The sequence below is a fragment of the Dermacentor albipictus genome, chromosome 1 (genome assembly GCF_038994185.2).
Source record: "Dermacentor albipictus isolate Rhodes 1998 colony chromosome 1, USDA_Dalb.pri_finalv2, whole genome shotgun sequence".
Classification (NCBI taxonomy): domain Eukaryota; kingdom Metazoa; phylum Arthropoda; class Arachnida; order Ixodida; family Ixodidae; genus Dermacentor; species Dermacentor albipictus.
This window is the reverse complement of record NC_091821.1, coordinates 178,489,887-178,552,466: the sequence shown is the minus strand read 5'-3', so window position 1 is coordinate 178,552,466 and position 62,580 is coordinate 178,489,887. Positions and strand designations below refer to the sequence as shown.

The window sequence follows — 62,580 nt, the reverse complement described above, 5'->3', positions numbered from 1 at the left end:
CAAAGCTTGTGTATGGGAATGTTTGCTTGCTGACCACTTGCTATAAGCTTAGTCTTAACTATAAGTTTCTTTGCAGATTATAGTTTTCCATTTTTTTTCTACACTTGCTTTATGTCATATACTTGTCTGTCTCTGCTGGATCAGACTGGCTGTAAACAGGAATGCATTTGCATGTGCACACACTGCCACATTAATTTCACATCTGGGTACATACACCAAGGCCAGTCACTGACTCGCACATGTTGTCGAAGTTCACTCACTAGGGCATGCAAGCGGTTAGCTCTCTGTTTTGTCTCTGTATATGGCTTCTGTAAGAAACCAGGGTTGTGCTCTGTCATGGTGGGCTCTAATGTTATGCTACAAGGTCGCTCCTCTCACGTGCAGGAACCGCACTCACTTTGGTGGCGCTGTCCGCAGCGCAGTTACTTTTATTCTTGCATGGATGTGGGGTGGGGGTGCCTTCTGGGGGCCGTTTGGGGGATTTTTCACATTACATTAACGTGCGAGGTTTTTACGCCTATGTTTAAATATAATTACTGAAAATGGGATGCACACTGAGCACATATGCCGGCACAAGGTAAAAGCGTCTGCGAGCCTTTTCGGTTTAAGCGTTAAGTACAATACCAAGCTTCCACAGAATGGCTGTTTCATTATGCACCAATACTTGTTGCTGGGCTAGTTGGTTCGTCTTATTATGCAATGTTAAGGTGCAACTGAGGGCGGGAAAAAGTTCAGGACAGGAATTAACTTTTTTCCATCCTTGGTTGCATCCTAACATCGTGTGATTCGTTAGGCATGTATGTTGTGATCATGGCTTGTGGCAGCTCAATGGCATGAATGCCTGGATTTAAAACATGAAATGTAGTGCTGAAACGCTCAATCTGATTCGTGGATATGCTGTGAGGAAGTGTGTACGCTCATCCATTGCCCTACCCCACTATGTCGATACTAATGACTCCAGTATAGCCCCCATATGTGCATAATATACGTCACTTCACATCTAGAGTTTATCCGCGTTATGAGCTTCATGCACTGAGAAGATGCACGCAGAGACTGAAGCTGCATACCTTAAGGATTCACTGCACGAAAAAAGGATTAATTGCACAAAGTTTTCATGAGCACTTTGAATTCAGCAAAATCTGCAGGGATGTGCTTGGATCAAAAGACAAAATGAACTATATATTTTCACACTTGGTGGCGTACATGAGATTTTCAGCATGGCATCACGTAAAATGATTCACCGCTTTAATTGCGGTTATGACAGTTCCGTGCACTGCACCCTATCATGCTGCCAGAGCTGTCAGGGCATTGCACTACAGCAGCTTCATGACAACCGATCCCACAAGGGAAAACATTTGCAACCACTGACAAGGAGGCAGAAGCTGAAGATATGACCATGGAGGAAAGAAACGCAGTGAGTGACAATGTCAACAGTGCTTGATCGGCCGGATCATGTGAAGACTTAGCGTCACCTCCGAAAAGTCAACTTGTTTTGAGCATGTGATGCCACTTGGCAAATGGCAGCAGCTGCGCAGAGAGCGAGTGGCGTGCAGAGTCGCACAACTCTGGCTCACTGTGGGTGCCATATACAGCAACACAAGCTCTCTACATACTGCACCCCTCCTTTTATATGTATATATATATATGGGAAAACAGCACAGCAGTAGCTCAAGTAGTAAGTGCATTGCACGCGCAATGCAAAGACGTGGGTTTGTATCCCGCCTGCCACCAGTTGTTTTTTATCCACTTTGATTTTAATTGATTTATTACTTCTTTAATTCAATTAAGAATCGCAGATAATTTCCCCTATGCCGTTCTTGGTTTCATTGTTTGTTGGCGTGTGTGTGTGTGTGTGTGTGTGTGTGTGTGTGTGTGTGTGTGTGTGTGTGTGTGTGTGTGTGTGTGTGTGTGTGTGTCCTCATGCAGGTAGGAAGTTGGACGGTGTGTCCTAAACTAGTGGTGGTGAGCTGCAAGGTTAGTTCTGATGCTGTGGCACAGGTGCAGGAACATGCAGCACAGTCCCTAGTAGAGGGGTTGAAATGCAGGCCAGTTGGTACATAGTTGAAGGAAAAAACCAGTCACAAACCAGGGCAAAGAAGAGCAAGAAATCCTGGAAGCGTACTATATCAGTTTATTAGGTGACGACTGCATTAGTACAACCTTGGTGCACTTACTTGAAAAAGAATTTGCCTTTTTAGGTCGGTCATGATAGGTGCGATAACTTTTCATGCTCTGTTTGGTGACGCTGTTGTTGCGCATGCCCTGCTGGCCTTGCTGGGATTACGCTGTTTTTAATAAAGCTCTGTTGATAGTCCAGTCGTTGTGGTGTGAACCTCTCTTCTTGTCCTGTGTGTTTTGTAACTGTTTTTTTTCCTTCAACAATCCCTAGTGTTTATCATTTGTGTCCTTGTTGAAGGTAGGATAGAGACTGTGTAGTTCTTTGGGCTTGAGCTGTTATAGTGTCGAGATCTTCAAGCAGCGGGTTGGCCACTCTCATCTGTAAATGGTTTCTTCGATATGTTCTTCCTTCAGTTCCCTTTAGGATGAATTAGTGAGGTTTTGTGCCAACATCTGTGATAACAGCCAGCTTCCATTGACTATTGAACCTGAACCAAACATCATTACATGCTATCTAGGTCCCAGTGGTTTTAGCATTGATGAACGTATGTTGCTAGGCTTGGTGTTATTCAGTCTGACAAACTTACAAACCATGGTGATGTGCTTTAAGTAGGATAACTTGGCTTGAGCAGCGTTGGATGCACTGGCACAAAGGTGCGGACCTTTCACCCTGTCAACATTTCTGCCAGAGAGGGCAGTGTGGATGTTTGTGTTGCGCTGTAATTGAGGAGGGCCGTGTTTAATCTTTCCTTGCTTCCTGAGCCTTGGACATAGTATGCTTTGTTGTCTGAATCTGGGATATTCAGGCGATGAAGTGCAATGCCTAAAGTCCCATGGAGCATATTGAAGTCTGCAAGCTCCCTGCTATCAAACTGAGGCCTGTTGTTTGAGATTGCTTCATGTGGGATGCCAAACTGCATACATCTTGTTGAAGGCGTCAAAAACAGAGCAGCCAGATGATGTTAGTCTTTCAGCTTCTACATACTTTGAACAGTCAATTATGAGCAGACAACGCAATCTGTTAAGGTGGAAGGTGTCCATTCCCAGCTTTTATCATGGTAAGGATGGCAGTGGGACGTCAAACAGTTGTTTATGGTTGTTTGCAGGCTTGTAATGATGACGTGTAGTGCAATCTATGTGTTGCCATGCTTTCCACATCTTGAGTCATTCCAGGCCTGTAAACAGCCTCTCAATGTTAGGCTTTGCATACTGGCATACGACGATGCCCAAGATGAAGCTTTGCAAGTACTGATGGGCTAGCAGTAAATTGAATGACCAAGCAGAGACCTTGACAAAGCTGTCCTTCAGCCACATGAAGTTCTCTGCAATTTCAGAGTCTGCGCTGACGGATGCACTTTCTGCCGCTCTACCAGCTTGGATGTGCTTCATCACAAGCTTAAGTGTTCAATCAGCTGCTCTCTGCATACTGGTGTGGTTTAGCATTTCACTGGATGCCTGAGCAAGCAGACAAAGTGAGACATGGTATCCACAGATAGTTTGTCCACAGAGTGTAACTACAAGGGGGTTCTGGAGGGAGTGTCTGCTGCAGCAAGCTCTGTTCCTAGGACATACCCCAGCTGAATGTCGTACGGCTGCAGGCAAAGCAGTAGGCACTGTAATCTAGTTGTGACTGCATCAAATGGCTTCTAAACAAGATCCACAAGAGGCCGGTGATCAGTTTGGTCTAGAAATGTTCTCCAATAGGTAGTTGTGTCATCATGTGCATACTGGTCGGGTTGTCTTGTCATGGCGTCTACAAATTCTTCAAACGTTGGGCCAGGCGCTTGTCGAGTGTTACAGGAAATGAACGGAGCCGTGCATTGCATTCAAGTACCTCTGGAACTGCCGATCAAACACCATGATGACATTGGCGAACTTTGGCTTCTGGCCTGTGAAAGTGAACCCTTGGTATTTGGTCATAAGCTCTTGACCACCAATATGAAGTAAAAGTGCCACGCACATGACACCACGCCTTCTTTGTCATACTCAATGGCCTGTTGATACAGCAGAAACTTGTCCTTCCCCTCAGCCCATGCTGGTGTCATATTTTTTGTAAAATCAGTGTTGACCTTACCTATAAAAATGCAGGAATGATATTTTCTGACAGAGAATGTGCTTGACTGATAGTTCTCTGCATTGAGTACAGAGGTATGTTTGAACCGATTTCAAAGCATCAGACTTGCTAATATTTACATATGCCATTGCAATTTCAACTTTTTTCTCAGCCTTCAGCAGACAGTCATTACTTTGTGTATTGTAGTCATTGACAAGTGTTATTTTAAATTGTCATTTTTAAAAATGCACTTGCAATTCCTGTTGCATCTAGAATTTTTGTTCTCTTGGAAGGGGATATGTGTGCTGTACGAAAGCTGACTAAAAGGTTTTATTAATGTTTGTACTGGCAAAAGTGATCCTGATTAGAATACAGACGAAAATGTGAGGGACATATTAGATGCTCCGAAAAGACCAATTTATATTGAGAAATCCCTCTTTGTAATCAGCCTGGCATTTACGAGCAGAATTTTCTACTAAAATTACTGGAGGGAAATCATGCTAAGGTCATTCAGTTATCCTGGATGATGGTAGTGGTGGTAGTACATGGATTTGTTTAATCTTCATACTTGTGGCTGCAGACGTTCTTGTGCCTTCATTTAATGTTTTATCTTTGACAGTTTCCAAGCAATAACCGTTGTCTAAATACATGAAGACAATAAGTGTCCATACACATGAATTATTGTAAATTTTTGAATTTATAATTTTGTTTTGTTGTAGATAATTGCCAATTCGCAATGTCACGAATTCGTTTGAAGCGAGAAGGACAACGTTTAGCAAATCCATGTATTGCCTATTATTCTCATGCTGGCTCTCCATACTTGCACATCCCATAGACACTAGCACCTCATTTCCCACTATTTAAATTCTTTTTAAGAACCTCTGGTGTCTAGGACTGCTACTTGAATGGCGTAAGGCCCAGTATGGTATGAAGAACTTTATTTAGGTCCCAAGGGATCAGTCTGGGACTGATGTGGGCCGCTCCCACGTCAGTACAGAGAGGCTGAGCCCCTCTGCCGTCACACGGGCCCTCTGGACAGCCCTGAGTTGGTCCGCCAGCACTTCACTGTGCAGCATCCGCTTCCACCGCTGTTCACCTCGAGAACCATCACCGGCCAACGCCAAGCAGCACCAAAGCATGTGTTCAAAATTGAGCAAAGTGTCTTCAAAATATTTCTGTGTGCACAATTTTGGGCTTAGTATATGCAGGTAAGCAAAGCAATGAGACAGTCCTTATGTATACAATAGTGCCATATTGTATGGCTAGCTTGTTTCAGCAGAACAACAGCCTGTGCTGTTTATTATTTCTTTTTTCTAGTAAAGCTTCATCACGTGATCAAGTATGCAGTTAAAAAGATGGAAAAACATGCCCCTGTGCCTGGACCTAGGGATGTTTGAAAAGCTATTTGAAAAACTAAACTTTGAATGTCGAATAGAATACCAAGCACTTTTTTCGTTTCTAAAAGAAAAAGTTCAATGTATAGGTTGTGTGGAGTTTCATTTAATAAAAAGCTTGCTGCAATTTTGAATGTCGATAGATGAATCAAATGTACATTATTTGATTCGTGTAATGACAATCAGAATTGCACTTCAGTCAAATAAGAAAAATGAGAAACAACTGAAAGGTGATCGTGCCTGCTGCACCATCGTATTGGCAGTAATAAAACAGTGAAACGGCACTTTCACCAGATACACATAGAGTGTAGGGGTTGTTAAAGGAGCTAATAGGTGTCGTGCTGTAGCACCGCACATTGCTTCTAGAGATGCAAACATTATGGGATTTGGACGAGTTTGCCAAAATAACAAACTATTTTGCCTAAATCGAGAAAGCAAATTTGTAAGCTGCCTAAAGGCACGCTAACCTCATTAATTATGACTGGAAATTGGGTGAAGTTAGCTACTCCATGCGTTTGCTCGGTGACTGCAGGGCCTCAGCGCAGGAGTTCTGACTCCGCTGCAGCAGATCGAATCATTCAGAACAGTTGCAACTTGCATCTATCTTTCACCCTGTTGACTACGATACGTGTCAGCCTTATAGTCTGAAATTATTATTTTATGATTTGTATAGTGAATTCATCAATAAAAAATTAGGTCCTACCTAATTTTTGATTGAATTCCTATACATTCCTACGTGAACCACAAGAAACTATGTTGTCAAAATGCACACAAAACGATTTGATGTGATTTTGTCTAACGTGAGAAGAGTTACAAAAGTTCTTTCTGCCTGTTATGTACTTGAAATTTTGAAAGCTATTTTTCAGCTTCAAAATTAAGGAACGCACTGCTAACGAACTCGTTGTCGTGGAGGTCAATAGCAATGTGAAAACCTTGTAGATGTGATTATGCACCTCTTTGCACAAGTCCCTTTTTTTATTATCTGCTTGTTTCTTCTATTTTAGTTTCCTCTTTCTAATCTCCCACATGTCATACGAGTTCTGGCTTACAAAAAAAAAAAAAAAAAACTGGCTCTTGGGAATGAAATCTGTATGAACAAATATGCAACCGGATGGACCAGGAACAGAAGTCTCTATACCTTTCCACCTTTAGAAGAACATTAACAACCATTTAATTAAATGCTGGATGACTAGGCATTGAGGTGGGAATCGTTATGTAAATGAAGAAATTCAAGCAACTTAAGGGCCTCTCCTCATACATTTGCCGACACCTGTTACCTGTACGCAATTCTAAGCGGGAACTACCCAAAAATGGAGGGCCACATTGCACGTGCCGCAACGTTCCCAACTGCTTCCAGCGAGCACTGCACAACGTAGTTTGTTCCTTTATTAGATCATTCAACGAGACGCAATTGCAAAATGCAGTATCGCGTAATCCTGTTTGTGGTGCGGGATCTGGCTGCATCGATTGACACTTTGCGTAACGCGGTAGAAGAGTGAAAGGAGCGAGCTCCATAAGCAAATTGCTTCGCGCATGTAGCACCAATGACAATTTCGCAAAACTTTGTGCCTTCGCTTACAGTGCGACACTTGCACGGAGTTTTTAAAGCCGGGGAAAGTTTATCCACAGGCAAAAGGGCAAAATGGTTCGGGCAATGTGGTGGAGACAGCCCCTGGATCCTTTTTGTCACTGTAAACGTCGTGCAGTTTCGGTTTCGATGTGTGTTCAGAGCTTTAGAGTTTAAGGAGATATAATTAAACATACCAAAAAGCTACCCGTAGCTCTACTTAAGAAATGTTAAGGTTTTATATTTCATTCTGTTTGAGTGCCTTTCTTGAATAAGTAAAATTTGACTTTATGACGTCATATTAACTCGTCTCGAATTTGCCGAGAAGAGACGCCATTATCGCGATATCGAGAAGGTACGTGATTTCGTTTGAGATTTTGCGGGGACGCTGACTGTTCGTTTCTGTTTGTGCCGCTCTCGTCGGAAGTGTTTTCTGCTTCAAAGGACGTTCGAATTACGTGCACTTTTTAGTTGTGTCAACAAGATCATGGCAATTCATTTTAGGCCTCGGCCTTACGTTAACACGCACACCTTGGCGCCCCTGCGGCTTGCGCTACTTATGAAAGGCGGCTCGTCTGCTGTTGCTGCTCTTCGTTTGTGTTGGCGCCCGTTGTCCTCGTCTTCATTGTGGACAGAACTGTCTCTCAATGTAGGCATCATCATGAACGCAGTGCTTGTTTTGTAGAAAATAGCTGCGAACGTGTTACTATTTAAATACAAAGCACCTGCTGGTCAACATTGCCGTTGAGCTTATCAAACCATGCTCGCGGCCCATCGTCATGCAAGTTTTCGTGGGCGAGAGAATCGTCCCTGATAGACTATCGCATGGCTCTGCTCCTTACCGTTCAGGCAGTTTCTTTATCTTTTAACGAACAGTGTGGCAGACAAAATAAAGCTGGGCACATTCAATCTCCGTCCAATTCTTAATGTCATTTCCGAAGTACTTTTCATCGTGTATTGTACCTCATTCTTAGTTTCGCCAAATGTAATGCAGTGCGGTTGGAAATCATAATCTGTATTTCTTACTTTATATACGTTTCTCGCACTTCACTCCATAATGCTTGTCTATAAATTTCTGCAACTGTCAAACGTGAGCAGACAAAACATTTGTGCACAATGTGTCGGCGTTCGTCAAAGCATGTGTGATGATGGTTGTTGACCTGAGTGGTAGTGGCGCGTGCCCATAGTGGGGATTAGCACTTAGCAGCGCAACATTCTAGAAATTCTTACGTAGCGTCACAGTGCGTGTTTTAAGCACGAGACACCTGGAAGTGTAAGCAGATGTGGTAAATGTAATAAGTTAATTGTACAACGAATTCATTAAAATTTTTTTCGGTAAACATTCACGAGGAACGATGTTTTTTCTTTCTAGGAGGATGGCGGACGACATTCCATCATCATTTCAACTGACAGTGAATGGTGATCATTACTTATCTTGCCTTTTCTAGTGTGTTTGAGGCGTGCGTGACTGACACGCATTTTTTTTTTAACACCAATGTGAGTAAAACAATTCAAAGTTCTTGCTGCCTTGCAAGGCCGCAAGCACTTTAATTTTTTTTCAGGAAGTATAAGAATAATCTTAAGCAGATAATCTAAAATGACAATTCATGACTGTATTGAGTGCTGTGCTGGTGTTTAACCAAACTGTGTCTCATATGCAGATTGTGAAACCTCTATATTAGCTCTTGTATTTAGTTTTGGATTCAGAGTTAAACATAACTGCGGTCAATACTTACTACAGTGTGCAATAATTAAATACTTAAACTTGCTTTGCATTGAAAATATACTCATTGAGCAGCCAGTAATGTGACAGAGGAAGACAAAGAAAAGTTTTTTGTTAGCACATGCATTTCTTGTTCATTATTCATGCAGTCTAGTGTTAGCAGTGCTTTCAATGAGGTTTGAAGATTTGCTTATTGATAAGTGGCTGAAGATTGAGTGGTTCAACAGCCTTTCAAAAGAATGAGAATTTGGGATTGACAGTCAGCCTCTAGAATCAGTACAAGAGTATGTTTACCTATGCCAGTTAATCACAGGCAACCTTGATCACGAGAAAGAATTGCAATAATAAAAGTGGGTGAAGTGCATATAGCAGGCATTTACCTAGTCATGATGGGCAGCTTATTGCTATCCTTGGAAAGAAAAGTGTACAATAATTGCATTCCACTGGTACATATGGGGCAGAAACTTGGAGGTTAACAAAGAAGCTTGAGATGGCATTGGAAAGAAAAATATTGGGTTTTAAGAGACACGGAAACACTCACTTTTGGGCCTGGTAAGGTATTTTGAATAAAAGTTAAAAAAGATAAGACAGCAGTGTGCATTAGGAAGTTAAGAGTAGCTGGTATTTTAGTTGACATTAAGAGGAAGAAATTGAGTTTGTGCTGGCCATGTAATATGTAGAGCAAATGACCAATGGTTAGTTAGAGTTACAGAATAGGTGCCTAGAGAAAGGAAGCACATTCTATAGGACAGCAGAGAACTATGTAGTGTGATGAAATTAGGAAATTTGCAGGCATAATATGGGGCCAGCTGGTGCAAGATGGGGGTAATTGGGGATCACGGGGAAAGACCTTTGTCTTGCAGTAGGCATAAATAGGCCGATGATAAGACTGGCTGAGACTGTATCGAAATGAACTTTTGAACTTTTTTAGGAGACAGTCGCTTAGGTTGAAACGTAGGTGAAATGTTTCTTGATGTGAAATAAAAGGCCATGTCGATTGTTACTTCAGAGAAAATAAATGTAACAGGAATTTGGAAACATTACTGCCCTGTCACTTTTTCTTTTTTCAAATATCTAAAAAAATAATGTTCAGAAAAGAACAGGCCTGTGTATATTGTCTCAGAGCCATATTATTAGAAAATGTAATTGCATTGACAAGTGAAAAACAATAACATATAATTGACATCTAATAGATTGGTACTTATATACCAAGCATGCAGGTACCAGTAAGCTGTCATAATTGGTTTTGGACACAGCCTTATTGTCCTTGTTCACTGACCTTTGCTGCTTATTTAATATGTTTAGGTATATGAGTGCCACAACAACAAAACATGAATAAAGAAGACACTACGGTTCCTGGTCACAGCGTTCTGGTTTTTCAGTGATGAAATAGCAACTAGCCTAACCATCTATTCATCATGTTTACGATTCAGATGGCCTGCAATCTAGTAAACACAGTGCTTAGAAGCAAGTGCTCATATTCATGGGCACCTGCTTCTAAGCTCAACTTGCCTCACGGAACTCTATGGACTACCTGCATAGTTTGACTCAAAGGTTTAAACTTTTGTAGAAATATTGTTTATTGCACAGTTTCAAGACAATGAGCAAAACGTGAACAACGTGAATGCAGGAGCCAACGTTTCGACAAGTGGACTTGTCATCTTCAAGGACTTGTGTTCTTGAAGAAGACAAGTCCACTTGTCAAAACGTTGGCTCCTGCATTCACCTTGTTCACGTTTTGCTCATCGTATTGAATTTCCATCTCCCGCATTCCCCGTCTTTTCCCCAGTTTGAAGACAAGTAACCCGTACGGCATGTTTCGTAGTGGCTGTATTTGTTTTAAGCTAGCCTTAAGAAGTACTCTCTGTTTTTCGGGTTTTAATTCTTGATGGTAACTTCTCTTTGTTGTCCTGCAAAATTTTGAGTTTTCCGTAAGATCCACTGTGGGCAGCTGTCCATACGTCCCTAGGTCCTGTCAACCTTTGTGTGGCAGCTTTTTGCCTTTGGGGGCACCCAACCTTTGTGTTGAAAACAAAGCCGATTCTTCTTATATGCTGGTTTTCTTGCGCATGGTATGTACAAAATGTGCAGCATACTGGTGTAATGCAGCGCAATAAATAATTGGGACATTTTTTGTTGCCATCAGTTCTGGCACTGATTGTTCAGAAGAATGGAGTCTAAACATGCTATCTCATGCAGCAGCCTTGCTGGTGCTGCCATCTGGGCATTGTGTATTTGCATAAACCACAGCACTTGACTTTGTTACTTGTGTCCATGGTGGATGTGAAAGGCCTGTATAATATCACATTTTCTTGTGTGCTACTGTTATGTCAATATGGAAACATTGAAGGTTGGCTGGCTGCACTGTCTTTAAAGTCATTATGTATGCCCAGGGCAGTAGTCAATGTTAAGAAATGACTGAAGGCATCAGGATGTATTGGTGGGCTTATGGGCTGGATACTATTATTCTAAAGACAGCGCACTTGTTGAGACATCGACAAACACTGAGAGATAATTTAATTGAAAGAAGGCAGAGAGGTTGGCCTGAGCTAAGGCGCTCTAGCCTGCTACTCTGCACAGGGGGAGGGGGAACGGGGACATAAAGGTGTGATGAGAGATGATGATGACATAGCAAGAGGGATGCGCAAAGGTGAACAAGTTCAACACTCTGATGATAAACATTCACAAATGTCATCCATGAAGCCACTATCAGGTTTCGTATCAAATCTGTAATCAGCAATTCAAGTGAACTTAAAAATAGAGGCGCTGGGACGAAGCTGGTGTGTGGGCCTCCCCTGCACGAACAGCACAAGCGCCAAACAAAATCTTTATAGCATATAAAGAGCTGCGATAAGCGGCTCTAGCACTGCGAGCACTTGTAGGGCACTTTTAGCGGCCGGAGTCTCGAGACCACCGAGAATCACGCACATTGACTCTACCATGTGCTTCAGCATTTTTTGTACACTCTCCTTCTCATTGTATTCATCTCCTTGCTTGCCTGTAGTGTCACCGGTTTCATTGGCCCTATCATTCTTGGCTTCATGGCGCAGAGAACCACTAGTACCCGCTGGCATGGCCGTGGGCCTAGAGTGCAGCAAAGGCCATTGTCTGTCTGTATCAGCCGGTGGAGGTGAATGTCTGCCGCGTGCTCTCGTCGACCTTGAATTATCAGTAGACGCCGTTACCGTTCTCGATGCACGTACGGGCAGAGGCGGTTGTGGTACCTGTGCCACGCTAGGTAGTTCTCCTGAAATGGTTTTGTGATGCTTCTGTCGCGACCGTTGGTCACTTTGGCGAACAGATTGAGCAGCCTCTTTACGTGAAGATTGGTCTCTTGCCATTTTTCGAAGAATACGAACCTCTTGCATCATCTTCGGGCATTCCTTCGAAGCCGCTTTGTGAGAGCCAGTACAGTTGGGACATTTAAATGAGCACACCTCACAGTCGGTGGTATCATGCTCTATGCCGCAATGCGAGCAGGTGGCTTTGCACTGAATCATCACACAAACACAAGGCAGCAATCTATGAGTGAACAGTTATTCATGAGGGCACTTTGGGTTTAAATTTTCATGTTGGGACTGCTTTGACAGCAGGGGACAGCCTGCCAGGGCTCGTACTGGTGGACCAGATGACGGAACAGGCTGATAGCCCACCACTGCGGTTGGTGCCTGTTGGAGGTGGCCAGTTCCTGCTGGCCAAAATGGCTGGCCTGCCCCCTGATGAGGAAAACAGTCTGGCTGGCGGCACCACCACGCAAGATGACTTGGCAGTAGGTCTTTTTGACTGCTTGAATAGCACAACGAAAGCCTTTTGGGAAGTTTATGCTGAGAGGTGCAGTTCACATGGTACTGCTCCGGAATCCAGACTGGTTTTGAAAAAAAGCACAAGAGCAGCTCTGTTAAAGGAGTACTGACAGAGCATTTTCAACTTTTTTTCCTCTTTAAATTAGGGTTTTGGACCTCGATACCCTAGGAAAAATGGAAAGAAGTTAAAGAAAATTGTCAATACTCCTTTAAGCTGAATTGAGAATATTTAGTTTCTTATAGGTTCAGTGCACTTTAGTTAAGCCAAATTTAAAATTATCTAACAGAAGCGGTGGTCTTCATTTAGCCTAAAGCAGATCAGAGAATGTTCTAAAAATAAATAAGTCATAAAGTCCTGCTAGTTGGACATCAATGTGTTGACCTATGCCATTGCAATCTAATGTAACTGGTTCAACAAAATCTGGTCTTTTTATGTGATCTAATGAAGCTAGTAACAGTAACTTGTCAATCGTAGAGTTTGATGCATCTGAGAATCTGCTAAAAATAAACATTGCATTTCACAATGTCATTTGAGAAGGCTATTCTATGCAATAACAGCAGAAGACCTAAGCAGTCAAGAAGGTACAAAAAAAAAAAAAAAACGTGAGGACTCCTAAGCACTTCTTATGAGTTGTGAATGAAAAGCATTAATGTCCAATTGAACGCCACTGCGCTCAGTGGCATTCAATTGGACATTAATGCTAGCGGTCTTTCGAGTTATGAACTTCTCGCAGGTAAGCAAGCGCATTGAGACGCTCGCCCAACGCCTCCTTGATAGCAAAGACCGGTGCACTTCGATCTGTGACATAATGCTATCTTGCCTGACTGCCATAGAATCTAATGGGGGACGCTTCTGAGTAAGTCACGGTAATTTAGGCATCTCAGCTTTTGTGTCACGCTGGGCTTGGCAATGAAAATTTCGGCCCAAGTAGCATGATGTCATAAAGTAGAGTGCACAGGCCTGCTACCTAAGAGGTGCTGCTTTAGCCCAGGCTCGTGGGACTCCTTGGGCACCTTCGATCCACTCGCTTAAGTACCCCCCTCCTAATTGTTTGAAAGAATGACGTATAATATGATGAGTTTGGTTTTTGAAAAAAAGGTACCTGTGAACTTTGAGTTTTATCTCTACGTTTACCAGCCCTAGGCCTCCTTTTGCCTTACTTAAGAATAAGTTACTGCGCCTCATGCGCTCAAACCGCGACTCCCAAATATATGTTGCGCAAAATCTATGCACTCGATTCACCTGAGCCGGCAAACAGGGCATCACCTGCGCTGTCCCACGAGCCCGCACCCTAAAATTCTACAGGGAGGTGGAGCAGGCAGCTCGCTTCTTCGAGCAGCGTTTTTCTCAAGAGTATCTAAAAAATTTAAAACGGAAGAGTCTGTACTGGAACACTATAGATATGCTATTCCCACCACCCCTATATCGGTCTCGAGTTGGAAGCCAGCTGGAGTCTGACGTTTTCAAGCGTCTGCCAAAATATCCTGTAAAAACAGCGATTAAGGATTTCTTTGTTAGGTTACATGTCGAAGTTCTACCTGTAAAAACATGGCTACGTAACAAGGGTTTCTTCGTGCCGTGGTCAACGGACTGCCCTCTCTGTCCCTATCCAGAATCGTTGCAGCACGTATTTTTGTTTTGTACAAATGCAGTACTATTTTGGCACAACATACGAATTGTGTTTGACGTGCAGATATACCCAAATTGGGATAACGTTAAATATCTGACACTGGAAGATGACAAAAATAACAGTGCTGAAACCCTGTTATTGCTAGGTTTGTATGCAATTTGGAGATCCCGAACTGATTACGTCCTAGCACTAGAAAACGCAAAACCTGCGTGGACGCACTTTTGTGATGCTTTTGCGTATACAAGTTCGCTGCTGGGCGGCGAAGATGAGTTTAGCAAGCGATGGCAGGTGTGGCAGAAGCGCCTGCAGCAAAGATGAATACTCATATAGATGTGCAATTCGCAGTGTATGTGTGTGTGTGTGTGTTAGAAAAGCTGTGAAGAAAGAACGCTTCCGTGCATGGTACCTGCTATGGAAAAAAAAGAAATAAAAAAAAAGGCTCAGTGAAAAAAAAAAAAAAGTGCTGCTTTAGCCCAGTGTGTAAGACACTCGGCTTCTGAGCGTGGGGTCGTAGGTTCGAAACTCACCGCAACCTTATTTACTTTTGAAGTTGTTTAGTTTTTTTATACATTAGTTTCTTTATAGTGATTACCGAGGCAAAGTTAGAACGCAGGTGCAAGCTTGCGCGGACAAAGAACGCATGAATTACACAAGCTTCTGACAGTGAGGGTGACGTGGTGTCAAGGCGATGCCCTCTCCCCTCACGTAACACCTGGCATGCCAGCGTGGCAGCAGGTGTCCCCCTTCGCCCGCTCTGCTTCGTCGAGGCGCACATGTGACGTGGTATTGCAGCCATTAGGAATTTAGGTGCCATTTTTTTCTGCTACAGATGCCAGCTTTTCTGCTCAATGGGCACTTCGATGCTTTCGCATGAGAAAAAAAAAAAGGACTAGTAAACTATGTGCGTGGACACTGGCACATAGGTTTGAAGAATGGTTAATGCCACGTATTGTTTGTCAGCATTATTGCCAACTGTAAGATTATTATCCTGCCTGTAGGGGTTTTTCTGCATTTTCTTTGCTTAGTAGAACTGTCCTGCAATTTTTAGATGTTCTTTTTTTCTAGCCTGGCATTTTCCTCGAAAGTAAACCCTGGCAAACCTCTAAAAAAATATCAAGAAGCAGGAAATTTGACAGGCTGTGCCTACCTAAACTTATCATGTGACATGCCTAAAACTAATACTTGTTTTTGGTTTACGTATTCAGGAATTAGGAGTATAATAGGGGCGGATGGTCTTTGTGCGCAACTTTGTCCTAGCCAGCACCATAGATATGAGTGATGCAGATCCCTATGGACATGCAAGTTTTGCAGTCACTGAAGGAAGGTTATCTCTGGGCAAAGACTACAAGCGATGTGTAGCCACATGCATTGATGCTAGGAAGCAAGCTGGAGTGTAGAACCTCCATATTCTCTGCTAGTTGTTTATGAGACTGCCGGTATTAAGCTTTAAAAACTGCCATCCTCTGGACTTTTTTTTTTTTTTTTTTGCAAAATTCATAGCACCAGCAACTGCTCCTTTAAGTTTGGAGGTCAGGCTAAAGTTGTTCACACTTCTTAAACATCATGTTTGCTTTTTGCCTAATTGAACTAGAGTCGAGACTGTAACCTTCTTACCTTACTTGTGATAACAAAGTAATCCTGAAAACAAAATCGACCACATCATTCTTGGCAAAACTCGGAGAGGTAATGACATATAATAAACACACAAGAGTTGGGAAATATCTCCACATTAGCCCAATGCACTGCAACTTGCCATGCTCTTACGGAGCGGCCGAAAGAACCCTCTTCAGCATGGGTGATGTCGAAACAAAAAAAAGAAGTAAGATAGGCAAGTTGGAAATCTGAACAATGCAGTTCTTGTGAATCAGCTTTTACTGCAACTGACTGAGAGTGTGTTAATATGAGTGTCGAGGGGGACAAAGAAACGACATATTAAACTCTGTTGAAAGACCACGTACTGAACAAGGACTCCCGCCAGAGTTTGTGCGTAAGGTCATACGTAGATCTAAGGCAAAAGGCTGCATAAGGTCATGCAGGGTTTTTTCGACCACTGCATCGGGTCTTTTGGAAAAAATGGGCTGGCATCAATGTTTGTTACTCCATTTGGCGCCATTTTGGTGTTGCACAGAAGGTGCGAAGGCACTGATGATGGAGAGCACATGCAAAGTCATTCATGGTTATTGCTTCCAACACTTCATTTGCAAGATATGGCAATCAACCCCATAATTTTTAAAATCCTGGTACTATTTCAACTGCCTAAGTTTCTAGAACACTCAAGTGCGCACAGTTTTATGGATGAATGTGGTCCGCAGCAAAACTGTTCTTCCTACCATGTGCTCCACAGAGACAACTGGCAGAGCTGCAGGCTGAGGTTCTGCAGAGGCTAGAGGGGATTTCCAGCAAGCTGAGTGCAGTCGAGACCCGCTACACCACTCTTGGTGACAAGATCCACAGTCTGACAGCAATGTTACGCACACCAACACCTGCTGCAAGCTCCGCCAGCACACCCTCAAGTGACACGAGGTGAGACAGTAGTTATTTGCTGTCCTGTGGTTGAGTGACAGTAGCCTTGTTCACCAGCGCAACACACCCTGTATATAAGCTTTGGACAGCACTATATCCCACTGGGGCCGCCACATCTGATGGAGATAGAATACAAAATTATTGTATGCTAAGGTTTCACAGTTGCACATAAAAGGACCTCAGGGTGTTGAAATTTCATGAGCGTTCCACCACCATCATCATCATCATCAGCCTATTCCTGTCCACTGCAGGACGAAGGCCTCTCCCTGCGATCTCCAATTACCCCTGTCCTGCGCCAACCGATTCCAACTAGCACTCACAAATTTCCTAATTTCGTCGCCCCATCTAGTCTTCTGCTGTCCTCTATTGCGCTTCCCTTCTCTTGGTACCCATTCTGTCACCCTAATGGTCCAATGGTTATCTAGTCTGCGCATTACATGACCTGCCCAGCGCCATCTTTTTCTCTTAATGTCTATTAGAATATTGTTTATACCCGTTTGCTCTCTGATCCAAACCGCTCTCTTTCTGTCTCTTAAAGTTATGCCTAGCTTTCTTCGTTCCACCAGCCTTCTACCACTGCAATCTTAATATCGCAGGTGTGAAACCCCATCAGGACCCAATCACTTATTATCGCTATTTTCTGCCGAGCACAATAGTGGTGGTATGATCAGAAGAAGTAACGTCCAAGGTACTGAAAATTGGCTGGTTGCTGCAGATTGCCATGTGTTCATGGCGTTGGGTACAAGAATGGCCACATGCTGGTATTTTAATGAATTAGGAACCTCGCGTGTTTTACATGAATTTCAAATACTGTGCTGTAGTGTCCTGTCACCCTATGACTGTGGCTTCTCGTACTACTCATATATTAAGTTTGCTTGCAACAGGTGCAAGGTGAACTAGGTAAGTGCTATTTTCACTTCTGAACAATATTCCAGTTTTCAGAGTGCAGCTCTGAGCCGTTCGTTCCTGTGGCGAGCGTCGGCGTTGTACCTGGTAACCGAGTGAACGGGCGCAGTGAAAGACGAGATCAAAGATAGCATGAGAAAAGCGGAGGAGGAGGGTGCAATGAAACAATGAGGCAGAAAGCGGAGGAGGAGGGTATGGCGAGAGTGTGAGAAATAAGTGTAGTGCCGCACAAGATGGCCAATGCCTACGAGATGGCGCCAGAGTAGTGCGTGTCGTTAGGGTGCCTCGATGCGCTCACTCACCTCCGCTCCGTTCGCAGCGGTGCGTGCATCGAGGCACTTTACGCATTGTCTGTTCACCAAAGTGCTGCATGAGCGAAGGTCTGTCTGTGGCGGCTTCTATGAATCGCGGCCATGCGTCAGCCACATGCTGCCTGTTGTGATCTCCCGATTAGCTGGGCAGTCGCACCACACTTTGCTCCATTTGGAATGTGCCGCATGAGACAGATTGTCCACGCCAGCCAGTATATCATGAAATGAAAACACGTGTAGAGCTGTGCTGAAATTTCGCATTAGGGAGTATCGTAATCGTTGGTAAATTTTTTTCTTTTTTACCACTGTGACAAATATTTAGCAGCTGTGCCCACTTGCTGATTACTAATGGCACCCTTACCAATACGTAGATGACTTCAACATTTATTTATACTGCTTGTTAGTGGTTGAATGGCAAAGGCTTTGCTTACTGCCCATGGAATTAGCATAGTTAACAAGTGTTGTTCAGTATGCCTGCTTTCGGCTTATTTAGTGACATCGGAGCCTGATGCATCTGTATTTTTGTAAATTTGTCTTGGAAATCAGTCACAATTTGCAAGATATTTTGTTCTTTCTGGGATCTATAGAATGTAATGTAGTCCGAGTTTCTTGCATAGTGTTTCTTGCTGTTCTCTGCAAGACAATGTAAGTGGGCATGGCTTAATCTAGAACAGCACTTTATTAGAAAGCAAGATGGAGTGAATGTGAAGTGCTAGGTTCTTGTTCAGAGCCTGTTAATGATTTGAAACCCGCAGCTACATATTAGTATTAAAGGGGCTGAAACACTTTTACAACTAATGATAGAATTACCTCACTTTTAAAGGACATCGTCGCACAAATATCATGCTGCAAGAATTTTTCTAATCCTTTCAAGTATAAGTGGAGTTATCGCACCCATATTCAGCTTTCTCTTTCTTTTCGGCTCCGCTAGCGTGCTGGAAACTACATGAAGGAGTACTTTTATTTTTCTCTTGTGATACAATTGGAAGTAGATAATGAAGCTCAAGTAAGTGCCGGTGTAGTGATGCCAGTCCACGGTGTGTGCTGATAATGAATAATTAGAGTATGTGCGAAGTTATTTGCACCATTGGAGAAATGGCAGCACTTGTGTAAAAAAATTTTTTTTTCCCATTTTAGGTCCAGTGGGCCAGTTTGTGTCCCATCGCCAGCTGGTGGAACTGGTAAGCTTTGCTTTGTTTCTAAAAATGCCTACTTTGTATTGCAATAAAGGAATGCTGACAAAAATATTAGTTGAATTTGTTTGCTTTGTTAGATAGCTGCTGATTCTGTAGTGGTCATATGAGGCTCGAATACACAACAAGTTATGAATTATATAATCTTCTAATGCAACAAATTCAAAACATGTGCCAAATGTAGCACAGCAGCAAGTTGTTGTGTAGAGGTCCTCAGCATGTCACGAAAATCCGTGGTTGTGGTCACGTGATATCGCTGACAATGTCATCTGTAAACCAAAGATTGTTGAGATATTCTTCGTTGATCCTCACTCCTTAGCCTTCCCAGTCTAATAGCTTGAATACAAGTCTTCTTCTAAGCATGCATGCGGTGAATAGCATTGGAGAGATTGTGTCTCTGCCTCACCCCTTTCCTGATAGGTAATTTTGTACTTTTCTTGTGGAGAACCAAGGTAGCTCTGGAATCTTCGCAGATATTTCCGAAGGTATTCACGTATGCCTCCTGTACTCCTTTATTACACAATGCCTGCATGACTGTTGGTATCTCTACTGAATCAAATGCTTTTTTTGTAATGTTTAAAAGCCATGTAGAAAGTGATCGTACTCTGCAGATTTCTCAATCACCTGATTAATGACAAGGATGTGATCCATTGTAGAATATCTCTTCATGAACCAAGTGCTGCCCTGGCAAATTGTCTGAAATTGTCTTGGCGAATTTATTTAAAAAAAATAATTTTCAATAGAATTGGAGTTTAAGAACAAATTAACGACCGCTCAAAGAGCAATGAAACGAAAAATGTTAGGTGTAACGTTAAAAGACTGGAAGAGAGCTGTGTGGATCAGAGAACAGCTGGTGATAGCTGATATTCTAGTTGACATTAAGAGAAAAAAATGGAGCTGGGTAGGCCATGTAATGCGTAGGGCAGATAACTGGTGGACCGTTGGAGTTACAGAATGGGTGGAGCGCAGTTGAGGATGGCAGAAAATTTAGTGGGGCGATGAAATGAGGAAATTGCAGGCTCAAGTTGGACTCAGCTTGTGCAAGGCAGGGGTAATTGGAGGTCGCTGGGAGAGGCATTCGTGCTGCAGTTGACATAAATATAGGATGATTATGATGATGATATCACTGATGTATGATTTCGTGCGGTCATTTCCAACACACTGTGATCGTACTGTTGAAAGATGGGATAATAGAGATGAGATAGGTGATGCAAATTCTAAGAGAAGCAATAGCAGAGGACCAAGCTTATTCCGTATTGAATGTGAAGTGCAGAGTGAAAGAGGAAAGAATGGCCAATGCTGTGCAAGCCCAGCTTTTGACAGCATGGCCATTGTGTGGCTTGTGACCACTGCAGGAGGAATAGCCACTGCACCAGGCTGACTGAGATGTGCGCCAGTGGTTTGCGATACCACATGGCTACTAATTTTCATGATACAATGAAAGGCCCGTGTCAACATACTCTATGCGATGAAGCTGTGCTGGTTTTGAGGGCATTTTGAACTGGTCATGCTAAAAGATGATACAGTCAAATCTTTATAATTCGAACTCGAAGGGGCCCGAAAATTTGTTCGATATAAAAGCAGTCCGAATTAAAAGGAGGACTTGTTCTAGAAGTACTCATGCACCATAGCACGATGCACAAACGGTGCGAGTCAAGAAATATCATGACGTGCAAGCACACAGCGAATGAGGACCACGAAACTGCCCGTGCCGGCCAATGTTCGCTTCCCGATAACGGCAGAAAATGAAACTTCAGGGAGCGGGCTAAGCTGGTGCCGGGCTGGCGCAGAGGTGGACCAGCGCACAGACCTTCAAAGGTGAGGGAAGTTCTGTAAAACATCCAAGGGCTAAAACACTGTCACCGCACGCCCTACGCTATGTGCAAGTGAAAGCGTGCACAGGGGTTACGAGGGAGTTGAGAGGCAGGGCGAGGGGGATTGCAGTTGCAAGGAGGGGCGGGAGGGAAGCGGATTTGCCTTCCTGCCAGCTTGATGGACGGTGCTAATTACCTCTGCCACCTAAGACTGCCTCAGCGGAGTTGCCAAGGCCAGACTGGGCCTGTGCTGCTGCTTCCCTCTGCGTGTTTGCGTGCTTTTTCCTTCGTCTGCCGACAGATCGGCGCTGCGTTTACATTCTTCGTCCTGCGTTCTTAACGTGTCATGTCTTACCAAGATGACGAAGTCGTTGCCACTGATCATAATCATGTTGGTGTGTTCCCTTGTGTTGCAGTGTTGCTGCGTGCAAAAGATAAGGAGAATGAGGTACAGTCAAATCTCGTTACTGCCAACCCCGCATTCACGAATTTCTCAAATTTATGGATATTTTAAAAATCCCTGCCAGATTGCCTATATATTCAATGTAAAAATATTTCAGAACTACGAATTTCAATACAGCGCATATTTCAGAATAACGCACATAGGTTATTTTCCCCTTTATAACCGAGGAACATCAGTATTGTGAATTCGGCTAAAAGTAGCAGCGCCGCAACTCTCGCGTGAAACAGGAACCGCGAGTGCAGTACCTATCATCATCACCATGTCAGTGCCAACTGCTTCATCACAAACTTAACCAAGAACCTCAGGATAAAGGTTTGGCGATGTTTGCGCTAGATCCAACGATGAATGCAGCTAATTACGGCGCCAAGAAGCGAAAGCAGTTTTTGCTGCAGGAAATTGACGCAGGGAAAAAGCAAATCGACGTGTGCAGACAGCGTGGCATTGCCCCATCGACTATCGCGACCATTTTGAAAGACCGAGACAAGATTGTCAAACTTCACAGGGAATCGCAACTTGCTCCTACGAGGAAACGGCTGCGACTGGGAAACTTTCGAAATGTGGACCAAGCTGTTCTCATGTGGTTCAAAGATGCCAGATTGCAAAACGTTCCCCTGTCTGGCCCAATGCTCCAAGAAGAAGCCTGTGAATTTGCCAAAGCCAACCCACACTGGGTTCGACGCCAGTGCGGGTTCGCTTTTTCGTTTCTGCCAGAGGAACGGAATTACTTGGCATGAAGTTCGGCGAGGAAAAAGGCTGCTCACAGAAAAGGCGCGGATTCCTGGCACAATGATTGCTTTCTAGAGGTGACTGAATCGTACTCTGAAGACTATATTTCAACGTGGATGAGACCACTTGTTTTTATCAGCTCCTGCCAGACCGGATGAGGCACCTCAAATGGCAGCAGTGCAAAGGAGGGAAGAAGTTGCATCTTCACGTCACAGTCCTGCTCTGCTGTAATGCAACAGGCATGAAGAAAACTAAACTGTTCGTCATCGGCAAGTATGCGAAGCCTCGCTGCTTGAAAAACGTGATGTCGTTACTGTACTTCTGCCGCGCCAACAAATGAGCCTGGACGACCAGAGAACTCTTTTCCAAGTGGCTCATCAAACTTGACGACCAGATGAGCAGGGTTGACCGAACAATTCTACTGGTTGTCGACAACTGCTCTGCTCACGTTGTGAATGTTCACTTGACGCATGTTCGCTTGGAGTTTCTGCCGCCAAACAACACGTCTTTGCTGCAACCTCTAGACCAGGGCATTATAAAAACTATGAAAGCAGAATTTCATAAGTGCCTTGTGCAGCAGTTGATTATCAACCTGCACCTAAAACAGCTGACTGCAATCAGTATTCGTAAGGCAGCGGAAATGCTCACAGGAGCTTGGTGGAACTTGAAGCACCCATCATTAGCAACTGCTGGCGAAAAGCAGGGCTTGTCATAGCGCCTGTGCAGCTTGAAGATGACCCGGAGGTGACCGACAACCCAGGAGACCTGTGGACCGAGGTTGCGGAACTGCTGCCTGCTGTCTCTTTCTTCGACGACTTCGTGGAGAGTGACAGCGCAGCACTAAACGGCAGCGGACATGACAACCGAAGAGATTGTTAACTGCGTTTGTGACGTCTCCAGTGACAATCCGAAGTGAAACGACTGTGGGTCACCGATCGCAGAAGATGAGATCTTGTCGATCATTGATGTTTTATAGCGTCCTCGATCACTTTGCCCCGAGGTTGCGCCGAAACCAAAAAGGTGCGCTTTGCACCGCAGTGGTGGCGCGCTGCGGAGGGTCAACAGCGAGGACAAAACTGCACCCCGTGCAGGGTGCTTGCATGCAGCGCCACTTTACCCCTGGTGTGCAAAAACGTGCGCGAACATGCGCGCGCGCACATATTATTGTTCGCAGGTGCTGAGCATCTGCGGCAAGCGCTCGAACCTTGTCAAACGGCGTGCTCCGATACACCTGGTTGCAAGCAAACACCAATGGATATAATAATTAATCGTGACGACCCGTTCCTGTCTACCTGTTCAACGAACCTGTCCACTTTCGGTCGCTCTTCACCACATTGTTTTTGGACGAGGTCGATCAGCATGTACGTCGTCTGCACTGTCAGACGAACTTGAAGAAAGCTCACTGATTGCGGCAACTACTAGCGCTTCCTTTCTCATTGCCGACATCTCCACTAGCTAACTCCGTCAACTCCGTTGCAACCGCAGCTATTGGGCCAGAGCGTCTGCGGTTCTGCAGTCGGCTGTGCGTGCGCACGTTGCGCGTCTCGTAGTGCTTGCTGGGATTGCACCCCGGCGCACCGCCGATTTTCTCAGTGCGACACGGGGCAACAGAAAACCGCTCCAACAGGGTGCGCTTCCGGTGATCGAAGATGGTCGGTGCGCACCGGTGCAGGTAATCGAGGACGCTATTAGTGCGCGTGAGCAAAGTCCGCACTTTCATCGCTCGGTGCAGTGACGTACCCGATGAGGTATTGCCCAAATGGGAAGATGTAGACGCATTCCTAATCGGTCGTGTGTGCTGCATGCGCCAGAGGAAAATAACTGATTTCTTCAAATAAAGCAGCTTTGAAGTGAGTGAAACATCGTTATATGTGAGTATTTTGTCTACACACGCGTCTACTGCCATAGTACGTCATTTTCATTCCTCGCTTTGTCCACTGGCTGATAACCGCAAGTTTTTCATGACAACAATATTTCAAAATAACAAACAATTTTCGGTGGTCCCGTGTGATTTGTTATATCGAGATTTGACTGCACTGGGTGTCACCTTTGCGTCCTTGTATTCAGAGTCTGTCTTGTACAGAATCGGATGTGGCACACTGTCTCTGACAACCTTTCCATCGGGATGTCTTGGTTTAGACTCATCATTGTAAAATAAAGTCACAGTTTTGCTTGAAAGGCGAAGCATCGATAGCAAAAGAAAATTAGTGGACACCTGTACGAAGCAAGAATAGTAGCTTTGTCAGCTGTAAGAACTTGTAAACATAGTCATACTAACTAAATTAACAAGCATGGTGTCACGCACACACAAGCAAACATAAACACATCTTGCTCGATGACTGCGGTAAACTCGCTGTCAAAATGCTGGCGTGAAGAAATTCGGCAGCAGCGAGCGAAGTGAGATTCATGCTTTCTATCGCGTCAATGAAAAGTGAGTGCCAAGAAGACAGAATGCTCAAAGCTATGAGCCGCTGACACAACTACACTCTGCCTCCAATGCAGATCGCTTTCAAGATACAGCCATGTGCAGCCGCCACATGCGCAGTTGCAGCCGGAGTAGAACACCACCCCCCTCCCTGGTGCCTCGTGCATGACGGAAGACAGCGTGCTTCCTCCCAGCTCCGTCTCCTTCAAGCGGGCGAGATTGAGCTGTGATCGTCGGCTCCCTTCACACGCTTTCACTCGCACATACAGTATAGGGAGCACGGCGATGGTATTTTAGCCCTTGGACATTTTACAGAACTTCACACACGGCGTTGAGGAGTCTCTCCTAAGCTTCTTTTCTATGGTGGGGTCAGATCAATGCTGGTCAGGGGCGCCGACGCGTGATTTGGCGCGCTGTTGAGAGCATTGTCAGAATACGGTGTGTTCGAATTAACCATCAAAAATGCTTGCGCGTTCGAATTACTGGGTGTTCTCCCCCATTAGAATACGCATAACTTTGACGGGACCACAGTGTCAGTTCAAATAAACCGAAAGTTCGAATTAAGGGTGTTCGAATTAACGAGATTTTGACTTTATTATAAATGATTTGTTATGTGTTCAAGGAATTCTGGAACCATATCATTGTTACAGAGTCGGCAGCCATATATTTAAGTGTAAAAAGTGAGATGCAAAATTTTTGTGTTAGTACTCCTTGAACGAATTGAACATTCTTTTTTACTATTAAAGGCAAGCTTTTTGCTTGATGTAATTATAGAAAGAATGTTGAATTCCTACTGCTGGAAAATATTAGCGCACTCTTAATGACTTCAATCTGTAGATAGGCTTCGTAAAATAATTTTAAAAAGAACACATGAATTTAGAGCATGTGCGAATCTTTTCTCTGGCAAGTATATAGCTGCCCGGTTTTCCAGCAGATGACTAGTGGTTGGTAGCTTTAGCATCTTTCTACATTCCTTTGTAGTGCATTGACATTTCTTTAGCTGGCACTTGTAGCTAGAGTGACATTGAGGTGTTCCCTTTAAGCCTTTGACTGCAGTTTTTTTATGACCATATGTTCCTCTGTCCCTGCCAGGCTTTTCTCGCGTGTTGGTTCAGTGGAGATTTCATGCAACATAAAAGCTGCTTCTTTGCCATTGCATTCTATAAACAGTGCACATATTTCTTGATCTGTCATATTCTGGATGGACGAACCTGCCACACTGGGCATAGCTATGGCGCCCCTGTGGATCCTCAGAATTTGCTTCTTTTTTTCCCGTGTGTTGCTTCAGTGGACATTTCATGCTACTCATAAATTGTTTCTTTGTCATTGCTTTATTCCAATCGAGAATTGATCAACAGCTCATAAATTCCTTCATCTGGCCGGTCCATTTGTGCAGACATTCTTTGACAGGGTACTGAGACATTTGCTCCACCTGCTGTCAGAAATGTAACTCTCAAGTTTTGTGTGTTTAGATGACTTCTCCATACATAACACAAATGAGTTGCTTCTGTTTTCTATCCCTCTCCTCCCTCTCTTTTTCTTTTTTTCGGAGGGGGGAGGGGAGTTGCATGTCAAAACTATGATCTGATTATGAGGCACGCCGTAGTGGGGACTCCAGAAATTTGGACCACCTTGGGTTCTTTAATGTGCACCGAAATCTAAGTACACTGGTGTTTTTGCATTTCGCCCCCATCGAGATGCGGCTGCCGTGGCTGGGAGTCGACCCAGTGACCTCGTGCTTATGAGTTGCTTCTCGAGAGGCAGGGAGTACTCTAAAAACATTCAAGACTTTGAAGATGTGCACACGAGAATATTTCGCAAGACGCAAATTTTCCTGTTCTTACACTAATATGTACATCCATAGCGTAATCGAACTGCATAGTTGCACTCACTCAAGAAAACTGTGTGGTTGTGTGCATGTCAAAAAAGCAATATGTGTGACAAACTTCCACTAATCTTCATCTTGTCGCCAACCAGAGGTAATTAGTTTCGCGAGTCTCAAAAAAGAACAAAAAAAGCAACTGAAAGATGCATGGTGGCATCCTTCCTATGCGCACCCCTGTGAGCACTAAACAAGCGAGAAACAAGCGGTCGCCCTTTGAGTGATTGGTAATGAGATATCCATCAGTATTGCAAGTGCAAGAAGCCGAAACCACCCGTGGAACAAAACCCAAACCGCCGTCCGCCCGCGTGCATGCCATTGCAAGAGCGGTAGTACATAGACGCGCGGGAGCAAACTAGCTCTAAAACAAACCATGCAACAAAAACCACGAGCGGGAGGCACGGAAAAAAAAATTTCCTGTATTCCCACATAATGGCAGCACATGACAGAAAAGAAAAAGTTTGGAAATTGGCGTGCCTTTTAAACGGACAGATGGCGCCGTAAATGTACGGCATCGATCATCCTGAACTTGTTCACGGCACCGTATATTTACGTCATTGACCCTGAAAGGGTTAAAAAGTACCTTCCTTACAAGCCTTCTCCTTTAACTCCTATTCAATGCAGTTATAGCTATTCTTGCCGTGGGCACTAGGTTGTCCAGTAACACAATTTTCTTCTACTTCTGGCCAGTTTGAACAAGTGTGTTGCCATGTCTCCAACTATGCCTGGCTTGGTTAAATGTGTTGAGGTAGAGGTAGAGTACAGTGTTAGCCACCCACAAAGTGGCAGGTGCATGTTAGGAAGGCATGTCATTCAGTGCTGCATTGAATGCTACAAACTCATGGTAAACTTTTTCGTTTTTCTTAAAATCTTTTAGTGGAAGACTACCCAAATGGTTCTTGGCTTGGCAATCCAGGAGACCCAGATATGCGAGTTCGTGTACCAGTCTCACCGCAGTAAGTTTTTTTTTGCTCATTCCTGTCTTAGCTCAGTAAGGGCCAATTGATGTCCTCTCTATTTCATATTTTCGCCATTTGTTACACATTTGTGTTTCAGAACTCCAAGCAAGGGTGGTGCCAGGGGGGACAGCCTCCCTCACCCCCCATTTGAACTTTTAACCTACCGAAATTTTAACCTCCCTGGAGCGCCAAACAGCTCACCCTATATATAGGTCCTTCAGGAGCACCCCTGTCCACCTGAAAGACCTCGCTTATTGGGCCCGACCCCCCCCCCCCCCCCCAGACGATAAATCGTGGCACTGCCCCTGACCATAAAGGTTGCCATGGTGGCTGCAGGTTCTATTGGCGTAAACATTTACAAGGCGCAGGATGTCTGCGAAGAGGCTGAATTTCCACGAAGCATAAGCATGTTACCTGGAATTGGGGGTTGTAGCCTGCACTAGTATGTAAGACCAACATAGGGTTGCATTAGGGGCTGGATGCACTAACTAAGCAGAAATGGAGCTTTTTCACCTAATTTGTGCTCCCTAAGCTTTCGACATTGACTGTACATTACATGTAAGAAGACTGGGAGAAATGAAATGCTCAGTGAATAAACTACTGTATAAGCCAAAATATAGGTCAATTGGGAATATAGGTTGATCCCTTACCTTAAAAAATTTGCCATAACACATTTATTTTCACAATGAGGCAAGCTCCTGCACAAAGTCTGCAAGTGCGTCCTCAATCCGTGGATGCATTGCACGACGCCCACGAAGTGACATTTTACGTGGGTCACACGCCGATAGTTTTCCTTTTTGTGCCCGCCAATATCACACGCTTTTTTTTCAGAAATGCCAAACTGCCGCCGAGTGTCCATGTTCCAAATCACTAAGGCAGTCGATGAGGAGAGTGCACACAACAAGACACAAGGACAAGAAAAGAAATGCCAGCAATCGCATTTGGATGTGGATACAGCTTTGACTAGGCGTTAGCCACCATGCATGCTGTAGGTTTAGGTTCCCAGACAACAAGCTCACATTCTGAAAAGACCGCTACAAAGACGAGAGGCGACGTAAGCCTGCTTTTTCAGGAAAATATCTCCAGTTTACAGGATATCAATCATTGAAACTAGGAAGAGCACATGGGGATCGAAGTGTATGTAATTGTAGGAGTACATTAATTTGTATCCTTGTTTACACCAGGGTGGCCAGTTACACTGATTATAAACAGAGTTGTGCTTGTTGTTTTTGCCAACTTGCTTCTGGAATTCTCTTGTTGCAGTGTTTTGCAGTTGTCATTTTATATATATATAAGTGGAACCTCGCTAATACGTACCTGGCAGAAACATGACATAACCACGCACTAAATGGTAGTGCGAACTAAGTGACAAATACTAACCTGTGATTGTTTGCATTCACTGCTGCCAGAAAAAAGAAAGAAATGTGATGCTGCAAAATACGTACATAAAAGAGTCTATTTTTTATTATTTTTTTCTGAAGCAGTGACAAATAATTACGAGGTAGCCGTGCTGTAGAGCACAGATTATACCAAGCAGCATTTTCATATAGGCATCACCGCACCTGCGCTGAAGCTGAAATCATTATTAAACCAGTGTCTCCACACTTTCCAGAAAAGAGGAAGATCTTTTGCAGCATGATGCAGCATCAGCCACATTGCTTCTTGAGGTGGCACGGTTAGCCTATGTGCAAGAAAAAGAGATCATAGTACACTCGAATCTCAATAAACTAAAATCGCTTAAATGGAGCACCGTTTTCATGGTTGGTTCATTTTGTGTTCATGTGTGGCAAACTTTTCTTCTTCTTGTGGAGTGTCGCTGGTTTTAGACATGAGTGAGTAGTGAGGTATGGCTTAAGAGATGAGGAAGAGGAGTTAGAAACGATGCAGTAGATCAAGTGAAGGAACATACAAATAAAACCCCTGTGCTCTTAATTGTGCTTGGTGGTTCCACAGTTACTGGTAACCCGGACTACGAACGCGACCTTCTATGGATCAAATTCAGACTTCATACGACCTCAACTCCGCTCCTACTACCTCTGCAACAGGTCAGGTACCTTCCACGGGTGTTATAGGAGCTACAGCTACCGTTATGCTACCACAGCTCTGACTCTGTTAGGGTTTATACAAGCTGAGAACAAGTTCCGCAGTCATCGTGTCACGTCAGAGTTCTGCAAATATGAACTCCTGCTTGAAGCTTTGCTGCTACAGACCATCTCGCCCCGTAGAGGCCATGGCCATCTCGGCCATGACCTGTAGATACCATGGCCGAAATACACAACATCCTCATCCAGCCACATCAGGAAATGCCATATAGGACAATCAAAGAGGCTCTTCTTCGCTGTCTCATCCCGTCTGAGCATCAGCATATTCAGCAGCTCCTGAACAACGAAGAGCTCGGTGACCGACGTCCAACTCAGTTTTTACGTCATTTGCAGCACCTCATTGGTAACCAACTAGACTCCTTCTACACGGCCCTATTACGTGAATTGTTTCTACGTCTTCCAGCCAATGTATGCGTGGCTCTCGTCGTAGCTAAGCATAAGCCCTTGTTGGAACTCGCCGAACTGGCTGATGATATGATGGACTTTGCTCCGGCAGTCATAAATGCTGTCGGTAGCTCTCCACTTCCTGAAGTGGATTCCCTGTGGGAAACAGTAAAAGAGCTCACATCTCAAGTCGCCTACTTGCGTCAGGAATTGTGCAACACTCGCAACTTCAATGACCAACCCTATCCAACTCATCAGCCTTTCACACCGCCTTGTATGCAACGGCCGTTTCATCAACCTGAGCAGTCTTTCTACACAGGGCCTGTCCTACTACCATCGACGTGTTCGCATCTCGACTTTTCGATGTGTGTCACCAGGTTCAGGCTATCATCGACTACCTGCCACCAAAGTCCACACGTAGCTTGTGACGTTTTCTCGAACTCAGTTTTTATCACCGTTTCATCCCTGCTTGCTCTAAGTTGGTGCAGCCTCCTGAAGCACTGCTTTTTATTTCGAAAACTGAGACTACCGCACTTCCTTGGGACACGTTTGTTAATCAAGCTTTCGCCGCCGTTAAGACTGAACTTGCACAAGCCGCCCTCCTGCATCACCTTTCACAGACCGCTCCCACTAGCCTTATGGTGGACGCTCCTTCGGGAGCCATGGGAGCCGCTCTTCATCAGTGGATTAATAGTGCATGGGCCCCCATCTCCTTCTTTTCCCACAAGTTACGCAACACTGAATGCCGATATTTTTGGATGGGAGCTCCGCGCAGCCTACCTTGCAGTGAAGCATTTCAATTACTTGATTGAAGGGCAACAATTTTTAATTCTCACCACAAACCACTTGTTTCGACTTAACATTCCTGCAGTGCCAACCATACTCCTAGGGAGCTCCAACATCTTGCTTTTATTTTCGAATCCATCACAGGCATACGCTACGTCAAAGGTAGCCTTAACGGGGCAGTGGACGCTCTCAGTCGTATTACCGTCAACACCACAACAAGTACTGTCCACCTTTCCTTGTTTTCACTCGTGGCACCTCAAGCATCTGACGATGAACTACCATGACTCCGATCTTCTACATCCCTCCGCTTGGAGCAAGTCAACTTTCCCAACCACGATGTCACTCTGGTGCGACGTTTCACCTAACAGTACCCACGTTTATGTTCCTGCTTTTCTTCGTTGTGCTGCTTTTGATACACTGCACTCAATCTGCCATCCAGGCGTACGTGCCACACAACACCTTATCACCTGATGTTACGTTTGGCTGCACATATGGGCTGATATATGAGACTGGATTCGCACTTGTACCGCGTGTCAACGTATCAAGGTGCAACGACACACCAAGCCTCCATTGGGCAAATTCCCTCTCCCCAATGCACGTTTCATTTGGACATTGTTGGACCTTTGCCACCATGCCATAGTTATACGTATTTGCTTACGTGTATTGATAAGTACACTCGGTAACCTGAAGCAGCTCCAATGCCTGACATAACGGCGGAAACAGTTGCTCATACATTTCTATGTCGGTTAACCATTTTGGTGTGCCATCGACGTTGACGACAGACAGTTTGAGTCAGCACTTTTCACATCTGTAACATCCCTTCTGGGTTGTGCACGCATTCGCACAGTTGTTTACCGTCCTGAATCCAACAGCATCATCGAGAGGCTACATCGACACTTGAAAGCTGCACTCGTCTCTCAGTCTCATGCAGAGGATTGGGTATCGCATTTTCCAATCGTGCTGCTCGTGCTTCAGTCAACACTCCGACCAGAACTCGCCTGCTCTGTAGCTGAGATTTATGGTTGCACCCTCCGTTTGCCCGGTGGCGTCGTCAACCCCGTATCTATGCTGAATGTTTCGGATCCATCCTCTTTCGTTCAGCGCCTACGCATATTAATGCATATCTTGCATCCATCGCCAATCTCTGCTCACACGAATACTCGCACATTTTCTACCCTCAAACCTGCAAATATCCTCATTAATTTTTGTTTGTGTCAACACGCCTTGTCGTTCTCTTCTGCCCCACTATGACGGTCCTTTTCCCGTCATCAAAGGTTTTGAACACCATTTCACGATCCTGCGCAATGGGCGTGAAGACACAGTCTTATTTCAATCCTATTGCAAGGATAAAATCGGCTCCTACTCTCAACACCTCCATCTGACCCCCTTCTTCAAGTGACCACGGTCACTTGTTGTTCGGGGGGGGGGCATTTGTGGCAAACTTTTCTTCTGGCGCATTGCTGGTTTTAGACATGAGCGAATAGTGGGGTATGGCTAAGAAATGAGGAAGAGGAGTTAGAAATGATGAAGTAGATCAATGGAAGGGACGTACAAATAAAACCCCTGTGCTGTTGTTAACTGTGCTTGGTGATTCCACACATGCAGTGCTCTCTGCAATATTTCATAGTAAATGGAACTCCTGGTAAACAGAACCAATTTCCCTGGTCTCTTGAGGTTCCGTTTAAAGAGACTCCACTGTGTATACTAAACGGCAGACATATTACGAGCCACTATGGCTGGAGTGTTCGACCAATGTACATTACTCTCGTAGGGTCGGGGTTTCGCCGTGACTGCATTTTAACCATTATTATGTTTTAAATAGGTGTGATAGTGAGGTTTTACTCTCTCTCTCTCTCTCTCTGTTTCGCATTGGTGTTACATATAAAGAGAATACAGAAGGAGGAATACATAAACGCGTTTGACAAATTAAAAAATACAATAGCAAACACAACATTGTAAGCGCAAACAAGAACAGAGGCGTTCAAGTGCAGAAAATGGGAACTGAAAGAGAAAATTTTTAAAAGACATGGGCATAAGTGATCATTTTCTACCTGTTATAATCTAGAAATGAGGACTCTTACACAAAAATATTTTAAGAATCCAATACACCGTATTTGCACGATTGTAAGTCGACTCGAATGTAAATCGACCCCCCCATATCGCGTGACCGGAAAAAAAAAGAAAAAAAGAAATAAGAGAGCATACCCGAGGGCGCATTCGATAACGAAAATTTATTAGTAGCTGACATGGTCACTGGACTACTCGTCTTCACTAGTGCTGCCATCGTCATCGTTGCTGCGGTCCCACAGCACGTCGTGGTCCAGCATAATTTCAAATTTGGCAAACATTTTGCAGAACAGCAGCCCACGCCAAATGCACCCAACCACACGCAGCCGTCAGGCAGGCTTTATTGACAGGTCCGGTTGGCGTAATTTTGCAGTCTTCTGCCGCCAGCCACTCGTTGTACTCACGGCGGAGCAGAACCTTAAAATTAAGGCGAAGGTCTGGGCTTGTTTCATGACCACGTCACACTTCACTGGCAGGGACCGATCACGCATTTCAGCGACGTACGCCGTAAGCTTAGCCTACAGCTCCGGAAAGCGTCCAGACTTCGGCACGTGGGAAATTTCTCACTTGCCGTCACAGGTGAAAATTTCGCTTCGCTGCAGTCGCCACTCTCGCACCACCCGTTTAGAAACATCGAAATTGCGGCCCGCTGCGCAGAGATTTGTTTCTTCGGCGTAAAGGATGGCAGCCCTCTTGAACGCTGCTGTGAAAGAGTCATGAACGATTCGTGGGCCTGGAGCACTCATGACTACTGGGGAAGCATAGAAGTAGCACGTAGCCGGCAGTCAAGTGGAACGCGTCTAGCCTTTAAACAGAGAAACCCGCGAGCGGTGTCTGCTCTTCCATGAGCTACCGATACTCCCCGCAAGCGCCGCCGTTCTGAGGGTGCCGCCGCAAATGGGAACAGCGGCGCTTCCATCAGCTATCGACACCCCCTCCTCCATGATTGTTGCATGCACTGTAAAACTCTCAAAAATGTTGAAAAACCCTTTCGAAAAGCGAACAAACACGCGGGATAGCGAAAAGATACGGGTAGGGCCATAGAGCAAACATAAAATTGTAACTACATTGTAGCTCCCGTTGGTATCGCTTTTATTGGCGGGGCCATGTTTTGGTTTCGATTGTAAGTCGACCCCCCAACTTCAGACTTTCAAATTTTAAAAAAGGGGTCGACTTACAATCGTGTAAATACAGAATCCAATACAATCAACGACTGATTTTTAGGACACCGGTAATTCGAACATGCGTGTTTATTCGGACAGCTCCATGGAACTACCACTAGCCCCTGTAAAGAACGGCGGGTTGCACAACAAGACTGCCACCTTGCCACCTGAATACGACAAGGGGTGCAAGACGCGCACCTCCACCTCTCCGTGCTGCAGCTGCGAGGCGTTCAAAGAAGCGACCTTTGCGCTGGAACCCGCCGCCTTCCTCCAGCCCCTTCGACATGGTGACGGGACGAATTCGGTGTGTGGACAATGATTCCAGAGTTCCTCAACGCGGGGCTGATTTGACACGCCTGGAGAAGCTACCGCGGGAAGACTTATTTTTGTGCTTCTCAAGGTTTGGAGTGGCTCGGAACAATGAGCGACGCGCGATCGACAACGTCGATTTTCCGGAACGGCACCACCTTCAACACCGTCGCTTGGGCTTCGGAATGTGTGTGCCTTTGTGTCTGTAAACTGGTCTTCAGAGCAGCTGCGAGTTGGTGATGTGTAAACGAACAGCCGCCGCGTCGTGGACGGGCGGATCGAGTGTATAAAAACTGTGGTTGTGCGATTGTTGAACGCACTTCTCTTGAGCAGTCATGTTAGACTGGTTCACTTCTTTCATGCAGTCCTGTTGGACTAATACTCTTTTTCTCAAGCAGTCATGTTAGACTGAGTTAATTTCTGTAAATAAACCCCTTTTCCCTCGTTCTCGATGAGAAGCAGTTCTTCACTTCATCAACGATCTCAGCGTAAATAAGTTGGGCGACGGCATGGGCCAGCTACCTTCGAATTCATGCCGTACTCCAATCTTGGCAAAGGACCACGGACGAAAGGATTGAGCCCCCAATCCTGACAACTGGCTGACAGCGGTGAGATGGACTTTGCGACATGGTGCTGTATCTGTGGTGAGTGCTTGGTTTTTGCTTTGACTCTCTAGGCTTCATTTTGTGGTTGTTCTGTTTAGAACAGTAGGGAAGCTAGATTGTTGTGTGTTAGCTAGGTTGTGTTTTCCTAGCTAGATTTAGAGAGCAGAATCAAGGCAGTAAAGCAGCAGTCATGGAGTTAAGGACACTGCTGAGAGACGAGTTGTTGATTGTTGGTGAGGAACTGGGCCTAGATGTACGCAAGGAAATGCTCAAATCGGAATTATTGGAGCTAATTTCCAATCAGGCCAGTGAGCAAGATATTGAAATGGGATTGGAACTTCTCAAAAAGAGAGAGAAACGGGAAAAAGAAAGAGAAGAACGGGACAGAGAAAAACGAGAGAGAGAGGAACGGGATAGAGAGAGAGAGGAACGCGATAAAGATCGCGAGATAACAAAAATGCAACTTGAACTTGAAAACAGACGTTTGGAGTTGTCTCAAGGAAGTGAAGGAGCTCTGGGTCGATCAAGTGAGGCAGAATCGTACCGCATGGACAGGCTATTAAAGCCATTTGAGGTCGGGACCGACATAGGCTTGTTCCTAAGCAATTTTGAAAGGACTTGCGAGAAGATGAACTTCGGCCCGAGTACATGGCCACAGCGGTTGCTGTCTATGTTGCCGTGTGAGGCGGCGGAAGTAATCGCCAGATTGAGTGCGCAGGATGCATATGATTATGCAAAAGTTAAGGCTAGTCTCCTGAAGAAATACCGCCTTTCAGCCGAAGCTTTTCGGCAAAGGTTTAGGAGCACAGGCAAGAAAGATAGCGAGGGCTATCCGGAGTTTGCGTATAGCTTAAAGGCCAACCTAGTCGAGTGGCTTAAAAGCGCGGAAGCGTACGACAGCAGAGACATGATCATTGAATGCATGTGTCTAGAGCAGTTTTACAAAACCATCCCCCAAGCTGTGAAACTGTGGGTGCAAGACAGAGGTAATGTAAACACTGTGGAAAGGGCGGCTGAATTAGCCGAAGAGTACGCAACCCGTAGAAAATTGAACGCCGAGGAGGGAAACTGGGACGGTCGAAATGGACCGCGGAAACCATTTCCGTTCAAAAAGGGTGCGCAAACTAGACGATCGAAGCCTGTAGACATGGCGGAAAAGCCCGCAGAAAAGAGCGAGGAGAAACTTAACGGAGAAACCGCACAAGAACAGAAAAGAAAGTTCAGATCTTTTAGACCAATTCGCTGTTACAAATGCCACAAACTGGGACATATAGCTGTAAACTGCGAGAAGCCTAGCGTAGTTTTTTCCTACGTGGAGGAAAAGGATGAGAATATGGAACTTTTAAGTCCATATCTCCACGACCTGCAAGTTAATGGAAAACCATGCCGAGTGCTAAGAGACAGTGCCGCCACGCTGGACATTGTCCATCCGTCTTACGTGATGGTAGAGGACTTCACCGGAGAAGTAGCATGGATAAAACAGGTTGTAGAAGAACACAGCGTGTGTCTGCCCATGGCCAAAGTCAAAATCAGTGGACCATTCGGGGAGCTAGAGACTGAGGCTGCAGTTTCCAAATTTTTGTCACTGCAGTATCCCTACATCTTTTCGAATCGTTCGAATCAGTTACTGCGTGACAGAGGGCTCAAACTGGGAGAGGGCATAGTACAGGCATTGACCAGAGGCCAAGCTCGTAAGATCGCGGCGCTTTCGGCTGAAAATGCTCAAGCTCCTCCAGCTGAAGCAGAAAAGGGGATAGCTTCAATACCCGAATCCGAGCTAGGCCCGACGGACAAAAGAACAGTTGAGGAGAGCCTGCCAGTTGACCAGCTCAATGAGAGCGTAGCACTAGAGTGTCAGAGTTCTAGCCTGCAGGAAGAGCATGCAGACACGCTCACAAGCGAGACAGGGTCGTTATTATCACCGGCCTCAAAGAACTTTGATCAACTCTTACGCGTGGATAGAGAGTCACTGGCAGCTGAGCAAAAGAATGATGAGAGCTTAGCTAAATTACGTGACACAGCTAAAGAAGGCATTGCTAGGCGCAACGTAACGATACATGAGAGAGGAGGATTGTTGTATCGGCATTACAGAGATCGAAAGGGTAAGATTTTAGATCAGTTAGTCATACCTACTAAGTATAGGGAGGACCTTTTGAGTCTTTGTCATGGAAATGGGTGGTCCGGCCACCTAGGCATAAACAAATCAAAGGAAAGATTGCTTATGGAATACTACTGGCCTGGCTGTTTCAAAGATGTAGAAAACTTTGTAAGATCATGCGACGCCTGCCAGCGTTCTGGTAAACCAGGAGAGACTTGGAAAGCTCCACTGAAGGTAGTGCCCTTAATAACAGAGCCTTTCAGACGACTTGTAATAGACACGGTAGGGCCTCTTCCAAAAACAAAATCAGGCTACAGGTACTTGTTTACCATGCTGTGTCCGGCCACCAAGTTTCCAGAAGCAATCCCTTTGAAAGAGCTCAGCTCCACTGAAGTAGTAGACGCGCTTTTGACAGTGTTTGCACGAGTTGGGTTTCCAGCCGAAATTCAGGCAGATCAAGGGTCAGTATTCACGAGCGCACTGACTTCCACATTCTTGCAAAAGTGCGGGGTAAAGTTAATACACAGTTCTGTCTATCACCCTCAGTCGAACAGTGTAGAGAGGTGGCATTCGGTGCTTAAGCGAGTTTTGCGTGCGCTCTGTTACGAGCACAAGGAGGACTGGGAGAACTGTCTGCCGGCAACTTTGTTTGCTTTGCGAACGGTTCCACATGAAGCGACAGGGTTCTCACCAGCAGAACTAGTGTATGGGAGGACACTCCGGTCTCCACTGAGAATGTTAAGAGAGATGTGGGAGGAAAGAGGGGAGAGTCCAACCGTGGTTGAATACGTGCTAAATTTACTGGAGCGGCTAAGCGCAACCCAAGAACTAGTCGGAAAGAACATGGCACTAGCTCAAAAGAACGCCAAATTCTATTATGACAAGAATGCGAGGCTTCGTACGTTTAACGCCGGAGACCAGGTAATGATCCTCAAACCTTCAAGAAAGAACAAGCTTGAAGTTCACTGGGACGGGCCCGTTAAAGTGTTGCACAAACTTTCAGAAACTAACTATGCTTTGAGAATGCCCGGTCGCAGGAAGGAAGTGAGGATATATCACTGTAATTTGATGAAGCCGTATGTAGAGCGGAGCGGAGTCGTTAACTATACTGTCAAAGAGCCGGATGACATCGGTACCAAGTTTAAGGAGTATAGGGCAACCTCCAACTCTGAAATCGGCCTAGAAGAAGTAGTAGAACACTCGGTAAGCTCGCATGCTCTAAGACCCGAGCAGCTAGATGAGCTAAAAGGGGTGTTAGGGGAATATCTCGACAGATTCAGCGATCGGCCGGGTAGAACCGAACTGATAACGCATGAAATTGAGCTGACCTCTACCGAACCAGTAAGATCAAAACCTTACAGGGTGTCTCCAAGACAGAGAGAGATTATGGAGGCAGAGATACAGCGCATGCTAGAGTTGGGAGTTATTGAGCCCGCTGAGAGTGACTACACGTCACCGCTAATACTCGTAGAAACCCCTAACAAGGACCCTCGTCCGTGTGTTGACTACAGGAAGTTAAATGCGATCACTAGGGATCAGCTGTACCCGATACCCAACATTGAGGAACGAATTGAAAGAGTTAGCGCTGCTAAATACATTTCAACTATAGATCTCGTGCGGGGGTACTGGCAAGTTCCCCTTTCAGAAAGTGCCAGCCGCTATGCCGCATTCATCTCGCCTGTAGGCACTTTTCGCCCTCTCGCACTCAGCTTCGGGCTGAAGAACGCGCCGTTTAGCTTCTCTAAGTTAATGGATATTGTCCTAAAAGACTTGCAGGAGTTCGCCTTACCTTATCTTGATGATGTAGCCATTTTTTCGGACAGCTGGGAACAACACGTATCGCACCTCAAACAGGTGTTCTCACGGTTGAGGGAAGCCGGCTTAACGATGAAAGCGGAAAAGTGTAGGTTTGGTTGTTCGCAGGTTACTTATCTGGGCCATGTTGTTGGTCAGGGCATGAGACGGCCGGCTGAGCTGAAAATAGCTACGATTAGAGATTTTTCTCAGCCGCGCACGAAAACGGACGTTCGTTCATTTTTGGGACTTGTGGGGTACTATCAACGGTACATTCCGAATTACTCGCAATTGGCAAGTCCATTAACAGACGCCCTCCGAAAGGGAGCACCGAGTACCGTACTCTGGGATAAGGACAAAGAGAACGCTTTCCAAAGTTTGAAAACGCTATTGGTTTCTCGCCCTGTGCTTCGCGCGCCAGACTACACTAAGGAATTCATAGTTCAATGCGACGCAAGCGACAGAGGTATGGGCGTGGTACTTAGTCAAGTCGGCGACGATAACGAGGAGCATCCTATCCTCTACGCCAGCCGTAAACTAAATGTAAGAGAGGAAGCCTACAGCGCTTCAGAGAAGGAATGCGCTTGTTTGGTTTGGGCCGCCCAGAAGTTGTCGTGTTATTTGTACGGAGCGAAGTTCATCTTCGAGACCGACCACTGTCCTCTGACGTGGCTCAATCAAATGTCACACAAAAACGGCCGCTTGCTCCGATGGAGCCTCACTCTCCAAGAGTACAACTTCTCCGTTAGATATAAGAAGGGAAAGTTGCATAGCAATGCGGATGGTTTGAGCAGGCTAATTTGAATTCTGCGTTTGAGGGTCCCGCCTAAATTTTAGGGTTACTAGTGTTAATTTTATTAAGCGAAGAAGATCCCCTCTCGTTTAGCAGGATTCCCTCCATGATTGCTGAATTTGTCAGCAGGATTTTGCTTCAGAAATTGGCATAGTGAAATGCAGCATTTTTTTGTTTCTGCACTTATGTTGTTGTTGTTTTTTTTGAAGCCTAGCGAGTCTAAAGTGAGAGCCAATGCACGTCATCTCGGCGCAGAGCCGTGTTGTGGGGTTCATTTTGCAGTTGCCTGTCCTTGTTGGATGTTTTGGGGCGGTGACATCAATGCACAGGTGGTCGCTGCGAGCCAAGACATCAATCCCCCCCTGACCAGCAGCCATTCTCTTCCTGCCTAGCGGTTGTCAGCGCTAGACAGTCGAGACTTTTGGGGCCATGGAGGCGCTGTAAAGAACGGCGGGTTGCACAACAAGACTGCCACCTTGCCACCTGAATACGACAAGGGGTGCAAGACGCGCACCTCCACCTCTCCGTGCTGCAGCTGCGAGGCGTTCAAAGAAGCGACCTTTGCGCTGGAACCCGCCGCCTTCCTCCAGCCCCTTCGACATGGTGACGGGACGAATTCGGTGTGTGGACAATGATTCCAGAGTTCCTCAACGCGGGGCTGATTTGACACGCCTGGAGAAGCTACCGCGGGAAGACTTATTTTTGTGCTTCTCAAGGTTTGGAGTGGCTCGGAACAATGAGCGACGCGCGATCGACAACGTCGATTTTCCGGAACGGCACCACCTTCAACACCGTCGCTTGGGCTTCGGAATGTGTGTGCCTTTGTGTCTGTAAACTGGTCTTCAGAGCAGCTGCGAGTTGGTGATGTGTAAACGAACAGCCGCCGCGTCGTGGACGGGCGGATCGAGTGTATAAAAACTGTGGTTGTGCGATTGTTGAACGCACTTCTCTTGAGCAGTCATGTTAGACTGGTTCACTTCTTTCATGCAGTCCTGTTGGACTAATACTCTTTTTCTCAAGCAGTCATGTTAGACTGAGTTAATTTCTGTAAATAAACCCCTTTTCCCTCGTTCTCGATGAGAAGCAGTTCTTCACTTCATCAACGATCTCAGCGTAAATAAGTTGGGCGACGGCATGGGCCAGCTACCTTCGAATTCATGCCGTACTCCAATCTTGGCAAAGGACCACGGACGAAAGGATTGAGCCCCCAATCCTGACACCCCATAGACTTAATGAAACGGAAATTTCGGACACCTTACAGTGTGTCGTGCGATAATTCAGTCTCCGACTGCATGACCGTGCGCATATATAATGTGGGCCTGAGTTGAACAGAAGTAGCGATATTTTCGTTTTCAGATGTTGCCGCCATGGTTGTCGGTCACGTTGCCGGCGCTCCGTGAAACTGCAACTATCAAAGCCTAGTCAATTTAGTAGTCGCCGACGAGAATCACGTGCACACATTGACTGTACTTTTGTCTATCTGTAGCAACAGCCTGACGATGGTCGAGATATGGGCCGCTACTATGTAGTGATGCCTTCCGCTCGATTCTATGCCACTCCTAAAGGGACACTAAAGGTTACTAAGAAGTCAAGTTAAAGTGATAAAGCAATGCTCTAGAATGTCTAAGGTGTCAATATAATTGCGAACAGAGCTTTAGTAACTGAGAAATTGAGGTAAATGCATGACACAATTTGAGACCCCCCAGCGACATTCCGGTACTAGCCCGATAACGAAGGCACTCCTCACCATAATTTATGTCACTAGTACTCAACTACTCGTATTAAAAAGATCATTTCATTAGGTTATAAGACGGAAGAAAATGCTGCTTTTCTACTGCTGTTTGATTATAAAAAAAATAAGATTTTGACGTTGCTCTTCAGTAGTATAGGTAGTCGAAAGTAGTATGGGTAGTCGAAAGGTTTCGTTTTCGCTCGACTCTGCACCACGCGCGCTGTGGAACTTCAGTTGTTTCGTTATCGCGTCGTGCTGTGCTGGTTCTGTTGGCTTGCGAAACTTGCATTTGGAACAAGCAGCGAGAATGCCACGTCCACGTGATGTCATGGGATGCGCGAACGGTCTGCGGAACTTGGCCAAGGGCAGTTGCAGCGGCGAATCCAACCTTACTTACCACTGTGTGCCAACGAGTGAACCTCTCCGTTCTAAGTGGTTAAGTGCCATACCTCTGCCACAGCGCGTTGGCAAAGAGCCGAAAAATTGCATAGTGTGCTCGCTGCACTTTCGTCCAGATGATTACAATTCAACGCCAACTTACTGAAGTCGTGTGGAGGGCCTTCCCAAGCAATGCTTTCCCGTAGCGCTGTTCCATCGGTCTTGCCTGCATTCTCCGAAGCGCAAGAACAACTGCACGTCGAAGACGGGGCAGTGAGTGCAGCATTTGGTTTTCACGAAGGAAAAGCTACAAATGTGCGAATATGTACAGCCATGACATACAGCCGCCGTCGTAGTTGTTAGTAACGATGCCGGCAGCGCAAGCCCTCAGCAGCAGGTCACGTTCATCAGTGCTTAAATCGCTGAAGTCGAGCCCAGCATCGCGAGCCAATGTGTCGTTGTCAGGGTCGTCCATTGCAATGAGCGTCAAAGTTGGCGTCATAAAATAAAGAACCAGCTTATCGTCACGCGCCTTCCCTTCCGCTTTCGAGCTGCTGTCGGCTATGTCTTGGCTGTTTCTGGCCGCGCGTTTGCGGCGCAGAAAAGCCGTAGTGCCATCTGCGGGCACCGTTTTACTCACCGACGGCGCAATGTCACTATGAGACCATGATGTCACCACTCCTCGATTGTAGGGCGGGCGATTTGAACTGCGCTAGAGGTACGCGGACGCTTCAGAACGCATTTTTTCTTAAAATAAGTCTTTTCGTTGCATGAGTCAAGCGTTTTGAGGTTTCTGAGATGGTATTTCAACAGTCCATGTTGACTTAATATTAACCTTTAGTTTCCCTTTAACATCCACTGTTCATGGCCGGCAGATACCATTAATAACGTGTACGGAGCATTGCTCTGACCACTGACAAAACGCGAAATGTGTGAAAAGGCATGCTAGAAAATCATGGCCATCAAATACCTGCCATGGTTGCTTAGTGGCTATGGTGTTGGGCTGCTAATCACTAGGTCGTGGGAACGAATCCTGGCCACGGCGGCCGCATTTCGATAGGGGTGAAATGCAAAAGCATCTGTGTACTTAGATTTAGGTGCACGTTTAAGTGGTCGAAATTTCCAGAGCCCCCCACTACAGTGTGCCTCATAATCATATTGTGATTTTGGCACGTAAAACTCCATAATTTAATTTAATTTAAATTTTAATGGCCATGGAATGTCTAGGCCAAGGGCAATGTATGTGTGCACAGCAACACGCGTTAACAAACTTGGGCCATATTCATTTTCGCGATATTGCGCGACTAGCACTGGAAGCGTCGACTGGCGGCAGCATTTCCACAAAGTGAATAGCGTGCTTGGCACTGTGCCAAGAACGACATTTTCGTTCTTGGCATAAATGTTATAGGCATTATAGTCATGTTAAATATGGTACATAAGTAGTTATAATATTAGTGACGGATTTGTATGAAGGATGGCGAGATTAAATTTAAAGTAAAGAGTGCTAATTTGCAATTATATAATGCCCTGAAAGAGGCCTTTTAAGGGTTAATTGATGATGATGATGATGATGAATACTTTTTTTTGACGTAATGGAAAAGTGCTGGCTTGGTTCCCTACCACCTATATTATCATTACAAGCAAAATAATGCAACATGTTTTTTAATGTTCTTTTTCCATAGTCTCAACAGCTGTTTACGAGATTTTGAGAAAAATTAGCAGTGGATGTTTTTTATTTTCATTTTCAAATAGTGTTCATTTTTATGAAAGCTTCACATTTGAGGTGAATTGCAGAAATGACAATTTGTGATACAGCAACGATATTTTACAAAATTATTGAACAGGTTAAGGTGTCACAGCCCACCAAATTTCAAAAGTCCACATGCATTGGTTTAGTAGATAAAAATTTGTAAAGATCGCAACTTTTGAAAAGTGTATCAAATTAAGGAATTTTTCTATAATGCTTCTGTTTTGCACAGGAACATCAAACAATGCTAGATGGCTTTTCTTTACATATACGTTTTACACAAAAAAATGTCTTCTTTGTAGCCATAATATTTTCTATTTCACATTGTTGCAAATTCGCAACAATGTCCGGTGCATGTGCCTCCACACTGAAGAATCCCAGTATTTTTTTCCTCCTAAAGTATCCATTTGGCAAAGAAGCCAAGTTCACTTTCATGCTATCGAGTGATATACGCTTAAAATATAAAATATTCAGTGGAATATAAGATGTCAATTTTTGGACCAGCGTTGATCTCTCGTGAAATCACCTTGTCGTCATCCTGTTGTCCTCATGCTGTCATCGTCACGCTGTCATTGTTATACCATTGTCATTTCAGAATCGTCATTTCATTGTTGTCATGCTGTTATCGTCACACCACCTTCGTCCTTCTATTGACATTATTACTTTTTTGCCATTTCATCGTCATCATACAGTTGTCGTCACACCATCATGGTCATGGCCAACCTTGACAAATGAGTGCCATAGCAAAGTGGGCCAATCCCAAAGACAGTGTACGTTGCATATAGCTGAACCAATGGGAATCACAAAATGGCCACTACAGATTCTAAGTAAAGGTGTCTTCAGCAATATAGTGTGTTGCTACATCGCTTGAATGCAAATCACATCAATGTCGAGAGTCATTGTGAGACAGATTCAGCTGGAATATTTCCCTCTCTCCAACTGCTCTTTTGGTCTGGTTACTTTTGCCCTCAGATGTACATGTTCACCCTGTTTTTTATAGGGTGTGGCATGTTTCTCAACATAAAAGTGCTTAACAGTATCAAAGGCCTTGCCATTATCTGTTTTTTCTTGGGGAAGAGCTTCTGTCAAAACTGTTGCACTTATGCTATTTCTAATCTGCATTACGAACACTATCAGAGTAACAGGTGATACATAATATCAGTATGTGCTCGTTCTTATTAGCATGTTTACAGTGCCTGCATGCTTTGTGCCTCTTACCCTTCTAGTTTATCTTTGTATGTCAGAAAACCTGGCTTGTATCAGTTGGTGGGTGGTCAACAAAGCAGAATGTAATAGTAGCATGTACCTTGTTTCCTGAGGACCAAAGAATAAGTTTCTGCTCATATTCACTTGCTGATTTGGTAGCTATACTCTGATTCAAGTAGTTACTTATAGTTACCTATCACTGTTACTGATTACCTTGCTTTGGCAAAACACTATATATATTTGTGCAGTGAACTCAAAATCCATTTTTGTTCTCCATAATTTCCAATGCAGCCTCGGCTGACTGAGATAATTCAAGGGTAATAACATTGCTCTGAAAAAGAAGCATTTGTGCCGAAGTTTCAGTGTTTGGTTTCCTCTAACTAGGTGGTTGGTTAGTCATAAAACTAGACAGAGTGTGCCCGATATTTTGGTGTAGGCAAGGAACATTCTGGTATTAATGTCAGTAACATTTTAAAATTGTGTTGCTTGCATTCTTTTCAGCGCACATTGTGCGCGCCTCTTTATTCAGGGAGTGTGTTTGTGCATTGTGGTCTCACTTAACCATACTCACATTGCAGCATTTCCATTGCAAATTTTTGTGTGTGCAGGGATTTGGAGATGCTCAACCGCACCTGCACCACCCCAGAAAAGATGGCCTTAACACTACTTGACTTTCTTTTTGACCGGGAGGTGCAGGCTAGCTCAAACATTTCTGGCACTGGGCGTCATGGAAAACGACAACTGGACCCACTTCGCATCTTCGCAATAAAATGTAGGTGTTTGCTGTCTGGATTCTTCCTTGATAGAATTTTATGTGCATTCTGTGCCAACCTATGACTAGTGGCAGCTACTTTCAAGAAATCTTAAGAGTGGATGAGCTCAGAATCATATATTGTAGATATGATTCTGAGCTCATCCACTCTTAAGATTGGATTGGAGATTAAGATGTAGAGATAATATAATTTTGTAGACATAAGTGCTTAGTTTGTGGGTTGATATTTACATACAGTGACCTTGTTAGTTTGTTCATGTCAGGTTTGTCAAAATCTAAACATTAAGAGGAAACTTTATCTCTGGAGCTTCTGAATGTATATAAATACATGGAAAGAGAGAAATTGTTTTCCTTAGCTCCCAGTGCACCATATTTGAAAATGTTTGTTGCTCTTAAACAAAATGTTAGTCTGCTAACTTGGAGAGTAAACTTGTTATTTAGGCCACCAAATTAAAAACAAAAACGTTATACAGCAATATTTAACAAAACTGAAGTATGAAGTCTAGAACTCTAACTCGGCAATAAAACATGATATCACAATTCTGTACACTGCATATCTCTCTCTCTTGAAAGAGAGAGAGAGAGAGACTTCTAAAGTGGACAAAATTGATGTGTTATACATTGCTCTGAAATATACCACTAATTTGTGAATAGGACTTTTACAAAACTCGTAAATATAGAAACAATTACACATAAGCTGTGAAGTCGTTTACATATCACATTTGTCTGCTTCAGACGCTCCAACAAATGCAGTTTACAAAACTGGGATATCTGTCTTTAATGCAGCATTGCAGATTTGTAAACATGTGCTTCAATATTTTTTAACTTGACCGATGTTCAGCAATTTTTGTTTTTAAAAATTGAAGCTCTAAATTCAGCTTTCTCTCTTAAATGCAAAAAGTTTTATTCAAATAAGTTCAGCTGTTGTTTACTGGGAGCATTTCTGCATTGCGCATGTATTTGAAGAGGGAAATCGGAATTGGCTTTGTGGTGAAGCTTTCTTTTATTGGTGCAAAGCTGTAGAATACTGACATGACCCATAAGTGGTCTGATTTACTGCAAGGAAAAGGAAGGAAGGGGGTAATAAAATCAAGTACTTTGCACACCTTTATCATACATGTTCTCTTCTTGATGCATTTGCTAATGCATTCCTAGCTTGCCAGTATCTGTAGGTCGGTTAAAGGGCAATGTGTTGTCGTTTGACTTTCAACTGTTGCAGTTTGTATTATGGCATTGTGAAGAGATACTCTGGGCTGGAATATTGGAACGATGATATTCCAATGCCATTCTTTGTTGCACTTCGTCTGTGGTCAGAGCGGTGCTCAATCTACATTATAGGAAGGATCAGACTGCCCTGAACGGTGGATGATAAGAGTAGCAAAGAATTAAGTGAATAGAACCGCTACATTATACCAGCCCTGTCTTTACTTCTGGGTGAAGGCCTTCTTTTTCTTGATTTAAATGCCTTTATAGTGAAAGAATTGCCTAATGGCTCTTGCAGGTCATCTAGTACACCACTTCTCCATCAGTGACCATGACTGGCATCGTATCAAACAAAATATGGACTCCAAATGCCGCACAGCTTTCAGGCGCAAAAATAGAGGAATGTCGCTTTCAGTCAAGGCATTTCGTGACAGGTAGTACCTCTTCATTTATGGAAATGTCCTGATGGAAATCTTGCTTATCACAAGTTTACTTTGTTGACATGACTCAGAGATGGTCATTTATGTATATTTTGCTGCCACTATATACAAATGCCACAAACTCCTAAACCTTTATGTTTCAATACATTCACATTAATGACTGAGACAAGATGGTTTGTCTACTTTACCCTAAACTATGCATGCTTCATTCACTTGACAAATCTGTGAGGAGATCACTTTTGGCTTTCACAAATAGCATAGTTTGGTGACTGCATGCACTGCTAAATACAATTATCTACCCGTACCCGCCATGGTGGCGTAGTGGCTTTGGTGCAGTGCTGCTACGCCCAAGGTCATTGGATCAAATCTTGGCCACAATGCCCGCATTTCGATGAGGGTGAAATGCAAGAACACCCTTGTACCATGCATTGGGTGCACGCTAAAGAACTCCAGGTAGTCAAAATTAATCTGGAGGCCCCCACTACGGCATGCTTCGTAATCATATTGTGGTTTTGGCACGTGCTCCGGCAGCAACTGCTTATTTTACGACCAGGCGCAAGGGGAACTGACAATCTCGTGCACGATAGGGAGGAAAGCGGGGAGGCAGCCGAGAGTGAGAGGGATGGTGGTTGGCTTCAACTCTACCAAGTGCATACTTTGTACGGTTGTGCACGCCGTGTATTGAAAGGGACCTGAAGGCAGCTTGTATCCTTGTGCGCATGGTATTCTCGCTGCTCTTGCGTTGAAGCAATAGACAGCACGAAGGCCACTTCTCTCGCTGCTGCAGTTGCACTTGCTCACACTAGCATTCTGACAGCGAGTGTCCGTGCCCATCGAGCGTGGTGGGCTCATGTTTGCTTCTGCGCTGACGCTATGCTTCTTAATTTAGTTAGTAAGCGCATGTTTCCAAGTTTACATGACCGATAAAACTACTAGCTTTGCTTCGTATGGCTGTCTACTAATTTGCTATCACAATCGATGCTTTGCCTTTCGGGCGAAACTGCGACTTTTATTTTTTCACATAATTGAGTGCCACAAAACATTATCTTGAAATGCTTAAAGGAACACTGAAACAAATTTAAATTTTAAATGTATATCTTGGACCATGCTATATAGGTCACTAATGCCTAATTCTGCTGGGGTCCAGAGTTGTTGTTTGTGTTAAAATACAGAAAGAGATGAGGTGGTTAGCAACTTCACCGGCACCGGCATGAACTGCTGTGAGCCATAAGACAGTGTTAACATGTGTGTGGTTTGTTAATACCCTCATACTTATGTTGATTGTGCTGAAATTCACCACAATCGGACACCATTCGATCTTTGTGGTACAAATACTTATGTCATATTTGTATCTGTGAGTCTTTATATAAGGAAGAAGGAATAAGCAGATTGCGACGCCAGTGCTGTCAAATAGCAGGCTGAACAAAGCCTTCATGCAAAGCTCTGCCTGGGCTCCTCTCAGTACAGTCTCCCATGGTGCATGATCCATACACTGAATGACGCATCAATCCCGAGCCCGCAAGTAAATTTGAAACTGTGTAATGAGCCCTACTGTGGAAAGATGTGCATGGAAATTGCATTCGTACGCACTAAACCAAACTAGTTTTTCACCTGCTGTCTTCCTGGACATGCAGAAACAACACTCCATCACCAACAGTGGCCTCCTGTTTGCTCGGGAGAGGCTTTTCTCAAAGAAAGAGCCATGAGTCAAGTGCTTTGCTTGCAGGTGTTTCCTCGTCTACCTTCATCCTGGGTTACATTATGTATCTAAGCCAATGTTATGGTGCTGAGCCAAGCTGATGGCATCAAGTGGACTGTAGTGGCACATATCATAATAAATGACGCCAGCACTTCATTCACAATTGCCTTGTATTGTTACATTATCCAAAATATGGGAGGTGCAAACAGGATTTTGTCTTTCCAAGCTGCATTTTTCAAGAAACACGCACTTATAGATAATAGCCTGCAATTGCGCTTCTCCACGCACCTTCTTTGATCCAACCAATTTGGCAGACCTTGGGCTAGAATCCTAATTGAAGTATCAACATGCAGGTCAGTGACATTATTCCTGGCCCCATCCATTCAAGGTTTCAAAACATGCGTCTCAGCTTGAACCGCACTACTAGCAGGAACACAAAAGCCTGCTTACGGGCTTTTGCATATCGTCTATTGAGTGCAAAACCTGCTAAATAATCCATAGGTAGTCTAGTTCCAAATTTTTAAACACTAATAAACAAAGTATGATGTCGTCTTTAGCATTCCTTTAAATCCTTTTCCATAGCAAATTATCGACCTAGCAATATGAGTACAAACAGATTGTATGTAAAAATATTGCATTTATGAATTAATGGAGATCATTATAACCATTTATAGGCACCCACTGGTCTTCTGATGATTCCCCATGAAGAAATTTCTAAACATGCCTTAATTCTGGGCGTCGTCTCCAATGCTCAGGGTCTGTGATAAGGAAGAAAAAGGTGGTGGTTAAATTAACATTGACATTTCGTTCTAATAAAGCCACTTCATGTAGTGGTATTGTCAGTGTATTGGATATGAAGCCTTCAATCTTGAATAAATGATAAGAATGCATGCTAGTGCTTCTGTGATGAACTTCTTCATAGCAGGAAAACTTATGACTCGTTGCAGTAAATATGGTATACCTGGTTTTCCTTACAGCACTGCATCACTTGCATTCACAAGCCTACTTGTCTGAAAACAAGAGATGTAAAAATTGTGTAGTGTATAGCCTACCTAATCTTTGTAAAGAGTCTCACCAGTAGCATTGTTCTGCTGGAGGAGACCCACATTAGAGTATGGAGTAGTTATAATTTCATTTTTTTATAATTCAGTGCTGTTGATTTACTGGCTCCTTTCTGGTATAAGGGTGGCATAAAATCGCTTGTCGAGGATGTGAAAAGAGCTTAGTGGGTAATTGGACAAGGGAGCTACAATTACCAGCCCTCCAATGTGCGGTCCTCCTAACAGAGTAAAGAAAAAAAAAAATTCTGGAGTTTTATGTGCCAAAACCACTTACGTGAATGAGAAGCATGCTGTATTTGTGGATTCCACATTAATTTTGAACACCTGGGTTTCGTTAAAATGCACCTAAATCTAAGTGCCACAAGCATTTTTGCATTTCACCCCTATCGAAATGTGGCTACTGCAGACGAGATCAAACCCACAACCTCGAGCTCAGCAGCATTACTCAATAGCCACTGGCATACTGTAGCAGGTTCCTAATGGAACATCTACTCGTGATGCCACTGCTACTAATACCAAATGCTGTGTTGGTGAGAGAGCCCAATTAGAATTGATATTTTGACTGTAGTGCTTACTTGTTCCTGATAAAATTTCTAACTGAAGTGGCATTTCACAGTGCATTTTGTTTACTAATACCTAGCTTAGCTACAGTACTTGATTCATGTTTGCTACAAATCCCTTGTGCGAGCTGTCTGTGGCTGTGCTGGACCAAAAAAGTAATTCCTTCACTGAGAGGAATGGTAGCAACATCTGCGTAGGAGTACAAAGTGCCTGCTGCAGAGATGACACAATGTGAATAGCGGATTCGCACTGCTGATGAGAGATGATGTCATCATTCCTTCTGTTGTGAAAGTCTGCATTTTCCATCTGGTAAGGCTGCAGACAACCGGCATTTCTTATCTACACTGAATGAAGCAGACAAATACTGTGACCATGCAAGGTTGTAAGCAAAATAATAGAGCACAAAATACGACCCATTTCTCCTTTGTGTGAAATTGTAGTGTGAATAAATGAGCAGTTTAGCTGAAAGAGCCATCAAATGCTTGGGCTCCCTTATTTATGCGACATTTGGTACATTCTAACCTATTTTTAATGAGGTTTGTTTGGAGGCAGAAACGTTCATTATACTGTTCAGCCTTTTTTAACTACTGTTGTCAGTATAAGTTAATAGTTGGTATAAGTGTAAAGCCAAAACTACTTTCCTTCATTTGCTTTGAAAGCATATGCCATTGTTCTCATTTTTTGTGTGTGGCCTCTGGCCAATTGTTGTTGAGCATAATACAAGAGCTGAATGTTGTGTTTCACTGCCAAATTGCACTTTCTTTTTGTATTACAGGGGAGTATATCCCACCACAGGCTCAAATTCTTCACAGTCAGCGGAGGACCCTGCTGAGCAGCTAGCACTTCTCTCCGAAGATGCTCTGCGTGATATCGCCAGCTTACAGCCACAGGTGAGGATCGTTAGCATTTTGTGCCACTTGTATTTGCAGGGCTGAGCATCATAGACATAATGAATTTAGCACCTTCATTTCCCATTTGCATGATGAAGACGGGGAGAAAGGGCTGAAGGACCATGCCAACTTGCTCCCGCTTCCCCAGTGTATGCAGTAGAATGTTGTCTCTTGAGAACTGCACGGTGAAGCCGAAATTCCAAAACACGCCTGTAGCTACACTCGCCAAGAGCTGTAGCTTTTAAGCATAACTTACAGGCTCCACAAATACGGTTTAGCCTTCTTTGTTTAAGCCGGCAAACAAGAAAAGAGTATGTTATTTTCCAGGAATTCGGTTTTAATAGAAAAAAGCTAGTGAAAGCCAATTTACCAGGCAGCTAAAACACCGATTGCCACACAACTGCAAGGTCAAGGTCACACTTCAGCCTGCCACCCAACCAGTCTTCACTTTTCTTTTTATTTGCCCCCATTTTGCTTGCCACTGCGACACCGAAAACAGGGAGTGGAGAGGGGCTGAATAGAGGTTCAGGGGAGCCTTGGCCCAGGTCCTGGCAGTCTTTGCACTGCAGTCGCTGCAGCAGGTGAACTTGGCAAGTTTAGTGATGGTAACATGGGGTCATACCTACCATTTCTTTTTCTTTTGTATTATTTGTAGGTTATTTTTACCTTCATAATGTTATTTTAAAGTGTGCTTATATTTGTATTTGACAATCAAATGCATTCATTGACTTAATTCCTGCACTGTACAGCACTCTAGCAAGGGCACATTGCTATATGGCACTGTGTCCTTGCTATCTAGACTGTTTCTCTAAAGCTCTGTTATCCTGTGTGTTGGATTCAACTACGGCGTTGAGGAGCATGACGTGCAGTCATGCAGTGTGTTTCAACGTCAACAAAATTCGTGAGCAAGATAAAAATAAAGACTAAGCTCAATGTAAAGTATTACCAACTGAAAAAAGACAGTGAAAGGTCATCTAGAAAAATATATTCACAAAATGAAGTCTTTTTCGAGTGGAAATAAAAATATGGAAAAGTAGGCCAAATTTCAGGAAAATAAAAAAACCAACAGCAATGAACTCTGTGTAAATAATTTTGGGTCTGTCGAGTTAATGATTTGTTGCCCATAAGTTGTTTTACAAATGGGAGCACTCATTAATTTGTTCTTATGTGTTTAGTAGGTTTCCTTTCTTTAATCTCAGTGGGACATAATTGATGAATTATGGCAGAAATGCCAAAACAAGTGAAATATTACACGTTAGTGTGGGAACATTTCAGCTGTACCTGCATTGCAAACAGCATCGCTTGCTACTAATCTCCCACACAGATCATCCGCACCGAGCATGGGGACATCCAGGTTGTGCAGGCTACTGCTGAACAGCTTGCACAAATGGAACGAGACCCACAGATCCACATTCTCGCCAGTACAGAAGTACTTAGTGCTGCAGATATTGAACAAAATGAAACTGAAGAGGATTTGGAGCCCTGACAGTGTTGAATGAACTGAGATTCGACAACTGCTTCATCAACCTTGGTCCCAGGGAGGAATGAGGTGTGCCACGGAAGGTTGCTTGCTACTGTTAAGCTGCAAGTTCCAGGAGTCTGGCAGTCCACCTCATGGCTCCACTCGTCCTGCTTGAGCAGACTTGGGTGTTGGAATATTCAAACCAAATAGCATGTGTCCTCAGGAACACCAAATGACATTAGCTGTTCAAATAGCACTTGAATAGTTTGGTGTTCATTTGGTGTTCCTAAGGACAAATGGCCAGTCATGTGATGTTTATTCAGCATGCCCTTTCTGCTCAGCATTGTTGACCTTAATTTTATTGTTAATTGTGCTCATAGCTAGCACAGTGTAATTTATCAGTGCCCCATTTCATGAACAGTCAAGCATTTGTCTGGTTCTGCTTGTTATGTCTGTTGTAAATATGTGTACATAAACAATGAAAGCACCCATATGTTATCTTTGTTTTGTTCTTTGAATTATTGAAGCTGACAAATTGAAATGGATAAAGTGCAAGTAATACAGTTTGCATGGTAGCTTAAATTCAGATGTAATTGAAAAATTTGTTTTCACCATTTCACCATTTAAGTGCATACAAAAAGTCAGTGTCTCTGTGTTCCTTAGTGTACAGCAGTGTAAAATTAACAATTCACCAATCAAATTTCATTACCCATTACAAGAACCACAAGTGTATTACACACACTGGGTTAGCACCGAAATCATGTGAAACAGTTGGTGTTAAATTAATGACAATGCACCCATTTCCTATATTTTGTTCGAAGCAGGTCACGTTTAATATGCTGAACAGGGGCCCAAGTGGAAGCTTTTACATTATGAGCATTTTTCCCCTACAACTTTAACATGTAATTGACAAATCCTTATCTTAACATATAGACAAAGAAGCTTTTATTTTTTAACATTCTCTTATTTGATCATTTTTGATAAATAGTGACATGCGCTTAAATTACCCTTTGAAGTCATTCTACTGTCCTTATCTTGGTAGCCCAGTGACCATAGCCACTGGGCTACCAAGATAAGGACAGTTCACATGTAATGTCTGTCCTGAAAAAAAAAAAGTGCCTGCCTAATGGAGCTCATACATGGCAATGACAGTATACAGCTGAATTCACTGGCACTACAGGAAGGACGGTTTTCGTAGGGCATTATTGAATAGCTTTCGTGAAAACTTCACCGTACCAACACCAGTGTCTGAAAATGGTGTGCAAGAAAGTCACTTTCTCTTAAAAAGCAAAGTGTTGATAGGGACAGCAGAGTATTGAGACTAGTATACCAGTACTTGCCGAGGACTTAAACAAGAACTTGTCGTCACAACACTGCCATGATGTGTACTTGCAGTGGGGAGTGTACATGCTTGTCCCAAAACAAACATTCCATGCTGACACTTCCTTTGCTATTTCAGCTGTGCTGCACAGTGAAGCCAACCCCATGTGCCAAGATATCCCTCAAATAACCGCTCAAGAATTACTAGTTTGCTAGAAAATCCCTAGCTTTAGATATTATTTTTCATGAGATGACAATGCAATCTATTACTTGCATCCTAATGGCTTTACTAACGCAGAAAGCGAGGATAAGAGCTCCAAAACACGGCATGCACTAATATTTATATACCTTATATAGACCTTATATTTTCTCATAATGCTGCAAAAGCCATTACAAATTAATTCCAACTCATCCAACTTTCTGACTACATTTCATTGCTCACATACTTCCAATGGTGGCCACCAATTATTGTTATATTCAATTTTCCCAAGAGGGTGCATATTGTAATTTCCATTTTAAATCAAGGCTCTTAAGAAGGACTGACATGTATTCAGGTTTCCCCAGTTATGATGCAGCATCCTCAGTTATGAAATGCATGTTCAAGATTTGTGAGTTTTGTTCCTGAACAGTGAATTGACTACTGCGGAGAATTTCTCACCAGCCCATTACTTTGCATTGATTTCAGCTTAACAAAGCACTTTTGCTGGCACCATTCAACACGAAAATCCTTTAAGCTTTTTGAGAGGCCATAGGTTATGATGCGTATTCACTGATACCAGTCTTTGTTTGGCATGCTCCTGAACTTCTAAAGAGCAGTTCCCTTCCAACAGGGCAAAATATACTTTGTAGATTACCATGAACGAGTGTTCAGCGAGATACAGAAGCAAAATGGAAACCAGTCACTAGCTGTTTTCACTTCCTAATGTAGCTGGTATTAACATCTACCCGTCTGCAGCAGCCTTATTTTGTAACAGTCTGATATCTGTCACTCCAAGTGGCTGATTCAAACAATAACGATGGCATCCCAGCCAACAACAAAGGGCAGGAGTAGTGGGAAGTGAACTGAATTATTACAAAATAAGGCCCCAGGTGTATGAGTCCATTGTTAGGAAGTAGGTCAAAGCTGCTCTGTGCATCTTTTTAAAGATACCCAGGTATAGCCATAAAGACTCCAAATGCCTCATTTGATTTCAAAATGCCTAGATCTATGGATAAATTCCTAGACTTGGCATCACTGGTTTCGCATCTCCAAGACTCAGCAAGTCACATGACCTCTAACACTGAGCTTATGAGAAGAGAGCACGCACGAAGCCACTAGCCTTCTAGGCTCGTAATTGATGCTCACCTGTCGCTGTGGCACCCTCAGGAGATCACGCGACCTCCAGACATGGCGCAAGGGCTGCTTCTTCGTCCGACCATGTGGGCAGTGTACGAACATGGCTCGATCACGTCGCCTCCAACATTGGGCGTGCAGGAAGACAGTGCGCATGAAGCCACCAACCTTCTTGGCTCACGCTTGCCCATCGCCCAGGCATCTTCAGCAGATCAGGCTGCATATTCGCCTGACCACACGGGCAGTGTGGGCTCGATCACGTCGCCTGCAACACTGAGCGTGCAGGAAAACAGTGTGCATGAAGCTGCTACCATCTCGGCTTGCCTACCTTGGCACCCGCAGCAGTCCACGTGACCTGCAGCATGCGGGCTCAGAAACTTGAAGATCATGCAACCTCCAACACACTCGATCACATGACAAACATTGGGCGCGCATCAAGCCACTAGCCGCCTCAGCTCACCCTCGCATTCTTTCCTGTGCAACCGCAGCAAATTATGTGACCTCCAACGCGGCGAAAACGCTCCTGAGTGTCCGTATAAGCATAGGCACTGACTACGGGGGGGGGGTCAGAGCCCGCCCCGGCGATGCCGTAGTCAACATTCCACCCCCCACCCCCTAAAAGTGTCACTACCAGAGTTCTGTTACCCACATAATTTGAGGTTTCTTTTGAGTTGTCTCTACCTTTTCACTTAAACTTTTATTGCAGTAGTGGTGGCGAGTTGTAGCAGTAATCGGGTTTAGCCTGGAATTCAAGGTCGGCAATTTCTCCACCCAAGCGCCACTTAGAATATCACTGCAGTGTTTCGCAACATGTCCGTCAAAGCAGTCTCTAAAAAATGTGATAAGGAGATGTGAAATTTCTTTGCGAGCTATAACTGTTCCTTTAGTAAACACAAGGTGCTGCATACACGCATGCGGATGGTCCTATTCTTGCATATATTCCAGGAGAGCGCCCTTTTCATCATGGAATTTCAGGCACGACCACAGAAAGTGTTCATTGTCTCCTGTCTCGTTGCATGCCATACAGTTCGGGGGATTGATACACCACTAATCCTGTCCTTATTTGATATAGAAGTGAGGCTTCCTCTCGATGAAATCTCTTGGTTACGCAGGGCATATGTGGTGGAACCCAAAGTGACCCAAACCGATTTCATATGTCAGATTATTTAAAACCTGATTACTGTTTGGGGCCTTTGGTAGGATGATAGAGTATGCAAGAGCATAAACTATTTTGTTGCCAGCACTACCAATGTGGGAGTGAATCCGCTGAAACTTTACAGTTTACAGTTTACAGTTTACAGGGCAGGTCCTCCTTTTCTCGTCTCAAGCAGCGCAATCCTAAGACTCGTAGCATGTTGAGTGCTGCATAAAAATGTGAGCGCGGCCTGTGACGTACATCTATCTGTCAGTAAAACAAGTTCTTGGGTGAGTTGGTCACTTATTGCAGGCATAACAGCAGCGCAGAAAAACACACAAAAGAAAGGAACACTGTCTGTTTCTGTCGGTGTTCCTTTCTTTTGTGTGTGTGTGATTTTTGGCGCTTCTGTTATGCCTACACCTATCTGATCTGATGTCACCCTCAGATAGTTGGTATGAGCGCTTAGAAGTGATGCACAGAAAATGTCTTCGACTGTGCCTGGGAGGCCCTCAGCCGGCATAGAAGAAAAGTGTTCTACAGAGCTGAATAACCGTCTGGGACTTCAGGCTTCCCAGACTCTTGTAACCCAGCTACTACGTTTGAGCGAGTCTTTGCCCCACAAAGCGCTCATAAAAATGTTTAGTGTGGCTAAATGCATACTGCAGCATTGGTGGTGCGGACAAGCACGGCATTTAATTTATATTTTCTGTTTATTTCTGCAAATGCCGACAATAGGAGGACAAACACATTAGAAGCACCAGCAGCGGCTGCCTCATCCATATTGTTTCACTTCGACATCTTTTTTTATTTCCACTGTCAACGCCATGTACAGACACATTTTAATTAAATGTATACAGAGGACAAAGCCTATTATAACATTTAAAGATTTTAAAGAGAAGGAAGTAGCCAACTAACAATTATTTCTAATGGTGTGGATAGCCTATACCTAGAGAATGAATATGCTGCTGTATGTGTGCCTCACTTCAAAATGCTTTGCGTGCTTTCCTGACCCGGAAAAACGCCTCCTGCCTTCAGTGACCCTTTGAACACAGTATCTTATCAATGGTACGTGAATGATACGTGTCTCAGTATTTCTTAACTTTCCTGTTGGCAATGTTAATGACTCACGAAAAAAAGTACACACAGTAATTTACAACATGTATTAGGGATGGAAACGTCGCTACTTGCATGCAGAGGTCATAAATATACGGGGTGTTTCACGTAACTTGGGCCAAGGATATTAAAAAAGTGGTTAGCCGCAGCTGAATGAAACCAACGGCATACGGTCTGCCGTCATGTGGCGCTCCTAGAGTGTTTTTTATGTTCCGCTTAGTTAACTAAGGTGAATTATGTGAAAGTTTTAATCGCTTTAGGGCCAAGTGCGTTTCGTTGCGTTGTAGAGGGGGTTCAGAAACGACCGATTCAATTTTTTGTGACAGCGTACATGCTGCGTGGTGCTTTTTTACTGGCGTTTAAAGAAAGCCCGCGAAATATGAAATAAAACCACATGACTGCGCTCGTGCGCTATCGTATTACAGCGCTCCCAACCGTGCGTTGAGCCAGAGTCATTCAATGCTTTGCGAAGGACTCTGGTTGGGCCTATTGCTTATCAGGGACGACGGCGCTTCCTTTCCGTGTGCCACCGCAAAAGATGCTGACGCACTGCAAAGCCAACGGCTAGAGCCGCGGCCGCTCGCTTCGCCAAGGTCCGCGCGCGGTTCTTTCGCACGAAGCGCGGTTGAGAGCGCTGCAATACGATAGCGCACGAGCGCAATCACGTGGTTTTATTTCATATTTCGCGGGCTTTCGTTAAACGCCGAAAAAGATAAGCACGCAGCATGTACGTTGCCGCAAAAAAATTCGATCGGTCCTTTCTGAATCCCCTCTACAACGCAACGATACGCACTTGGCCCTAAAGTGAATAATAAAACTTCGACATATTCATCTTAGTTAATTACCTTAACTAAGCGGAATATAAAAAAAAGCACTCTAAGGAGTGACACATGACGGCAAACCATATGCCGTTGGTTCCATTCAGTTGCGGCTAACCACTTTTTTTTTAACTTCTTGTTTTAAGTTACCGTGAAACGCCCTCTATGTAATTCACTCACTAACCGAAAGGAGGCCAAGCCGGATTCGCTCGAAATCGGAATCACTAGCAGTCAAAAAAAAAGAAAATGCAGTTTCGTCGAGAATGTGAAACAGTAAAAGTGATAGCGAAGTATAAGAAAATTGCACGAAAGAAGATTATTACTATATAAATCCGTGTCAGAGCCCCACCCGTGTAAAGGCCGCACCCCCAATTTGACAATCAATGTTTAAAAAAAAAAAATCCGACCGAGAAGCAATCGCGTTCAGTGCGCCGATTCCGATCGCGCTGCGGAGCGCGATCGGAATCAGCGTTACAACTGTTATTAAAGGTGTATATATATATATAATGTGGGGGGGGGGGGTGCGGAAAGCTAGCAAAGCTGGAAAACTAGCACGCTTTGCTGACTTATTGTTCCTGAGCATGTTTGGTGGCATGAATCGGACGTTTCCCAGTGTGAGGGTCCAAAAGTTGCTGAGCTGACAGCACAGCTAATGCATTTTGCTGACATCCTCTATATCCTGTATCTCTTGATTTTTCGTTTTTATTGCGAGTGCAATAATTCGGGCACTACAGGCGAATTTGTGCAGTCTCCAAGATGTTGCAAACAAAGTCCAAGTGCGAGGAAAATTATTAGCCCGTTCGCCGTGTATGCTGCGGGGCCGAGGACGATGGCGGCTTAATTGATGTGCGCTAGAGTTATGCTATGGAGCCTATACAGTAACTCTGATGTCCACCGTCTTCCCGCGCGCCTAGCGTTAGAGGTCGTGTAATCTGAGGTTTAGAGATGTGGCACCGATAAAATGTGGAAGTGACAGACAGACAGAGAACTTTAATGAGGTCCAGAGAAGCGCCGCCCTTAGAGCAGCACCGCGGGCCGCTCCCGCGTGGGGACGGGGAGTCCTAGCCTGGAGTTGGCTATCATGGGCTCTCTGGACAGCCCGGAGTTGTGGGAGAAGCTCGGAACTCTTGGTGGCAGAGCTCAACTCCTCCTGGGTGACTTGACTGGGCCCCCGTAACGAGGGGCACCGCCCGAGCATCTGATCTAAGCTGCTAACCGACCGGCAGTCCGTGCAGGTACACTCGTAAGCGTCCGGAGTAATAATGCTGAGGAAAGCTAAACTGGGATATGACATAGTCTGCAACATTCTAAGTGTGATTGTCTGAGACCTGGAGAGTTTACCGTGGTAGGGAAGGGGGGAGCCCGCCTGCCCATTTGAGAGTGCTTGGTCACGTCTTTAAAGGTGAATAAAATGTCTTTAAATTCCCCGTACCCATCCTGCAGACCTGCGTCCTCCCCGGCGCGGAGGGTTAGAGCGCGCGCCCGAGAGTGAGCAGTATCATTGAGGTTGGTGAGGGAACCCAGCTGAGAATCGAGATGTGCCGGAAACCAAGTAATGGTGTGCGGGGATATAATGTTATTGCCGAGAAGTTTGGAGGCTTCGACGGAAATGGAGCCAGAAGCAAAGGCCCTAGCAGCCGATCTAGAGTCTGTGCAGATTTGCGATCTGCTATCGTCCAGGAGGGCGAGAGCTATGGCCGTCTGCTCGGCCCTCGAAGTAGTAGAATCTTTGAACTATGCGGAATAAAACTGCGAATCCTCGGCAATTCTCCCGCTGTCAATGCTTCGCCTTTCGGACGCAAATTGCTACTTTTTTCTTTGTTTTTATTTTGTGCATTAACGTGCATGTGTAACTTGTTAAACTTACTGCTTAATATGTGTGCAACGCGGGCAGGCTTCACTAAAGGAAGGCTGAAATGCAAACTTGCTATACCGAGAAAACGCACAGTTTTTACAGAGGCAGCTATAGGTTGGAATATAAAATTTTAAAGGGGCCATATGACACCATCTTTTCATAACCCAATTCTGCATATCACCGTGTTCTTTGTACTACATCAAATGACAACACTGAAAAACGAACATATTTCATGGTCTCGATATGTTTAAAATACTTTTCATTTACTCGTGAAATTTTTGGCAGTTTGGCAACCCTCGCGCATCCGCACTGATAACGTCCTATGGTGACTCGCTAATCGCGTATTTTGCTGCAGCTACTAATAGCGTTTGATTGCCTATAGATGCATATTCACAACACTACCGGTCGTTGGCTTGGTGTGAAACGCAAACAGCGCTTCGCTCAAGATAACGTGTTAAGCCAGCATTATCTAAAAAAAGTAACAGTTTCGCGTGAAAGGCGAATCATTGATAGCGATAGCAAAGTATTATAGAACTACATGCTGTAAAGGTCGTACTTTTATCGGCCGTGTAAATTGCAGTAAGCATTCGCTCACTAATAAATTAACAAGCGACATGAATAGATCTCGCTCGATGACCGCGCACACTCGATCGCTGCCGCAAACGCTGGCGTGATGAGAGCGCCGGCAGCGTGGAGCAAACGCTGCCTGCTGCGGACCACCAACACTGGGCGCACGAGAACACAGCGCACATGAAGTCACCAGACATCTCGGCTCGCCAGCATTGGCACCCGCCGCAGATCACCTCTAAAATAGGGCGCTTGGAGTCGCGCTAAGCCGCGCATTCGCAGCAGCTGCCGCGCTAGAAGAGACGCCCGCACACCTGCCTTTCGCAACACCCCTCTTGGCGCGCGCTTGATTACGGTGCCGCGCGCTCACTCCCGCCACATCATCTCGCGCACAGCACTGCATGGGCGAGCGGGAAGACGGCGCGCAACAAGCCACCATCCTAAAGTCCCTCAATGAGGCGCCCTACACCATCCTTCTCGTCTCACACTCCCACCTACAGCATACGGCGGGTGTGGGGCGCGATAGGAATATTTTATCGCGCTTGGACAGATGATTATGTTTATGCGCATCCCTTTTGAAACGGGGCGGCGACAGTCACGGAGCCTGGTTGGTTTAATCAGATTTTACTTCACATATCGCCATCTAGTCTTTTGTCTATCTGATCTCCATCTTTCGTACTTAAAACCTTTGCCGTTTACCCGCCGTGGTTGCTTAGTGGCTATGGTGCTAAGCACGAGTGGCAGGATCAAATCCCGGCCACAGCGGCCCCATTTCAGGTGGTCGAAGTTTCCGGAGTCCTCCACTACGGCGTGCCGCATAATCAGAAAATGGTTTTAGCACGTAAAACCCCATTATTTCAAACCTCTGTCGCTATATTGTATCGTTACCTACGCTTGCTGTGACTCCGGTTCTATCTTTCCTGCTTTCTTCCACGAATACTCAAAATGTCTGTTACTTGTCTCTACTGCTGACTACTTAATGCTACCATCTTTGAATCCGTGGGCTTCTGGAAGGGGACACAACATGCACGTTTCGCTGAGTAAATATTTCGGCATTCAGGAAACTGACTGATTTTCGCGAAACTCGGATTTTCACGAAACGGACGCCGCACCGCCATTGAGAAAGAAATTGTGCCGCGAAGCACACTTTATCCGGGAACCGCGCGAGCGAATTCCGCAACCACAGCTATACTGCTCAGGGCGTAGCCAGGGGGGGGGGGGATTATGGGGCTTCAGCCCCCCCCGAAATTTTTTCGTGCTGTCCATGCACCGCCGACCAAAGCGACCCCCGGCGCCGGAAATCACTCTGGATTTTGTCTAGAATGTCTTTTTGACGCTCGAAAAGACATTTAACCGCGAAGATTGCGAACTCGGGCTGGATTTCGTGGCAACGCCCATACACCGGGAGTCCCATAACGCCAAGCAGTCCCATTCGAGCAGAAAGTTTCAAGGGCGCTTTGATGGTGAGCGGGCTCGCCGCGGCATCTCACTGAGGCCACGGAATCAATGGAGCGCATGGATATCAATTGCGAAACTTTATGGGTATAAATGCCATAAGCTCTTGATGTGAAAGGTGCATTGACATTTCCAAAGTTGTGCTTTAGATTTTCAATTGCGGAACTTTGTGGGTTTAATGTTGTTGTAAACATTTGACGCCAAAGGTCTATTGACTTTTCTAAAGTCTTACATCGGA

General features: G+C 44.6%; 1 protein-coding gene across 6 annotated transcripts; it reads left to right on the top strand.

Moving 5' to 3' along the window:
* Positions 1 to 7,422: 7,422 nt before the first annotated feature.
* Positions 7,423 to 53,241, top strand: LOC139052788 (protein BANP-like). 6 transcript variants are annotated; one of them, XM_070529890.1, is made up of 10 exons: positions 7,423 to 7,487; positions 8,505 to 8,551; positions 12,446 to 12,624; positions 16,634 to 16,812; positions 19,167 to 19,210; positions 27,410 to 27,488; positions 45,264 to 45,427; positions 46,929 to 47,064; positions 51,167 to 51,281; positions 52,606 to 53,241. In XM_070529890.1, exons 2-10 carry the CDS (start codon positions 8,509 to 8,511, stop codon positions 52,765 to 52,767), a joined length of 1,101 nt encoding a protein of 366 aa, XP_070385991.1. In that variant the 5' UTR covers positions 7,423 to 7,487; positions 8,505 to 8,508; the 3' UTR covers positions 52,768 to 53,241. The 6 variants fall into 6 exon arrangements, with proteins under 6 accessions (XP_070385991.1, XP_070385988.1, XP_070385977.1 ...); XM_070529887.1 differs by lacking the exon at positions 7,423 to 7,487 and adding an exon at positions 7,498 to 7,781 and having other exon boundaries at positions 12,449 to 12,624; XM_070529876.1 differs by lacking the exon at positions 7,423 to 7,487 and adding an exon at positions 7,498 to 7,781.
* The last annotated feature ends 9,339 nt before the right edge of the window (positions 53,242 to 62,580 follow it).

What these genes read in the sequence shown, in the direction of transcription:
- LOC139052788 (XM_070529872.1), top strand. An exon ending in ATCGCCAGCTGGTGGAACTG is followed by an intron (nt 19,211 to 27,409) that starts GTAAGCTTTGCT and finishes AAAATCTTTTAG; the next exon opens with TGGAAGACTACCCAAATGGT. An exon ending in GTCAAGGCATTTCGTGACAG is followed by an intron (nt 47,065 to 51,166) that starts GTAGTACCTCTT and finishes TTTGTATTACAG; the next exon opens with GGGAGTATATCCCACCACAG.